This window comes from Suricata suricatta, chromosome 10 (genome assembly GCF_006229205.1).
Source record: "Suricata suricatta isolate VVHF042 chromosome 10, meerkat_22Aug2017_6uvM2_HiC, whole genome shotgun sequence".
NCBI classification, from domain to species: Eukaryota; Metazoa; Chordata; class Mammalia; order Carnivora; family Herpestidae; genus Suricata; species Suricata suricatta.
In genome coordinates, this window is record NC_043709.1 from 47,659,168 (window position 1) to 47,731,256 (window position 72,089).

The 72,089-nt window shown below is 36.9% G+C and overlaps 1 protein-coding gene and 1 long non-coding RNA gene across 2 annotated transcripts; both read right to left on the bottom strand.

Annotated features, from left to right (window-relative positions):
• Positions 1 to 2,640: 2,640 nt before the first annotated feature.
• On the bottom strand, positions 2,641 to 42,993 carry CAND1 (cullin associated and neddylation dissociated 1). The gene is made up of 15 exons (XM_029953426.1): positions 42,478 to 42,993; positions 33,504 to 33,647; positions 23,042 to 23,196; positions 21,184 to 21,307; positions 19,320 to 19,576; positions 19,135 to 19,240; positions 17,980 to 18,125; positions 14,609 to 14,901; positions 12,856 to 12,997; positions 11,038 to 12,531; positions 10,235 to 10,330; positions 7,198 to 7,367; positions 6,953 to 7,117; positions 5,461 to 5,568; positions 2,641 to 4,661 (listed from the first exon to the last, which is right to left on the bottom strand). The coding sequence occupies exons 1-15, from the start codon at positions 42,543 to 42,545 to the stop codon at positions 4,437 to 4,439; spliced, it is 3,693 nt and encodes a 1,230-aa protein (XP_029809286.1). The 5' UTR covers positions 42,546 to 42,993; the 3' UTR covers positions 2,641 to 4,436.
• A 586-nt stretch (positions 42,994 to 43,579) lies between these two features.
• LOC115303649 lies at positions 43,580 to 54,849 on the bottom strand. Its single transcript, XR_003914168.1, has 3 exons — positions 54,762 to 54,849; positions 47,288 to 47,352; positions 43,580 to 43,782 (listed from the first exon to the last, which is right to left on the bottom strand). It is a non-coding gene; the product is annotated as an uncharacterized LOC115303649 (long non-coding RNA).
• Between the last annotated feature and the right edge of the window lie 17,240 nt (positions 54,850 to 72,089).

Sequence of the window (72,089 nt, forward strand, 5' to 3'; positions counted from 1 at the left end):
GAGGCAATTTTGGTACTTGTGGGGCTGGTGATGGCACGGTAGAGGCCAGGGGAATACCTTAATGCACAGGGCAGCCCTCGTGATACAGAACTATCTAGTCTAGAATGTCCACTGTGACAGGGACAAGAAATCCTGATCTAAAAAAGAACAGGTCTTTCTTCCCTGAAGTCTAAATCCTGGAGGAAAGCATGCATTTTAGATCTAGAATAACGAGCCAGGAGCTCACTTCCGGACCTTTTAGGAAAGCCTAACCAAACCGAGTTCATAGATTGTAATGATTCCAAACAAAATAAACATTTGTGTGTCTTCTAAAAATACTACACTAGGATTATATAAGCTACACCATCATCACACAGTTAGCTGTCCTTACCTAAGAAAGCAGTTGGGTTTATATTAAAAGTGAAATGTCTGTGAAACAAGTAAAACAGCTTTTCAGAGTGACAGGGCTATCAAATCCAGGCTATTAAAACATGAGGTTACTATGTCGCCATACCAGTTCTCGAGTACAATTCTTTTGATTTCTGTGTATGTGAGAGAGCATTCTAGAATAAAATCACTCAATGTGCATCTTTATTCATAATGGCTAAATACACACTAATTCCAATACTACCTAATCTGGACAAACTTCAGTCCACGACCTAAGTGAAACAATTCAATTTGCCAAAATCATCATTGGTTAATTACTTAAGATCAGAATTAAAAGGTATGAAGAGGTCAGGGTATTGAGATTCCCTCTACTAAAAACTTTATTCTGAAATCCGACACTTTGATATCACAAGGTCTAACAAAGTAAAATCTACAATATTCCCTCCAGTAGTTTTAATTGAAGTTGGTTTTTGTGATGCCCAATGAAAAACAAATCCCAGTTTGAATTTAAAACATTCTAAGAGCAGAAACCTGTTACTGATAGATCTCATCCTAACTTGTATAAGTGTTCACAAAAATCTTACTTTTCTAGGAATAGGAAAAGAAGTAATTTTATGGTCTATGTTTCTTAAGAAAATGGCTTCCTCTGGTAAGCTTTTGAGAGCTCGCCACCAAATACTTTGTGTTCCATATTTATAACCAAAGGTATCTAAAGAAAATTTATCACCTTTAAAAAATATATCTTTTGCAAACAGTAATACAAAGTGTTACTGTACTGTCCATTTTCCATTCTACAGATTAAATAAGATGTTAAAAAAGATGAATCTGGGGTGGCAGTGATTTGAAAAATACAATTCAAATTAAAATAGAGCTAGATTCTAAAACGTGCTGAAATTCTTAAGCTCCTTATCAAAATATTTACTCAGCATAATACATGTGGAGAATGGCAGTTACTTTTTAACAATTTAAATTTTTGGTAAAATTTAATGCGGACAGCAAATGTTACTTCAACATTTTAATTGTGAAGGATTGCTATAGACTTTGCCATGTGGCTAAATAAAGCTCACGGCTTATTAACTAGTTAAATGTTTCAATGACGAGTGATTTTAAATACTGCATTATTTTGAACTTCAACATGACTATATAGTGATGTTCATCTGGTGTCCCCCAAGCCCAAACTAGTAACAAAAATCCCTTAGAAATGGTTAATATAGATATGCTCCTATGTTATTTATCATTTACCCAACAAAAATGTAAGAAAAAAAAAGGACTGATTTGGGTAATTATGGTTATATGTAACTATTCAACATTTGATGAAGTCATCATACTCCAATCTTTTAAGCGTTCTAATTCTCAATGGTTCAAAAGCTTTAGCCATCATGACTGAAGACATGACCACCTTTTCAAAAATTATCATTTAGGAATGCCTGAGTGGCTCAGTAGGTTGTGTGTCCAACTCTTGATTTCAGCTTAGGTCATGATCCCAGAGTCGTGAGATCAAGCCCCATACTGGGCCCTGCAAGGAGCATGGAGCCTGCTTGCTTAAGATTCTCTCTCTTCTCCACCCCCCCGCCCGCTGGTGCTCTCTAAAATTAAATTCAAAAATTTTCAGTGCTGATTTTATATATAAATTTTTAGGTTAGGCCTTGGCATACCAAATTTCCTTTCTGCCTTAGTTTCATAAAATAATCTAACCTCAAAATGCAACCCCATATTGAACTTTACGAAAGAGTCAGACTTAAAACAGTTTATATGCCCTCAAGAAAATCGGCAAACAGCTGTTTTCTATTAACTTGTAGCTCTCCAGAGAAACCTACATATTAAGGAAGTTCTGCTTAGTGGTTGTCCATAATACGTAAAAGACCCGTAAGTAATAGGAGTAGTAGACTATGACCAGACCCCACACATTGCAACCTCCATTCCAGTATTAGGACATCACCACTAGAAGTACCAAGTATGACTCAACATTTAAAATCTGAGTATTCTTCTCTGTTAACTAATTTTGTTATGTATGTAAATATATATATGTGTGTATATATATATATATTTGAAAAACCAGATCTACTACTAGAAAAAAAGTGTAATCTATTTTTGTATTAAAAGATACAATTTCAGCTGTTAGAAAAATTAGCCATCTTCCAAGATTAAAAAAAAAAACCATGCATCTTGGAAGTTTAAAAAAAAAAATCCAATACATGAGCAGTATTTGGATTTACCGTTAGACAATTAACTAAGACATTCACACAACATATGCATGTCAGTCTCCTATTATGGTCCTAGAGCCTGCAGTATTGTAATTTATTGTGAAACCATGTAACCAAATACTTAAATATATCCACAACATCTATACCACGGTAATGCATAGTACATAATATACTAACATCTCAAAATAAAGTTCTATTACATTTTTTGCAAATTATGGTAGATTATCACCTGCCACATTCTGAAATGGCACCAACTTCATGTAACGTTCTATATTAATGTACTAAAATCCTTACTGGTAATGAGGTCTTATGCATTATCATCTGAACATTTGCTATCAAGCTGTTAATCTAATAACCACAGTATGTTATCAATTAAAACCACTGCATATTTGGATGTTGAAGCAGGAAGTTATACAGCAGGAAAAATACTTCTAGTTCACAGTTTCAAAAATAAGGGGTGCAGTTTTCAAATATCTGATTGCTTAAATTGGTCAATTTAACAACTGCCTCCTTCAATACATGTAAACTATGTTTGCACAGCATTAAGAGATGTCTTTTATTTCAGAAGTTAGTTCTTACTGTTACAGGAGCACCACAAATTTGAAGGAAGAGGCTACAGTGTGAAATGAGCTCACTGAAAGGATATGTTAAATAAAAACTTAACTACAATAAGGTACTGCAAAGCTTTGTTTCCCCTCAGCACAGACCCCTTAAATCAGGAAAAGTAGTCAACACTTACCAAATACAATGTGAATTAGCGCTACAAGAAGGGGGAAATCTAACTCAAAGAAGACACTATGTTGGCTAACAAACCTGTGATAGCGTCAGAATTTTCCTAAAAATAAAATTCAAAAGCATACACAGTATTTGTATCCTTTGATAAGGAATGTAGGGATCCAAAGGGAATAAAGGGATCCAAAGGGAACAAAAGAAACATCTGGCTTTAAAAATTTCTAAGTTGGAAACACACGCACACAAATGGGTAACTGAGAAAAACTGAGTACTTAAATATTCAAATTTTAAGTGTGTAAGAAAATTTATAATAGAAAAAGTGGCAAATTGTTATTGTGACTTGATTTGCTGAAAACATTTGCAAATTCACACTGGCATTAAGAAAACCAACGTTTCAAAAATTTACTCCTCTCTCTTTCTCCAGATAGGTTTTCTGTGCAAAAATAAATATCTGAAAATTGCACTAATACAATAATACTATTTTAACTTTGTTATTATGAATAATCTGCACATGCTGCTTTACAGACAACACATATTTGTAGACTTGCTCATGCAAAATTTGTGTGTGCAATAGGGATACTGTTAATCCCCATACTTTAAAATATGATACCGCATTGTCTTTTTTAAACTGCCAAACCCTCTGAAATATAACAAAGTTTACACAGATATTCTTGTCTGCCAGCTAAAAATCAGTTTATGTTGCTGAAACAGAAAGTTATACAAGAAAAACATGGTTTTCATCTTGTAAAATGTTTTGATTTTTTAAAAGAAAATGTATAAAAGAAAGAAATTCATGGTCACAAATTTCAACATTTTAATCCTAAACATTACAGGGCAAATAGATACTGGACCCTATGCTCCATAAATCCTAAATTTTAGTTCCCATTTTTTAAATGTTGCCCTAACCACTAAAACATTAGTGGTTTTACAACCTCTGGAGATTGTGGAAATACAGGTTTCTGAAATAAATGCTACAAAAACAACAATGGAAGAAAAGCCAAACTGTCTCCATGAAGAGGGAAAAAAATGGAACATTTTGAAGCCTTAAATACTTCTCTTTCCATGTCTTATGATTAACCTGTTAATTCAGTGAATCATATGGTCAAAGTAATGGTCCCCGCGCTGAACAAACATCTAACTAGTGTCCATTGATTCCAAGTTAGTAGATGATGAATCTTTTTGGATACTTTCAAAGATGGCCGCCAGCTCAGGGTTAGAACTGATCTGTGACTGGAATTCACTCATCAGGGGACTCTTCTCTGCTTCTGGAATGGTTAGCAATGCTGCTACGGCTCTCATGGCAGATCGCTTTAGTTCATCTTGCTTTTCAAACTCCTGCTTTACTGAGTTTGCCTTGACCTGTAACATTGAGTAAATTTATATTATAGGTTATAAAGACCGCTCTTGAACAAAATTTAAGCATGTAGAAATTTCTGGTAAATAAAGCCACTGTTTTATAGGTCCAAAAGGTACTTTACACTCCAAACAGTTATTTTTAAACTGTTTGAGGGAACACTTACCACAAAGCCCATTATAAAAACAGAAAAATCCAGAGCCATCAAAGAATGGGACCCAGAGCCTTACCTGCTTAAGCAAGTCCTACTCTGGTCTCCAAGAAACTACTCCTCTAGCTACCCTCTTCATTCATTACTCCTCAAACATGTCATATACTGCGCCTTAATTCGTCCAATCATTTTTCTATGAAAGTCTAGTTTCCTTCTGAATCTAAAAATAATTCTAACTCTTCAAGGTCCATTTTATATGTCACTGTGCTCATATTAAGTCTTCTATGACTCCTACTCACCTCCTCCTCTACCAGAATATACCATTTCCTCCTCTATGGTCTCATAATTAGTACTTCCAACATATGTGTCCTATTTATAACATTAAATAAAAGCTTTTAAGAATGGCATTTAATGGTGCTGAGTTTTCTAAAACTTTTTTTAATGTTTATTTTTGAGAGAGAAACTGTGAAGAGGGAAGGGGCAGAGAGAGAGAGAGAGAGACGCTGACAGCTCAGAGCCTGACGAAGGGCACAAACCCACAAACAGCGAGATCACGACCTGAGCTACCCACGCGCCCCTAAAAGGTTAACTTTTAAAACCAACTAATACATAGGGTGCTAGGATGGTTAAATCTGGAAAACTACATTGATTACCTTAGTTGTACACGTGGCACGTAATGGCTCAACAAGTCGGTCCAACCTCTGTAGTACTGCACTTGGACAAAGGGTGGAGAGTCTCACCAACATTAAAAATGTTAGCATCTATTAGAAATTAAAACAAAATATTTAGAGTTCATATGATTTCCTAAAGACAAAATTCTAAATTCTGACAAAGCTTTTAAGAGGAAATGACTAGCATGTACCATAAAGTTTAGCTTTAATGCAATCTGCCATTTGGAATCACTAAATTTGTTTCAAACTTTTTTCTGAGGAATATTAGTTACAAGCATTAGACAGATCTACCTTACAATGTGGTCATAGAGTCCAGAACTAGTAAAGTGGTTCTCAATCCTGGCCCCACATTAGTGCTGGAGAGCTTTAGAAATCTGAATTCCTCAACCCCTTTCCCAGAAAATTTTACTTAACCTGTTAGGATAGGGCCACAGATACAATATTTTTTAAGAAGGCTCGTGTGCACCAGGATGGAAAATCATTGAAAAAATAACTAAGATTTGCAACAAATCTCTACTGTCTTAGCAAATATTCCTAAAAAAAAAATCAAGCCCAGTAACTTTTTTTTCTCTTAGACTATAAACTGTAGAATAACACAGGAGGATCCTATTACTTTTTTGAGGGTTCTCTTCATTGAATTTGGGAGGGTCAGGTTACTACCACATGGGAAATGGAAGTTGGAATTCTGATACTATGGCTGAATTACTGTTCAACTACCACTTTTGCCCTGCATGACTAAAGGCGCTGAGGAGTAGAGATAATACACTTTTTAAAAAATCAGCCTTTTATAGTTCAAATGGACATAGTTTAAAATGGACATGAGCAAATAAAACAAAGAGCAGCTATGCAAAGTTCCTTCTCTAAACCTTTGAAGGGGTATTTCTCTCTAGCTGCTTGCATAGATTGCTCTGTATATGTGGAAATAGTCCTTCTGTATGATCCTTTAATAATACTCTTGATATTAAGCCTATTATACTGGAAAATAAAAATCCCACATTCATGTAAATAAAAGTTATCACAGAACAGCTCTAAAGACAGCTAAGAGTTAGCCAAGACAATGATGGAAAACTAAAAAAAAACTCCCTTGAGAAGATTACTATCCAATATTAAGACAGACCAAATATATATACATAATAATTCACTCCTTATACTCTAAACAGCAAAACCTGCCTGGACTCTTCTTTTAAGTAATGGAAAGATCTCAGGTCTATGCATTAAAGCAAGCTGGCACAGACTTTGAGAATTTTTTCATCTATATCTTAGACTTGACTTCCTCTTCCAATGAGGATTCTGGATTTTCCCTGTAATGTTACATTGTACCACTATTACTTTTGCATATTCTAGTTTATAACACACTAAAATCATGACAAGCAAATCAACTTTTCTTGATACACAAGAGTAAATTGCAAGGGTGAAAGTCACTATAGCAAAGTCTTCCTCTAAAACAATCTATAAACAGTCATAAACATCTTACCTTAATATCATAATGGTCCTTCAAACCATCTTCAACGTGATTTAGAAATTCAAAGATATCTAGTCTATCAAGACAACTGTCTAAAAGTGTGTACATACACTCAAAAGCTGCCTTTCTAATATCCAGTCCATCATCAACTGTATGCTTAAATGGACCCATTTCTACCTGTTGAAACAAAAAAGAATGTGTGGATATACTTAAAAGTGAAAGATGAGCTTAGATAATCAGTAATGTAACTAACTTACCTCTCTTATAAGCTCCTTTCTGACTTTTGTTTCATTATAAAGATGTGGCAGAACAGTGTCTAGAAGATCCCTTATTAATGATGGTTTATTATGTGCCGCTGAATTGAACGTGACCAAGGCTACTCTTCTTACATTCAAATCTGGGTCTTCCAATGTTTTTAGGAAATCACCTGAAAAGTATAACAGAAACAAAATATTGTCCTGGTGGGCTTAAAATACAATATACATTATGAATATTTTTTCTAAATGGTTAAGTTCATGGTTGATATTATTTCTTCCATGGAGGACCAGAAGACCATGATAGAATAAGTGAAATATAGAACTTCTTTTGGCAACAGGTCAACTTTCAATGAAACACAGTCACATTCAAACATAATTACCGACTCATGACACCATTATATAATACAGAGGGTATGGAATGAGAGACCCCTAAAAGTTCTTTAATTACTTTTACAGATACTTAATTTAAAAAAATAGGTTGCAGAGAGAAGTGATGGAACCAGCAGCTATAAAAATACTGTGAATGATGTACTGAAGAGTTCAAAATTAGTATTTTCACTAAAAGCAACAAAAACAGAATTTAAAAAACTGAGTTCAAATCAAATAATTAGGGTGAGGATAGATCTGTTTAATAAATGGAAATACTATTAACACTATTAACTATACAATGTATCAGACGATAAAAAGACATGGGCTTTCAAAATATTTTTATTTCTATCTTTAATGAGGAATGCATGAATTGGTAAGAGGGAAGAATACAGAAGAAGAACCTAAAACTCAACACAGGACAAAAAGCAGACATTGCAAATGTGGGGAAGAAACTATAGTGCAAAGATGTTTGGAGTCACACAGATGGCTGATATCCAAATCACTTCATTTGCCAATTTTATGACTTCTGGTAAGGTACTTTAGCAAGAGCCTTAGTTTCTCAGCTTATAAAATGAGAATTCTCAACCTTTTAGGACTACATGAATAGAGGAAGTTGCACGTACACTGCTGAATAGTGTCTGGGACATACCTGGTATCCGTATGGAGCTACTGTTCGTCATTAAGTAATCTCAACCCTACAGTCAGCAATCTTTTGGAGTACACAGGGAAAGAGAGAGGTGCCAACACTTGACTGTATCACAATACTAATGTGAAAGAATGGGAAGGAAGTAATCCTTCAGACACTGCACACTGGGGTAACTTAAGGCCCACCCAGGAAACTTCTGAGTACAAAAAATGTTCAGGAGATACCATGGATTCAAAAAGAATTTAAATATACCAGACTAAGGGTGCCTGGGTGGCTCAGTTAAGCATCGACTTCAGCTCAGGTCATGATCTCGCAGTTCAAGCCCTGTGTTTGGCTCCGTGCTGGACAGCTCACAGCCTGGAGCCTGCTTCAGAGTCTGGGTCTCCCTCTATCTCTGCCCCTCCCCCACTTATGCTCGTCTCGCACTCTTGAAAATAACATTAAAAATTTTTTAAATAAATCAATATACCAGACTAAATCTCCTCATCCCTCTGTTTGCTTAGAATTACTGACAGTAAATTAGAATAATTAGAATAAAATATCTGCTTTCAGAAAAGCATCTAAAACATTGCTATTATGGACAAACAATGACATGGATAGGATCAAAGACATCCATCTCTTCACTTTAGAAATTACAATTTTTAAAAAGCTTCCTAGGTGGTTCTAATGTTAATATTAGTCACAAAGAATACTAAACTAGATCATAATTCAAGGAGCAGGACAATCATCCAAATAACTACACGACTGATACACAATGGTTGACCTGTCAACTTGGAAATACGTCTCTAGAGATGTGGCCCAGGACTCTTTCCTATCTTGTATAAAAAAAAAAGTATTATCAAAGCAAAGATGAGAACAAAGGCAAGAATCTTCCAATACAGACCTTCTTTAAATTATTTCTAGGTCCCAGCAATAGCATCCATTTATCCCTACATCCCTCTTATTAATTAACTGATAATCCATTTCTGTAACTTTTTTTCATTTTATTTAAACCACGTTAGTTAACATGCAGTGTAATAATGGTTTCAGGAGTATAATTTAGTGATTCATTACTTACACGTAAGTAACACCCTGTGCTCATCTGAACAAGTGCCCTCCTTAATGCCCATCACCCACCCAACACCCCTCCAGCAACCCTCAGTTTGTTCTCTGTATATAAGAGTCTCTTATGGTTTGCCTCAGTTTTTACCTTATTTTCCTTTCCCTTCCCTTATGTTAATCTGCTTTTTTATTTTTAGTTCCTCATACGAGTGAAATCATTTATCTTGCTCTGATTTATTTCTCTTAGCATAATACATTCTAGTCCATCCATGTTGTTGCAAATGACAAGATTTCATTCTTTTTGATCACTAAGTAATCCACTGTAATTCCTTTAAAATTGTGTTGTTTCTCTCTGTTGGCCTACTGCAGAATGGCATGAAACCACATGGCTTATTTGCCATATCCCTCTATCCTCTCTGCTGTTATTCCTCTTGCTCTGTCTTCAAGAAAACACCAAACTAAGCTCTAAACTTTTTAGTTGTACCAGCTCTAGGAAAATTGATTATGAAACCAACACAAGAAGTTATAAAATCATTAACAATAGTCCTAGAAGCTAACTGTTGACGTCAGAGCCCTTGGCTATCTTAGTTCTACCCAACTCTGTTTTTTATTCTTCCACTGTTTCCACCTTACTTATGGAAGTCTTCACAGATCTCCATGGGAGCTGGACAGTTTACAAGTAATAACAGAAAGCCGGGGCCCTAACAGATCAAGCAAGATTAATTTATATCTGGTCAGATAGACCAAATATGTAGTTGATTCTGAAGATATCCTAGGGTTATTTACTAATTTGAGTTATTTGCAAAATTATCTGTACAACTGCAAACTAAGAGATGACTGATTATAAGTTATGTAAGATCACATTATCAATTATCTTTTTAATGAAACAATTACCAGACCCTTAAATGCATTTCAGTTCCTTGGCAATATTTTTGATTACTGAAATTATTAATCAGAATGTTTATCTTTGTTTCCACTTACCTATGCAGTTCTTTAACAGTGGATCAATAGGTTGTGGATGATCAGAAATAGTAAACTTCACAGCTGTAACCACAGAGCTTCGGGCATATGAGGAGCCTAATTAAAAATAAATTTTAAATCTACTAGTATGTAAATTCACTAAAATCCATGGGCATCTTCATCATTTTCAAACCACTTCAACTAACACCAGTGTCTTCAATTCCTTAAAATTCTCTTTGGTCCAGGGGAATTGGACCAAACTGTTCTCAGGGGAAAAAGTTTTACTCAAACTATAATCCCTTTAGATTTCAAAAGAAATAATGTCTTCCGGGAAGGAGACGGCTAGGCCCTCGCAAAAGGGAAGTGTTTAAACCCATAAAGAGCTTCACATTTTCTCTTAAAAAAGCAATGGCTATTATTAGCCCCTACTTGGTCTAAAGGAGTTGACACTGGTAATCTGAAAACAAAACTCTTCTGGGATCTTTCATCTGAACTAACTTCACCAATTTTAGTATTATCATTAGTACTACCAAGCTCCTTAGGATACATGAATTCAATAAACATCTGTCTTTTCCAAAATTTCAAGATAAAGTAGCACTGAAATATAACGAACACTAGGAATTAGAACAGATTCATATTATCTTATTACTTTATCCTTTTAAACAACCAAATGTCACTTGCATATGGCTCCACACTGCAACATAAAGCAATAGATTCTACATATTAACACAATACAAAATTGTTTTGGCTTCTGCATTAGGCATCTTTCAAAGTTACCAACTGCTAATAAAATTCTTTTTAAGTAAGAAAATCTAAGTACCCACCTGATATCAAATACCCCTTAAGCCGTGGAAGAAGAGTTTCTGGATCAATTAGAGTGAGTTTCCCTAGACATTCAGCAACAACATTTCTGGTTCCTTCTTCTGCACACTCACAGTGCTTTAGCAATAAGGCCCAAATATTTTCAACATATGGTTTAAGGCCCACCACTGATGCAGAGCTAATGATTTCCTTCAAGGAATGAAGCAGAAGATACTGCCTTTTGGGCTGACTGGTTATTTCTTGTAAGACAAATGGCAGATACTCAGGAAGGTTGCCCACGCTAATGCTGCCTAGTGCATAGGAGGCGGCTGATTTAACTTCTTCACTAGGAGATGAGAAGGCTTCTAATATTACAGATTTTAGTTCCAGCTGCCCACTTAAGTCAATATGATGCCCAACTTCTCCAAGAGAAAGCAGAGCCAAGAGACGAATGGAATCGGTAGACCTTGAGTTCTTAACATCTTGAATAAACTGACCTACTACAGCTGGGCCTTCTTTAGGGCATGCTCGAGTAAGGGCGGCTACACATTTGGCAATAGAATAGTAAGACTGCTTGTGAGTAAGAGCCGTGTTCTGAGAATACACTGGGCCAGTGAGCATGCGCAACAAATCCATGTATCCTAGATTATTTGTTCCAGTGACAACCAGAGCTTGGAAAAAGTCCAGCATGGCGCTAAGAGCTCCTCCCTGTAATAAAGGTGATCTCACAAGTCCAATAAGTTCATTGAGAATGGATCCACTTATTTTTGAAAGGGAGGAGGGATACACTTTTGCCAGTGTGGTAAGGAAACTGATAGCCATCTGTGAAACATGCATATCGCTTTCGCTGATAAGAGGTGGGAGCTCATCTAGGACTGCATCAATCATGGCAGCTGTCAGGCTGTCACTATAGTTTTTAATTAGAATATCTAGAGCAGAAAGGGTACCCAGTTTCAAAGCTCTCTGGTTTTTCCTGAGAAATGAAGCAAGGATAGGAACCCCTTCTCCTAGGACAGGCCTCAAATCTATCTTCAAAGGTGACCCAGCAATCAGTGTCAACGCCTTCACTGTGGTTAACCGGGTAATTTCATTCTTTAGTCTCTCCAAGAAAATCTGAAGTGTATTAGGCAAATCAGAACCCAAATTGTCTCCAAGGTTGCAAATAATTTGTCCCATACAAGAAATAGCCCTTTCCTTGACTTCCTGATCAATGTCAGCTGCTTTTAACCTCTTAATGGTGCAGGTAAATAGATCTTTGATATAAGGAGTTGCATCAAACGAGGAAGGCTGATCTAAAGGACGAATTACTTTGACAAGCTGTTGCGTAACAAGAAGTGCTTCAGATGTAATCTTGTAAAATGGGTCTCCAACGCAAGCCACCACTGGAGGGACCAAAGCCTGAACGTGAGGATGGAAGACTTGAGGAGAGTGGTTACAGAGGATTACATACAGACACGACAAAGCATCAATCTTCAAATTTGATGAGCTTGATTTATCATTCAGTGAGAAAATGATTCCTAAAAAGTCAACAAAAAAAGTCCAATAATTCTTAGTTTTAGGAAAGAAAAAAATTAAGAACTAATCCGTAAAATACTACTAAAGTTTCCCCTTCATCATACTGTCTCTAAAGTAGTAGAGACTCCACAATCTACAATAAATATTACAGCCAAGAACTTTAGGGTCAGGTTTTAAACTTTGTACTTGAAAGTTTCCAACTTTAGGTGTTCAAGATGGTCCTATATGCAAATTACCCTTTTGAAGGGAACAATTTTTTAAGCTCATCAAAGACTTTTAATAAAGTCTGTGTTAAGTCCCCAAAGTGATTTACTTATCTTTCATACCTGGTACAAGTACCGGAATGTGTTGCGTTAGGGCTCCAGGTAGTACATTTACCAGTTCAGTTAACATGTTAAAACAACACTGCCGAGTCTTCACACTTTTTTCTTTCATCTGTTTGTGCAGAGCTTTAACAATGTTGGGAACCTGTAATTATCACATGCTTATTAGCTACTGGTATTTCCTCAGTACACTTAACACAAATTATAGGGGATGGGGAGAATGAACAATTTATCTTTTTTGTTAAATTCCTAATTCCGCCATCTAACAAAAGTGTCTGATGCAACTTTTGGTGTATCCACTACATTTGTTCTCTTTGAACTATATTTGCTTTATATCGATAATAGAGAAAAGCTAGCATTAGCTTTTGTACAGAACAAGTCTTCCTTAATTTTTAATTATGAAAGACTAAATAGAAATCTAACCAACTAGTAAATTTTCAACCAAAATTTTAAGAACATAATTTAAAAATGGTTCCTTCAACAGAATTAGCACAGATCTGCATTAAATGAAAAAAGACAAATTATGGAAAAGAAACCACTAAATGGCTCTTTGTTTCTACTTTTAGTTTGCTCTCACAATGAAATAAGACCTCACGTCAAAATGTATCTACAAGCAGCAAGGTTATGATTCACAGACATCTGCTTCTAAACTTTGTAATGTTTTGTTATCTGGCAAAACATAAACAGGGTATTTGCTAATTTTATGGATGCGAGGATACACACAGACACATACCATGTCAAACAGTGATCTGAGGGCTAGAGACAAAAGACAACAACCTAATTTGTCAAATCATCAGAATTTCCCATGATTTTACCTGACTTCTATACATTTATTTAATGGCTTATGTCCTCCATACACTTTATCTAGTTTCCTTGTATAGTGCATTCTTGAATATTCACCTTTAAGTTCACCAGGATTTTATTTTGTTAATTTGTACTATTTGAAAGCAAGATAGATATGGTATGTACATCCCTATAGTTTTGTTGTTCAGTCCCTCTCAACATCTGTTTTATAATTTACAAAAATGAACAAATATGTATGCCATTGGGCTGCTGTAGGGATTAAATATAAGACAGGAAAGTGCCTAGCATGCACCGAACATTCTGTAAATAGGAGCTATAACTCTAATCTTAGAATCTTAGAAAAAATATCCTCAAGCAAAAGTATCTATGCCAGCTCTGGTTAATAAAATCCATAAGTACTTATTACGTGCAAGCCGCTACATTGAAAGTTTACATACATAGATCATCTCATCTCTCACTTCCTTGGGTAGATAATTCTAAGTAAACCGTTATTACGAGTGAGAAAAATGAGGTTTAAAAAAATGACTACCTTGTCCAGGATCACACAGCTAAATCAGGAGTGAAGCAAGATATGAACACACATAGTGTGACCCCACAGTTCTAAGCTTTCTCTGTTAACATGGGTCTTTGTTTCCGCTTCTAGTTTGCTCTCACAATGAACTTATGGACCTTACTTCAAAAGGTAGCTACAAGCAGCAAGGTTATTTTACTAAATCTTAAAATTATTTTAATAGTTTAATAAATCAAGAATGCCTCAGTCAGAATAAACTAGAAGAAATATGGTATGAATGAATATACATAAGTTCATATATATACACATATATATACATAGCTCTCTCTCCCAAAACTCTGCTTCTCTGAAGATATTCTGGGACTCACATTTCCATATAAAAACCCAGTTTTATAAAATCATATTTATGAGCGTGACTTTCAATCATACTTTTAAACTGACCTGACTCTGAAGCATCGTTAGAGGTGTTTCTCCCTGCTCCATAGCATCAGGGTCACACAGCCAGCTTTGTACAGGACGAGTTTGCTTCAAAAGAGAAAGGTACGCATGAAAAACATCTGCCTTTACATTCTCTTCACGTTCTTTAAATCTGGATATCAGTGCAGGAGAGACAGTCTTGTAGAATTCTGGAAGCATCTCATGCCTTGTGCTGACTACAGCATCCAAGCACTTGGCGGCCGCACGCCTCACTTTCCAGCTCATGTCGTCGTCATCACTGTATTCATCGTCACTCCCTAGACAGAAGTTTTAATGTTAACAAGCTTAATTGTAGGAAAAGTTTCTCACTTAATACAGAAAGTGAATCAATACTCAAAGTAAGAGTTTTATGACTTTTCACTAAAGTACAGCAAATTTTAAAAGGGCAAGTACTTAAACAGATAGAAATTATACCAAATTACATATAAATTAACCTCTAAAGAAAATCATAATTGTTTTTAACTTGTTAATCATCTTTAATCATCTTCTCACTTATTATGGGTAATGAGCAGCTTAAATCATTTAAAATCATTTTTTAAATTATTAACACATTAAACTTCTTTCCAAAATAAATATTTGTAAAATCTTAAATCTCTCACCCCAACCTTTTAAACAATATGAATAGTTCAAAGGATTCACTGGACACTATAGGAAAATCAATCAATTAAGGAAGGAGTTACTAAGATAAACCAGGAAATATGACTAGAGAGAAAAAGAATCCAGAAATAAGCTTTCTTTGGGATTACAAGGGTTTTCACTACATTTATTGATGGGCTATTAGGAAAAAATATGTATATTTTTAACCTTTCAATGTATTCTCATAACATAGTTTAAAGAAACAATACTTTCTCAATTACAAGAAAATTCTTCAACAACAAAGCCCATGTAAAAACAGCATCTTCTCCAAATTCCTGTTAAACCTTAAAATAAGCATTCCAAGTATGTATGCTTCATTATGTACATATGTGATGTGTGTGAAATCTCTGAAAATTATTTCTTTCTTACACTATCAGACTGAAGTTGGGCAAAAATAAGTCAGGAGGATGGCGAAAATACTAGCAGTTCTTAGGACAGTCTAAAATTAACAATAATTTTGTTATTCTTAGGTAAGATGATAGCCTTGACATGCTGATTCCTCAGTGAGGGGGAAAGATGTCATCTCTCCGTTGGTTTATATTCCCGTTAGTTTAGTGACAGCTAAATGCAGTCAGCTATGCCTTACAAAATCCTCGGATTAAAGTTTTCTAAAGCCCAGAGGTTTACCTAATTTCATTTTAGCATATTATAGGAAAAGCCCACCAAATACTACTATACCCAAGGCATATATATGACTTATTAGCAAATACATATTTGAGTAAAAACTAAAAGGTACTACATCAAAATAGACTATTCATAAGCAAACAAGTAAATGAAGTTTTCCCCAAGGCAACCACGGGAATTATGTTGTAGAAATATACTTTATTGAAAAAAAGGGTTATTAAAACATTAAATAGCCTAATCACCAAAGTTACAGTGCTTTTTATATTACAGTACTATGGTGCAAAGAAAGTTAATAGATATAACCCATGCAAACTGATGTAACAGCTAAAGGACTAGGTTAGTTATTCAACATAAGTAACTTGGCACACTAAAAACTCAATCAAAACTTGGAATATATATTGCTACTGCTTTTTTCCAAGGATATTCTCCTTTTATACTCCCTTCATTAATACAACACATTTACTGAGTGCCTACTGTGTGTCAAGCACTACCCTAGGCACTGGGATAAAGCAGTCAATAGATGAAAGTTGTCTTAATGAAACTTACATCCTAGACATGGAATATAATTAAATATGTCAAAAGAGATTAAATACAATGAAAATAAAAACACTGAGGAGGAATAAATAAGCGGGAAAGCCCCGAGATTAGAGACTGAATGAAGGGGATATACAATACAAAGTAATTAGGTACAACCTCAAAGTTTTTGGCCTGAGAAAACTAAGATGAAGGTCCTAATATGGAAAAGGCTAAAGAAGAAACTGGTTAGGCAGAAGATGGGGGAAAAGTGGGGAGAAATATTTTATACATCTAAGCAGTGAATCAATTAAGCAGACATATATATGAACTTAAAATTCACAGGAAAGATCTGGAATAAAGAAAAATTTGGGTTTTCAGCATAATGATATAAAACCCAGGAGACTGGGTAAGATTAACAAGAATATGGGTATCACAGAGAAGTCTAAGCCCTGGAATACTCTGAAGTTTAGCGGTCAGGATTATGAAGAGCAACCAGCACAGAGACTGAGAAGGAACAATCACAAAAACAGGACTATAGCCAGGAGAGTGTGGTATCCTGAAGGTTAAAGAAGTGCTGCTGAACTGAGTACCAGGCAGACATTTGAGATAACTGGCGATCCTGTCCATCACTGAAGACTAGACTTAAGAAAGAAGAAAAAAGGAATTGGGGTGTTCTTTTGAGTTTTGTTGTAAGAAAAACTGGGTATTAGCTGCCAGTGTAATACTGGGTTAAGAGTGAATTTTTGTAGTTATTGCTGTTTTTTTTTTTAAAAAACAAATGAAATTATAGACTTAAGGGGAACATAAATTCAAAGAAGCAAACTTACAACTATGAAAACCATCACAAAATCCACCAACCCATATACCTCGTAACTTACTCATTTAATTATCTCCACTATGATTCTTTTAATACTAGCAGAAACAACTTAACACAAATATCTTCTATGTCCTTAAAAGTGACATTCCTTTCCAGAATAAATACTACAAATCATAGCATGAGGACATCAATCTTAGGAGCCTGAGAAATGTTTAGATTATTCATGAAAGTTAAATGGAGCCTCAAATAGTATTTAGGATTTTTCATGAAAGTATTTATAAAACCAACCAAACTGCTGAATATGTATATCTACAGTACAGTTCAAAGTAACATTTCCCTCCTTACCAAATCTCTTTGTAGAAAATTTGAATAAAGAATGAAAATAAAAACAAAGCAAAACAAAAAAACACAAAAATCATTTATATTGCGAGCTAAGAGAAAAATACTAACATTTTTTTCTCTGTATATTTTCAAAAAATAAAACTGGGACATAAATTTTGTCCCACTTTTCCACAAACGTATTAATAAGTACCTTACAGGACTATGAAAATGTTGCATAGCAGTTTAATACATAGGTGCCCCATAATTTATATAATCAACTTGCTATTGTTAAATATTGAGGTCATTTCCAGTTTCACTATTATAAATAAATGGCACAATTTGGGGGTAAGAATCTTCTCCATCAATAACACTGGGTCTTTCATGAAATTTTAACAAATTCCTTCTATATAATTTGAAATACCTTGGTCATCATCATCACCACCATCTGCATCCATGGCATTTTCATCTTCATCTTCATCATCATAATTATAATTTGGATCATAAGTAAGATATTTAAGACAAATATTTATAATGGTAGAAACATGAGGATATACTTCCTTAGGACATCTGAAGAAAAAAATAAAAGCTACCTTAAATAATTATGTTCTTCTTCACTCAACATTTGACACAGTACCAGATTTCTTTCTTCCCCTTAACATAACACAGGAAAAGTGGTCCCTTGCCTTTTCAATACCAATGACTCGACATTTTAAAAAATTTACTTCTCAAATTACATATAATATTACGATGAACTTTCCCCCTCACATTTTAACATCTCTGAAATCAGGATGATTCTTACAATAAATGATATATTATCATTAATGTAGGGTGGATAGAGAGAAATCCATATATCTATAATCTATCTTCTGAACATATGACCAGAGGCCCAAGTCCAAGGGAACATGCTTGCTTGCAACTACGACTATTTGTAAAACTACCAGTGCATACTCTTCTAGGCTTGGTCTTCTAACTCTACGCTATGTGTTCTAGCCCTAGCTATATGGTCTGAGAGACAGAACATACAAATGTCTCACAATAAAAGAATAATTAATTAAAAGGACAGAAACAACAACAACAACAACAACAAAAAAGGCTACTTAGCCAGTATGGCCCTCTAGTACATAAATGCAGATTTTAGTCTTAGAACCAAGGTTTCCAAATTGAGACTCACTGTCCTAGCAAAATGGATGTGATAAACCTCAACAATTGTTGAAAAGATATAAAACTCACTATAGATTTTTGGCCAGATAATTAATTTACCCTAATACTCTTTAGGATAGTAACTACATTACCAAATTAAACCAGAAGACAATGATAAATGACTTTCTAAATTCTTTCAAGTCCTAACAATGAAATGGAAACATTTCAAAATAAAGACTGTATTATGAAAATAAGATGCTATCCACTTCAAATACTGTATTATCAGTTTAATAAAATTTAACCAAGACACATCTGAAATCCAAAACTCAAATCCTGTCAATAAAACAATCCATTTCTCCACACCTTCCTAATCTAGAGCTTAATCATTACTCTAAGGGAAAATTTTTATTTGAAAAATAGAGATCTTAAAACTTACCTTCTCACAAATGACTCAAAGGCTTGAATGCAATACTCTCTTAATTCATCGTCATCTACATTGCAAAATTTTACCACCAAAGGAATTATCTTCTCAAGGTATTCACCTAAGAAAAGCATACTCATTCTTAAAAATATTCATTTTTTTATTCAAAGAAAATTTTGAAGTATTTAAGTATTTCTTACCTATTCTATGACCGGCTTGCCTACTAATTGCAGCAATACATTGTATATAGGTTCTTGTTGTTGACATGGAATCATTTTTGGACAATTCTGACAACAGGTGTTCAATAAGATCTACAAAAACTATATTTCCACAGCTCATAACCAGATGGCCAAGAGCAATAATGGTTCTCTTCCTCACTGCAAGTCTAGGGCTGGTCAACTGGGGGAGCAGACAGGTCAGAATCGAAGGATGGAAATTAACAAGAAGTCCTCCTTGCCTTAAAGTAAAATAAAAAAGAAAACAATAAATAAATTCAAGATGTTTGAGCACCACTTAAATATCTGGCCTCTGACCCCAAAGTCTTCAAAAAGTGAAAAATTAGAAGGCGCTAATCCCAATTTAGGATTAAAGGAAAACTAAATTCTTACTCTATCAATCCAACTAAAAATAAAAAGTTAAGTAAATGCAGTTTTGAAATGTGTATCCCAAAATTCTCTCCTGGAATCCAGAACTGTATCCCTATCTAGAAGATATCCAACCAACAAGCTTGAGAATACATGAAAAAAATCAACAGTCTTGTCCCTTTCCCCCCTCCCAGATTTCTAATTATTTTCTCTATTAATAGCTTTTTCTCTATTATAGCTTTCTGGGAGTTCACAACACTCAAAACCTCAGCATCTCTTGACTACCCCTGCGCCCTATTGTCCTTCCTCAACACCTCTATACAGGAAGTTGCACTGATCTTGTGGTCCAACCCTTTCTTCCAAATCATTTCACATGCGCAGCTCAGGGAGTCACTAGCAGTTAATCTTGTATGTGCCAGGACACTGATCCAGTCACAGGACAAAAAGTCTAACTGAATAGTTACTACTTAACCAAATTAAGTACAAATCCCTGACCCTCTTCAACATAACCACAACCTATGAAAATGACTTACTACCACTTTTCTATTCATTTTATATATGATGGAAAATGAGAATACAATGTTTCCCAACTCCAAGACTGCTTATACTAATATACTTTAAGCCTGGGCACATAAACCAGTGTCCTATTCATTCTTCAAAATTAAATTCAAATGCACTCTTTCTTGGAATCTTCCATTTTAAACCCCAAAACTCACTAACAGTTTCCGTATTTAGTCCCATTCAGTCTTACACTGTAATCCTTTTTGCCCTTATCTCCCACAGTACCATATAAGCTCTTGTGTGGGCCAGGATGACTGCTCTAACCTTTCACTATAAACAGGCACCATATGAAAGCACTTTAGTTTCAAGTTGCAGTGCATCAGGCAAAAACAAGATACAATGAGCATGAAATGATTTGGAGAATTAGGGACAAAATGAAACTGCCAGGCCTTTTAAGGTATTTTCCCCCTAGGAGTTGCTTAGATCTTCCTCTCTTCCCAAGTTTGACTCTCAGAGAAAAGCAAACAAGGAACAAATGTACAAAGTTAGGCTCCCTTCTCCCAAAACATGCAAGTATAATCATGGTTGCTAAAATTTATACCAGCATTATTTTAACCAGAAAATGTGCTATTCTACCAGCACATCTCTTATCTAAATAGATCACTGTATTCAAAAATATAAGAATAAAACATAACATGAAAACTGTGATGAAATATTCAAATCACAAATCTTAATTACTTTTCAAAACTACAAAAAATGCTTGCTGTGCAATATTACATGATAAATATAATTAGCTTAGTTCTCCTCTTACCCCTACCCACATACCTATAAAACAGCCACAATTTACACATGAACAATTTAAAAACAGTAATAAACACAAACAATTTTAGGCCAAGTTTTACTATATTTATCAAAAAAGGTTTTAATAAATGCACATAGTTTTCGCATTACAAGTAATACAAATCATAGGCATGTTTACCTGCTCAACATATCAGCCATAATATCCAAAGCTTCTAGCTGAACAGAGACATCTTCCTGCTTTGCTATGGCACTGGTAAGTCGTCCAGTAATCTTTTTACATACATTAGCAGCTAATGCAGAGCCTGCATAAATAATAAACCAGTAATAATTTCAAGGCAAGTATACTGATTCCACCTTGTATTTATGGTGGTTACCAGATATTCAACAACTCAAAACTTGATTATAATCCAGACTGATTCAAGGGATTCAGGTCAGAAAAATATGAATATAGTTTTTCAATAAGATAACAGACATAAAGAAGGATAAGAGATAATAACTGCTGAAGGCTACAGGACATAGGTAACACATTATCAATTCACTAGATTCTCCTGGACAACTATTTCTACGTTACAGACATGACTGCTGACTAACCAGGGATGGCTATAGTGTCTGCACCTCTAGACTGCAAAGCAGAAATGATTATTCTTCTACTTGAATACTCTTTACTAGGAACCTAGATTCTAAAATTTCTGTGAACTAAAAATATCCTGATCTCCAACACCTAACATGGACTCTTAAAAGAGAGAGAGAGAGAGAGAGCACGCGCGCTATAACCTAACATAAAATCCTTCCTGTTCCAATCCAAAGATCCCAAAACTTCATTTGAAGTAGAAATGCTGTTCCAAAGAACTCATAAATCAAGGTTATTACTATTCCGAAGTAGATTCGTGTTGTTACTGGCAAGGGGAAGAAGAAAAAAAAAAAAGGAACAAGAAATAATCTAAACAGTAGAATTCTTGTTAGAACCAGAAATCAACTAAAAACAAGTGTTTCAGTGAGAGAAAATATATAAGGATGATTATCAGTGTAACTAATACACAAGAGCTATTTTATTGAAATAATAAGAATAAAGTAACATTGGTAAGATACAGTAGAAAAAGCATCAGCTTTGGATTAAAAGATAATGGAGGATTTGAATTTTCACCCAAACAGGTAATCAAAACTTTGGGTAAATTAACCTAATCTTTCTGAATTTTCAGTTCCTTCAGCAATAAACTAGGCATATTAAGACCTCCCATATGCCTGATGCTTAGACTAACTGAAATAATATACACAAATCATCTAGCATAGTAGGTAGCATAGCAAAAGATTAATAAATATTTGTTAAGTAAATGAGTTAAAACTACATACTTAGACTACATTACCAGTCTACATCTTTCCATGAAATAGAGAGGTAATAATTTCACCCCATCTGTGAATCTGAGACCATCAAAAACTTTAGCCTGCCTATTTTAGCTGATAGCTTAGCAGTCAAAACCAATTCTAAAAGTTGCATTACCTAAATAACTGTGCCAGAGACCAAAATCTAATTGACAAATTCATAAATTATAGTTTTAAATTACCAAAGCAACTGTAGATTCAGCCACAAAGATACTAGTAAACTTCTGAACTATTTCACAGCTGTTTTAACAGTGTTAAGTATTACACATAATAAATTTTGATACAAAGCAAAATTAATCCTGAAAATAGAGAGCTAATCAAAAGTAACTCAAAATTTTGGTTATCTTTTCTCTCACTGCATAGGTTGGCATTAACTCTATTCTGTAGTCACAGTAGGTACAACAATATAAAATCTTGCTATTCCTACAAGATATTTAAATTCAATCAAAATAATATTCATCTAAAACTGAAAACTGAATTTACTTTTAAGCAAAAATAGGACTCGGGACGTTTTTCCCCCCTTAATTGTTCAATGAGATCTTTACAAAGACTTTTTGATAGGCACTGCTCTCCCTCCCGGACCAGGAGGAAAAAAGGCGGAGGGCAAACACCTCCAAGTAAAAAGGAACTAGGAAGAAAATGGTGCTCTTGCTTACCACTGGAAGCTGGAGGAAGTTCTCCAATTACTGTTTTAAGGCCAATACTTGAAATATCTCGAAGTTGTTCTTTATCAGAAAGCATGTTAGTGCAGAGGGTATCTACAATTGTCTCTACTTGGTATTCTTTCACTTTACTCACTAAGGGGCCAAGACTGTAATATAAAATAGAAAATAAAGTTTTTAATTTACATTAAATACAAAAACAGAAAAACAGACAAGTAAAAGCATTAATTTCTTCTGCCTAGCAACTATCAGCACAAAGCAAATACACTATGCCTATATCATAGATAGTATATGAATAAGGATTTAAAACAAATCTTGATTGATAAACTCCTAGTTGGTTTCCAATGTCTCCCCACTGATTTTAACCATATTATGAAACTTCAGATGCTTACCAGCCCCTAACCCTTCAAACATACAATTTTTTAGCAATAAAAAGGGATTCTATAGTTTAACTGAAATAGCAATGCCATCCAGTATTTCACTTTACCAATTATAACCCTTCTTTCCTCCTATCATCTATCACCAACTCTACCTTGTGAACCAAAAAAATTTTACATTCCTCTTATTTTCTTGTTTAAATTTTAAAAGCATCACATAATCTGCTACAAAGAGTTAGTACTATTCTATCTTCCCAAAGAACCTTGTATATTCCTTCCATATTAGTACCTTATCCTATTATTATAGGTTTGCATGCAGGTCGACTGATTGAAGATGGAGAAAATTTCTTCCTTTGTATGCTTCCCATTGAATTGAAGATAGCAGATGTTTGGTGCATGAGTTTTCACTGAAGAGCCACTGTTTTCAAGACTATACTGAGTAAGAAATATATGGCTCCTATCTCCAAATATTTACCACTCACTGGCTGATAAAGTAAGGAATTCACACAACTACTTGAGAAATGAAGGCATTCACTATTCTGCACAATTTCTTTAAAAAAAATTTTAATTCAATGTTATTAGCATTTACAGGACAGGAGACTGCACCTAAGGGATAGATTTTTAGGTAGTGGGCTTTGATGGGATATTGTTAGAAAAGAAGAGCATTTCAAATGGAAAGATCAGAGACCAGAATAAGTGAAATGCATACTGAAAGAAACGAGGGGTGAAAAGAAATGTTTGATACAAAATGCACATAAAAAACAACAGGAAAGTAAGCCCCTAGGACATTACGGAGAACCTTTAAAGTTAGGCCAGCAAATTAAATGTAAAATTAGGAGCCAATGCATTTTGTCCAGTACCCGTGACATGATAAAAATAGTTTAATTTGTTAAATATCAGATCAATGTTTCATATACAGATACTCAATTAGCTGTCAACTACTTGACTAGAAGTCAAAGGCAGTGCAATCTGGAGAATTAAGAGAAGGAAGAAAAAAACTAGAAAGATTGGAGAAACCCAAGAACAGTCCAATCCAAAATGATGGCAATGACAAAAGAGACACAGCATATATGCAGAGATCTAAGGTGAAACAATGAAAAAACTGAGAGTGAAAATAAAAGGTATTCCAAAAAGGAATTTAGAGAGTTCTAGCTTCTGGTAATGGCAATAGTTTTGTTAGACGAACTCTCCTGCAATAATGTTGTAAACTCTCTAAAACTGTATTTTTGAAAACAACAATTTGAATGCCAGATAACGACGTACTAAAGCCAGAGAAAAGATTTATCTAGAACTCCAAATCCAGTGAAATTATTCCTTCAAACTGTGAAGACAATTTGTTATAAAAGCTGAAAACGTATCACCACCAAACCTATACAACAAGAATTGCCAAAGAAAAGTTCTTTAGGCTAAAGAAAAATTATGTCAGATAGTTACTCAGATTTACAAAGATCACCAGAAATGTAAATATGTGTAAACATAAAAGGCTATTATTTAAAAGACTACATGGGGCTCCATGTTGGCTCAGCATGCAACTCTTGATTTCAAGTTCATGAGTTCAAGCCCCTCACTGGGTATAGAGAGTACCGAACAATAAATAAATAAATTTAAAATTTAAAAAAAAAGGGGGGGGGGCGCCTAGGTGGCTCAGTCAGTTGAGCGTCTGACTTCAACTCAGGTCATGATCTCACGGTTTGTGGGTTCGAGCCCCACGTCGGGCTCTGTGCTGACTGTGAGCTCAGAGCCTGGAGCCTGCTTCAGATTCTGTGTCTCTTTCTCTCTCTGCTCCTCCCCTATTTACACTCTGTCTCTCAAAAATAAATAAAAAATAAAAAATTTAAAAAAAAATAATAAAAAAGACTATATAGTTTTTTTCAAACTACAAATAATATTGTATTATAGAAACACATACACAAATATATTTTATCTATTTTTTTTTAAATGTTATTTATTTTTGAGAGACAGAGAGAGCACACGTGAGGTTGGGGGGGGGAGGGGAAGAGGGGAGAGGGAGACACAGTTCCAAAGCAGGCTCCAGCCTCTGAGCTGTCAGCACAGAGCCTGATATGAGGCTTGAACTTGTGAATTGTGAGATCATGACCTGAGCAGAAGTCAGAAGGTTAACCGACTGAGCCACCCAGGTGCTCCCACAAATATATTTAAAAAACAGCACAAATACAGGAAGAGAGTAAATGAAAAATACTGCAAGGTTTTTATATAATTTATATCAAGTGGTACAATGTTAACTTTTAATAGACTAGCCTAGAGTAACAATTCTCAACTTTTTGGTTTTAGCACTGAAAATCAATAAAAGACCCCAAAGAGCTTTTCCTTATGTGCATTTTATCCGTCACTGTTTACCATATTAAAAACTAAAAGTTAAGAAAATAAACTATATTCTCAAAAAAAGTGAGAATAATAGCACTGTTTTATGTTTGCACTTAAAAAAAAATGGATTCTCATTTTCTGATTTTGCATTCAGTCTGTGGTGGTATCACATGTCATGTGACCTCTGGAAAATTAAACCATGCTGTTATAAGAATATGAAGAGTCAAAGGGAAATAACACTTTAGAATTATTCACATGATAATTTTGACACTTTCAGGGTCATAGGATGTTCCAAGGTCCCCTGAATCAAACTTTGAGAACTGGTGCTATAAAAGATTTGATTAATCCAGGGGCACCTGGGAGGCTCAGTCAGTTGATCACTGGCTCTTTTTTTTTTAAGTGTGGTGGGTTTTTTTTTTTTAATGTTTTTTATTTTTTTTTTCTTTGAGAGACACAGACAGTACAAACAAGGGAGAATCAAAGAGACAGGGAAATACAGACTCTGAAGCAGGCTGCAGGCTCTGAGCTAGCTGTCAGCACAGAGCCTGATGTGAGGCTTGAACCCATGAACCATGAGATCATGACCTGAGCTGAAGCTGGACGCTTAACCAACTGAGCCACCCAGGCGCCCCGATCAGTTCAGGTCATGATCTCACAGTCCTGAGATCGTCCAGTCAGGCTTTGAGCTGGCAGTGCACAGCCAGCTTGGGATTCTGTCTCCCTCTCTCTGCCCTTCCCCTGCTGTTCTTTCTCTTTCTCCCTCCAAAATAAACATTTTTTTAAAATATATTTGATTAACTGAAAAGCAGAAAAAAAGAACTCAGAACAACAATGAAAACAAAATAAGAATAACACACACCTAAATCCAAATCAAATATTTACAATAAATGTCAATGGACTACATAAGCATTCCTATTAAAGGACAAAAATTATGAAACTGAATCAGAAAAAAAAGCAAGAATTCACTATCTGCTGTCTGTAAGACACATCATTTAAAGATAAAAACAGATTGAACTGAAAAATTTAAAGATACACTATGCAAACACTAATCTTAAAAAAGCTGAGGTCAGGGTGCTTGGGTGGCTCAGTCCGTTGAGCACTTGACTGGCTTAGCTTATGATCTCACCATTTGTGAGTTCGAGCCCCACATCCAACTCACTACTCTCAGTACAGACCCTGCTTCGGACCCTAGGCACCTCCCTCTCTCTGCCTCTTACCCACCTACTTGTTTTCTCTTGCTCTCTCTCTGTCCCTCTCTCAAAATTAAGTAAAACATTTTTTAAAAGCGTAAAAAAAAAAGCTATGGTGGCTTTTCCATATTAACATAAGAGAAAATACATTTCACAATATGGTATATTTCAAGAGAAATATTCTATACCTATAAGAGGTCAAACATCAAGAAGACATAAATGTGTATGCACTTAAGCCATATAGCTTTAAAATACATGAAGCAAAAACTGACTGTCAAAGATAAACTATCATAGTTGGAAATTTTAAACACTCCTCGATATTTAATACCAACAACAAAAGAAATCACAAAGGATATAAATTTGAACCTTATCAACTACCTTTACCTTTCCAAAACATTATACCCAACTACTGCAGAATATACTTTCTTCCAAGTATAGATGGGACATTCACAGAGGCATACCACATGCTGAACCATAAAAAAAAAACCTCAGTAGGTAGACAAAACAAACCAAAACAAACATTGTGAAATTTTATTTAAGGAGTATAGCTCTATGACTAAAATGGAATTAAATTAGATACCAGTAAAAATAAACACCTAGATAACCTCCAAATATTTGACAATTGCTTCTCATCACCCATGGATCAAAAAAATCACATTGAATTAAACATATTTCAGACTAGGGGCACTGCGCTGACTCAGTAGAGCAAGCAACTCTTGTTCTCATGGCTGTGAGGTTAAGCCCCACACTGAGTATAGAGATTATTTAAAAACATAATCTTGAAAGAAATATATTTCAGACTAAATGATACCACCAGAATTTATAGAATGTAGCTCAAGAAGTAATAAGAGGAACATATATGCCTTTAAATGCTTAAAAATTAGAAAGGAAGAAAAGTGAGAAGAAAATAGTAAAAGAGAAGAAATCTATGATAGGCAACAAACAGAGAAAATTAATAAACCTTAAAGTCAGTTCTTTAGTAAGTAAATCCCTAATTAGATGAATTGAAGGGGAAAAAAAGAGAAAATACAAATTATCAAAATCAGAACTGAAAGAGAATATTCACTGATGACCCCTTCCCCCCACCCAACAGAGAACTGGCAAAATCTGGAGACATTTTTGGTTACTCCTGGAGAAAGAAGGAATGAATAGTACTAGCAAATAGTGGCTAAAGGCCAAGATGCTGCTAAACATCCTACAATACACAGGGGACGAAGGATAGCTCCTCACAACAAAGAATTATCTGCCCAAAAGTCAACAGTGGCAAGGTTGACTAATACACTACACTACACTAACTTAACAGTTTTGCACTGGCAAAAGAATACACCAACAGAGAAACACAACAGAGTTGAGGACTAAACCTGCATTTTCATAGTCAATGATTTTTGACAAAGGTATCAATGCAATTCAATAGGGAGAAGAAGGTGTTTTCAATAAATGGTGCTTCAGCAACTGGATATTCATATGAAAATAAAGGATTTGGGGCGCCTGGGTTGGCTCAGTCAGTTAGACATCCAACTTTGGCTCAGGCCATGATTTTGCAGTTCCTGAGTAAGCGCTGGGCTCTGTGCTGACGCCTGGGAACCTGGATACTGGAGCCTGCTTCAATCTGTGTCTCCCTCTCTCTGCCCCTCCCCCACTCACACTTATCTCTCTCTCTCTCAAAAATAAACATTAAAAAAATTAAATTAAAAATTCAATTCCTGGGGCGCCTGGGTGGCTCAGTTGGTTAAGCCTCTGACTTCAGCTCAGGTCATGATCTTTGTGGGTTCAAGCCTCGTGTCGGGCTCTGTGCTGACAGCTCAGAGCTTGAAGCCTGCTTCTGATTCTGTGTGTCCCTCTCTCTCTGCCCCTCCCCTTCTCAGGATCTGTCTCTCAAAAATAAATGTTAAGGAAAAAAACCTCAATTTCTACTTCACAAAAATTAATTCAAGACAGATCACAGGTCTAAAAGTAAAAGCTGAAACTCTTAGACTTTTAGAAAAAAAAAGGAGAAAATTGTTGCAACAAAGGGTAAACTAAGGTTTCCTATGACAGGGAAAACAATTATTGTGAAAGTTAAAATTAATTTATAAATCAAATCAAACAAACCTAAATTTAAAACTACAATTAAAAAATGTAACTTTATCATATTGGGAAAAATATTTATAAAATATATCTATATATGAATATAACATATACATATGAGTATATGAAGATTCCTACAATCTGATAATAAAATGACCACCTCAATTTAAAAAATTGGGAAAAGTCCAGCAAAAAAAAAAAAAAAAGTCTAACAAACACAAAACAGCACTGTCGTCAGGGACATGTAATTAAAACTACCTCTATACAAAAACAAAAAACAAACAAAAAACCCCTAAACCTTTACATTTATTGGAATGGCTAAAATTAAAAAGTGACAAAACCAAGCACTGAGGAGAATGTGAAGACAACTGGGACTTTTGTGTAGATAATACAAATACTATGGGAAAAAATTGGGCAGTTTCTTAAAAATCTAAATGGACAACAGGAATTTCATCCTTAGGTATCTATCCATAAGGAAAGACCCATATCCTAAAGAGGACTCATGCAAGAATGTTCATTTTATGTCTATTCAAAATAGCCAAACCCTAAAAAGAAACCAAATACATAAATAGACAGGTATCAATGGACTAATCAGTAATAAAAAGTAAAGAAATACTAATACACTCAACATGGATGAACCTCACACCTGTGAAAACAGCTAGACACAAAAGAGGATCTACTGTGTAACCTCATTTATATGAAGTGCTAAAACAGGCAAAACTAATTTAAGGTGAACAAAATAATGGTGACCTTAAGTAGGGATGTTGTATGTGAAGTAAGGATACAATTTTATCTTTTTCAAATGTTTTTCCAGTCTTTAAAAAAAAAAAGTTCAACTTTACATCATGTAGTTTCTATTCTATTTTACTGCATTTGTCCATTAAGGCCTCACTACTTTGATTAGAGAAACAAAATAGTCTCTTCATATCTAGTGGAGTTAAGCAATAACTCTCCAACTTCAGCAATTAGTATACTTTTTCACACTTTTCTTGGCAAATATCTGCCCTCTTCTCTCTCCCATCAAAATATACTTTAAAATGGGGCATTCAGGCTCAGTTGGTTAAGTGTCCGACTCCGGCTCAGGTCGTAATCTCATAGTTCATGAGTTTGAGCCCCACATCGGGCTCTGTGCTGACAGCTCAGAGCCTGGAGCCTGCTTCAGATTCTCTGTCTCCCTCTCTCTCTGCCCCTCCCCATCTCGTGCTCTCTCTCACTCGCTCTCAAAAATAAATGTTAAAAAAATTTTTTTAAATCTATATTTATTAAAATATACTGTAGAACCAGCTCGTCTAGCTTGTATAAATAACTGATTTTTACAATTGCATTAGCACTAAGCATGGAGAGAACCAGCAACTTTGCTGAGTTATCCTATCCAAGGGCACAGGATGTCTTTTCATTTGTTCCAAGTACTTTTTTGTCAGGGGTCAATAATATTTTAAAGTTTTCCTTAAGTTTTGAAAAACATAAAACTATAACCTTACACATACCATACAATATCCTTACTCAAGGTCACCATTGTAACATTTCTTGTTACATTTAATTCCTAGGATTTTGTCTTTCTATTCCTGTAATAAATGGACATTTGATTCCATGAGATATTCCAACTGGTTACTACTTGAGTATATGAAAGCTACAGATTCTTGTTCATTACTTTCACATCCTATTACTTCACTGAATTCTTCCTGTTTGCATTACATTTTTTTTCTTGAGTCTTGATTATTTCCATGTAAGTCTTTCAATCCTTAGGAGTCCAGTTTTATTCCCCCTTGTCCTACAGTGGCTAATACCTTCAAAGAGAAGATAGAGACACATCTTTGCCTTGTTCCTGACTTTAGCGTAAAGGTTTCTGGTAATTTATTGACTTTTGGGCTGAGGCATGAGTGTGTATATTTGTGTACTTGTAATGTTAAAAAGGTCTTGTCAAGTCCATGTTACTAAATGTTTCCCTTGGAACAGGTAGTGAATTTTCCCCAGTGAGATAAAGTATCCCTGACCTGTTCTTTACTCCAATGACATATTAAGTATGATACTGGTCTCCGGAAGGTGTTTCACTCCTCTAATTACACTAAGTAGCCTAACTGAATGTGGTGTTTTGTGTTGTTGTTTTTAATCATCAATTGACAACTGTGTTTTCTTCCTCTTATCTATTAACATGATGAAATATATTGATAAAACACATAATATTGAATTTTCCTCATATTCCTGGGATTGATCTCACTTGGTCATGGTACATTACACTTACTGTATTGTTGGATTATACTTTCAACATTTAAATGGTCTGTAGTTTTCTTTTTTAGTATTATCTTCAGTCAGGATTTGTTATCAATAGTTGGGTTTAAATAAAAGACTGGAAAGTTTTCATACTTCGTGTTCTGGGAACAGACCTAGAACTCTCTGTACTGGAATTATCTGTTCTTTGAGGTTTCAAAAACTTGCGTGAAAGATTTCTGGGCCGGAGTTTCTTTTGGGTGATAGGTTCTTTTGACAATTTTCCCAATTTCTTGATAAGGCTACTTAGTAATTTATCTATCTACAGCGATTTTCCCTCTCCCAAGAATCAGCCCTTGGGTTTTATCTCCTACTATATTACTTTTGTTTAGATCTTAACTCCTTTCTTTTTTCTTGAATATAAGTCATTTCTTCCCCCAACCTGTTAAGTATAAAAGGTCTTCAAAAGATCAAAAGCTCAGGTTCCTAATGATACATGCAAGTAAGAGCTATGGTACCTCACAACTCTCAATCTGAGACAAAGACTACTTTTGCTTTTTTAAATATATATATATATATATATATATATATTTTTTTTTTTTTTTTTTTTTTTAAATTTTGAGACAGACAGACAGAGCATGTACATGGGAGGGGCAGAGAGAGAAGGAGACACAGAATCCAAAGTAGGCTCCAGGCTCTGAGCTATCCACACACAGCCTGATGCGGGTTCGAACTCACAGACTAGGAGATCATGACCTGAGCTGAAGTCGGTCGCTTAACCAACTGAGCCACCCAGGTGCCCGACAAAGACTACTTTTAAAAGCTGGTAAATGCTCAGCATATATTTTGAACAGAATTCAATTTTGTAAGCACAGGCGAAAACAATAAAAGACAAAAAATAATCATTACAGTAAATCATACTCATTTGTATTATTCTGCGTCTTATCTTCTGAAGACATTTTATTTTAAACTTGCAAATGTCTCAAGTTAAAGAAAATTGTACTGCATGTCTCGAAGTTCTATGATGACCAATGATTTCTCACATTTTCACCTGTTTTTATAGCAAGTATGCAACAGCTTAGCCTAAAACAAACTTAAAATCTTTGCAAATAAAGTGCAATAAAAAAGGTATCATGAGACAATGCTTTATTTAAACCGATACCTAATTATCATAGGACATAGAAAATAATGAAATTTTGTAATTTGTGATATGAAACTAACGGTTATATTTTCTAATAACTTGCTATGTGAATTAAGGTGTTCAAGTATTTGATTATGCATAAATGAAACAACTTAGTAAAATTTACTTAGAACTCTGCACTTGATTCATTAAAAAGTCAAACTGTCAATATCACGCTCAATAAGATGCTCCTATTGCACTGTACACAAAGACAATTGGAATTCCCACAATTTTTAGGAGCAATTCTTTTTAAGTCCTCTGTCATCAGTGTTAATTTGAACTATGGTTTTATAACTGATGCTAGTTGTTACAAAGTCTTATTATTTTACTTCCCTTAACCATTGGTTCTTAACTTTTCATAGAGATGAATAGACATAAGAAGGCCTTGTACCGCAGCTAAAAAAAAATCAGGCCAAACAAGTGAAAGAACTACTCTTTCTGAAGCTTCCGATTTATATTTCATGCAAATTAAAATACCATAGGATGCTAAACTGGGTGGCTCAGCAGTTTAGCATCCAACTTCAGCTCTGGTCATGATCCCATGGTTCATGAGTTTGAACCCCATATTGGGCTCCATGCCAACAGTGCAGAGCCTGCTTGGAATTCTCTCTCCCTCCCAGTCTCTCTGCCCCTCCCCCACTCTCTCTCAAAATAAATAAATTTTAAAAATAAATAAATAGGGGTGCCTGGGTGGTTCAATCGGTTAAGTGTCTGACTGGCTCAGGTCACGATCTCATGATCTAGGAGTTTTGAACCCCGCATCTCAGACAGCTGAGAGCCTGGAGCTTGCTTCGGATTCTGTGTCTCCCCTTCTTTATCTGCCCGCCCCCCACTAGCATTCTGTGTGTGTCTCTCTCAAAAATAAACATTAAACATATTTTTTTTAAATAAAATAAATAAATAAAACACCATAAAAGGCTACATCTAGTCAATATAGAAACTTTAAGAAGTGTATATGTACCACGTAACAAACATTAAACCCCACTCACCTGCAAATTTTAAAGAAAACTACAGAAAGATATAGGGCACAAAATTAAGATAATTCACCAACTACTACACTAAGTTTTTTAATGGGGTGGTGGAGGTGGGAAGCAAGTAACAACACTTACCATTTGACGGCTAAATTCTGTACCTCTCCATTTTTATCTTCCAGTAACTTCAAAATCATTTTCACTACTTTCCTTTCACTATCATCATCCAACTTGATGGAATCTTTCTGCAGTTCTGTCATCAAATCATTTGTAGCCATAAACCTATCAAGAAATTAAATTTATTGATAACTATATGTTTTTAAGCATTAATTAAAAAAAAAGATTCTCCCCAGCTTAGTCCTGTTTTAAGTTACTGACAGGACCTACAATGAGTGCTCTTTCATTCTAATTAGTAGCATCATTGCTTTTAGAAGGAGAAAAGCTGCTCTTTATTTTTTCTTTGCATGCAATTTGAATGTTTTATCTAGGAAGCCTTTAACTACAGACATTAAGAATACCTTCTTGTATAATATTGGGTGACTTGGGGGGTGATGGAAAATTACTGAGAAACCTTCAAAAATACAAATTCTCACCTCTACCCCAACTCCCATCACAAGATATCAGGTGTATTTTCAAAATGATGAAGAAGTGATTCTAAAATATCATTCCATCTGACATTCAGTCCCCCTCAAAAACTACTACCAAAGACATGTTTAATACTGAATAGTCTGACAAAGAAGCCAGTGATCAACTGTCTAATCTCAGCTTTAAATGAAAGGGTTAACCAGAGACAAAAATAAGGTAAATAGATGTTCAGATTTTCTCTCATATATCTCACCAGACAACTGTCTTAAAGGAACTTTCTTGGATTAATATATAATCACATTGAAATAAAGCCCCTCAAACCTATTTAAAGACCAAATGAATTCTTCCCATAATTCTTGGTTCTTCTCTTATTAAAATAACCTTACTTAAAAAACAATTACTTAATGCCTTTCTCCTGTATTTGAACCAGATCCAATTTGAGTAAGTGTAGTATCTTATGTTACATACAGAAATGTCAAATCCATATTGAGACTACCTTCAGTAGTAGTTTAATTTAAAAAATCTATGATAAATGGTTAAACATTTTTTAAAAAGTTGAAATGAACACCACTAAAATTAGCAACAGGCAATTTTTTAAATGAGAAAAAACAGATTGAAATAATATTATTATACAAAGAGTTACTTCTTATGGTGACCCCAAAGCCAGGAAGTTCTAAGAATTTCTTCCATTAATTTAATATAAAAATTTGCATATAAATCATCTTAGAAGATGTTTGACCAGCTTAAAAGCTGTCCATGGCAGAGTCAAAAGACAACCTGCAAAATGTCTCTTAAGCATTTACTGTTTTAGGCATGGTGCTAAGAGCAAAGATGATAAAACAGACTCAGTCCTTTCCTCTTAACCTTTTAATCTAATATGGCAGACAGGTAAATGGACAAATCTCAATCTTAGATTTTGAAAAATACACAAGGACATTTGACAATGATCACACCGAAGAATGGATGATTAGTTTGGATCTAAAAGGAGTAACAGGTGGTTTTGCATGGGGAAAGCTGGTTAGGATTTTAAGTTTTTATTTTTGTCTGTTAGGGTGGGGGTGGGGTTGGTAGCAGCAACAGCAATGCTAAGTGGCCACACATTTTAGAGTGAAGGGCTAAGAAGCAGTTAAGAATGACTGGGACATAAGTAGATGGAAAGAAACCTAACAGGAAGAAGATGGAAATGTAGGTTGAGGTCAGGATAAGAAAGGTCTTATACACTCATTGGCTATGTAGTGAGAACCTATTATGTATCAAGTACTATGCTAGGCCTTGTGTAAACAAGAGATGGTAAAAGCATACAGTTCTGTGGTCTCAAGCTTACAATGCAGTCAAACAGAGACATTTTAATTTAAAACACTACATATATGGGGTAATTAAATATGTAATTATGAACAGGAATAAATTGTCTTCCCTAAGAAGGGAAGGAAAGGAATATGGCACAAAGAAAACTCAATCGTATAACAAAGGAACCTGATGTTGACTGCATTGTGGGTTGTGCACCAGGGAAGACTGAGATCTGAAGCAGGCGCAGGGGGATGGCAAAGTAAGCAAAGGCCAAGAGATTAAAGAGATTTGGGGGTCTTATTAGGATTTTAATCTGTATTTTAAAAGCAATGAAAAGCTACTGAAAAGCACCTGAGGAAGAGATGGGGAGAATACGAAAATGATTAAATGTGCATTTCAGAAACATAACTCCAGTTACATACACTATGGTAAGAGTTTGGAGAGAACCATCCTTCATTCAACCAAACTGAATGGAGAACAATTAGGAGAGTTAGTGTAGCAGTCTAAGTGAGAAATGATGGTAGCCAGAATCGGTATGACAATCAATGGAAGAAGAAAAATGGACATACAATCAATCCTAATTAGAAGAGTAAATGCCTTCTTGTTTCAGCTCACGTACTGTGAAGAGTAGTATCCTCTTCTCTATGTATTGCCACATCTTTGGCATGTTTGTGCTTTCAGTTAGTAATTTTTTTGTTTAAAATGAACCCCAAGCACAGTGAAGTACTGTCTAGTGTTCCCAAGTACAAGAAGGCTGTGATGTTATCTTCCAAAAAAAATACATGTATTAGATAAGATTCTTTCAAGTATGAAGACAGTACTGCTGGCCATGAGCAGTGTGAATGAATCAACAGATTAAATAAGAGTCTTTAAACAGAAATACAGATAAAACACGGTTATGAGCTGATCAACTATGAAAATGTTGTGACTAAAGACTCACAGGAACCTACCACTGTACTTCCCCTAGAAGTAAGGCTTACAATCACTAATTCAATATTCATGATAACATTATAGTACTAACTACTGTAGAGAATGAGGACCCATCATTTGAGATTTAAAAGGTTAAAATACTGGCCATCAAATTGGGCCATCTGGTAGATGGTAAAATAAGTCTTTGAAGAGGATTAGTATGGGGATGGTAAGGGATGAGTTAGAAAATGGACAAAGAAGTAGGAGGGAAACTACAAGACTTGGGTGTTACAGTCAGGTATGTACCACTTCAGGAGTCTTACTGTGATTTAACACCCACTGTTACATCAGATGGTTCAACCACTCATCTTACAACAGGAGAAAAGATTATAAACCTGGCTCAAGTACGGACTACACTGAATGGCCATTCCTCCGATCCTAATCAACAAAATCTCAGCAATAGTGAAGGTGTGTGTGACCCATAAACCAATGCTCTGCAGCCCAACATCATCCGCCCTTGGCCAAAAGTGAGGACTGAGAAGGAAAAAACAGAAGCTCTGCAGTTCAGGAACTGATCTGATGCTTATACCTGTATCTCAATGTTATTCCAAACCAATCTGATGTTAACAGCTAAAACATACTGTTTTCCTGGACATAAAAAACCTCACAGAACATCCATTTCAGACAAGTTCACTTAACACAAAATACCAAATATCTTCCTAACTCATTAAAGTGACTGCTGCTACTTCACCAATTATAGCTTTTCCTCTGCTTTAGTCTTGCCTTCTGTGTATTAAGATATCAAATGATGGAATTGCCCCAGTTTCCAACAATCCAATCTAATGGGAAACTTCACTTCCATAGACCCTTCCCAAAATTACCCAAATGAATAGGACCCAACACCTTTTCTCCCTCACTGCTAATGGTAATAGACCCAACCTGTGTCAGGGGTGTCTCTATAAAAGAATTTCAAGTAAAAAGTGGTATACTTTTTATACTTGTACTTGTATGTCAAGTAGATGAACAAAGAAATTATCCACTGAATTAGTTACACAGAGCTTGTTAAATATCTGGGGGAAAAGTAGTTTCAGTGATCTTAGTGGGCAACAGCAAAGAAGTTTAGAATTTATCTTGTAGTCAATGGGAATTAGTGGGGAAGGCAATGATCAGCTGTGACATTTAGAAGGAAAACTCCAATGGGAGAGTTACCAACAGGCTAGATTAAAAAGAGACCGGAGACAGGAAGACTAATCTGAGAAATACTCATCAGGGAACTAAATGAGACAAAGAAAGGTAGAAGGGTGACATCAAAGTTTTCCAAATTGGGCCATCTGGTAGATGGTAATTTAACAGGACAAAAATAAAAATAAAAATGGCTTAAGACGGGAGACAGGGAAGTTAAAACGTTAACTTCCAGGCTTCTACAGGAGTCCTGGGCGGGTATGACTTAGAGGCAGTGCCTTCTCACTCATTTATTCAATAAACACCTGGGGGGTCCATCGTCGGAACAGTGCCAGGCTCTGCAAACAGTTATGAACACCTGGCTTATTCTACTGAATTGCAAGTTCCTTGAGGGGAGAACTTATTCATCTCTATTAGATCCAAGGTAGAAATGTAGAAACAATGGTAGACGTACATACCTTGTAATGCACAATGAGCAGCTCTCACAATTCTCCCCTCATGTACAAACACAATTTTACCCTTGTTACCAAAAGAAAGCTAACACACACCAACCAAGCGCATCATCTAGTGAACCAATGATCTTTCAAAGAACTCGCCACTATCCCTTTTATCTCATTTATTCCCTTAGAGTATGAATTTAAGACAGTCTTAATAGTGTTCATGTAAATAAGACTAATTTTTAGTCCTCTTTCTTCTTCCCAGTTTTCTCAATGAGGTTTTCCTTCTATTTTTCAGTGGTGAGCCTTAATCACTGCTGTTAATCAGTGTCAGCAGTAAACCTTTATCAAGAAAAATCACATACGTGAAATCCAGTAACTTATTGCCATCAACCTGCAAAGTACTTAAAAAGTACCCAGAAATCACCTTCTGAAGCTCCACAAATCTATTTCTTCTGATTAAACTTACTTTTCTACAAGTACAAGTTGTCCAGAGACCTTAGCTGGTATTTATTGTTACATTCTTGAACATGCCCATGCAGTACTTTCAGCTTTAAGACCTCTAAGGTCCCTTCCAGCCTAGGATTCCATACCAGGCCTGAGATTTTTGTTAGCATTTTAAAGTTTCCAAGAGAAAATACCTTCTAATGTCCAAAACACATAGATAAATTTGGTAACATAAACCATTATCAGGATAGGAAATTCTGCATGCACTAAAAAATTATTTTAAATTATATCAACTGATATTAAAAAAAAAGATTGGGAGATTTTATAATGGTTTCTAGAAGAAATTTCCCAAAATCCTTACATGCTTTTCTCTTTTACTCTAGAATTAAAATCTAATTCAATTAAAACAAGCACCTACTAAGAACACACAAGGCCAACACAGTAGAGGATTCAGTTCAGTGAAACAAGGTCCATACCCTCAAAGCAGTTCCCCAAACAATACTGACTCCCAGCTCCAGTCAAAATTACCTACTCCCTCTCCTCTAAAACAGCAGAGTTTTACACAGCCTTGCTTTCATACTTGTACTCATTTTTCTCTGCCTACAATTTCAAGACCTAGCTCGGATCATTCCACAAACATCAATCTCCTTGCTTTCATCTTGTCTGCCACTTAAGCCTAACAGCTACATACTGGGTTCTTCATCATTTTATAAAAATGTCTTAACCATTCAACAAGCATGTAATATTGAAGGCAAGCTCTAGATCTTAAACATTTTGTTGTCCTTCTCAGGGAATTACTAAAAGCATCTTCTAGCACAAAATATTCCATAAACCTATCTGAGAAGGAAATGAAGTTTAAGTTCTCAGTCTTAATGTCCCCTAGTCAAAATTCTGGAGAAGTAACAGAACATGGTAGTTAGGAGTTCATGCCCTGGGGGAGTCTGGAAATCCCAGATCTAATGTCTAATCCACCTCGGACAAGTACTTAATTAACATCACCACATCTAAGATTTCTCAACTGGAATACAGACTGTTAGTATTCACTTTACTAGTATTATAAGGATAGTTAGGATCAAGTGTATAAAGTCGACAATAAGCATTAATGTTAACTATTATGTAGAGAAAAATAATGGTATATTTTCTTTAGCACTTGATTCTTCGTAATACCATAATTCAGTTATGGTGAAGCATATGAAAATAAAAGCAAAATATCAGTTACCTCAACCCACTGAATTTACAATGTTAATATTCATAAATGGAGCACTCACATTAAAATTGTCATCCTGGTATCTACAGAATTATCTATCTACTGGCACTAAACCTTAATATATCACCTTCAAAGAATATAGAATACTAAAACATGAAAGAAAAGTCATTAGATTCCCCCCGCCCAATTGAACCCATGATTTAAACCCTACAAAATGATTCTTTAAAAATGCTGACATCTGAAAATTTTGAAGGCTGTATCCATTTTTTACATGAATGGACTATGTAGTTATCCAGAGATCTAAAATTTCAGGCCTTTTCAGAACCTTTTTTAATCACTCATGTACAAAGTGAAAATTTAATCCCAAATTAAGCATCCTGCCCAAGATTTCACCAATGGTTCACAGGAAAGATTCCTACTCGATTAGAACCCATATTTTGTGACCAGCAGGTTATACTCTCTTTGGATTCTACCATGAGAAGAATAATTTTTTTTTCCTTTTAGATATATTATTTTCTTCTGCCCTTAACACAAGTAGAGTGGTTTGCACATGTTAGATAGTCTAGATTTTTAACTTTGTCCTCAAGATCTGTTGGTAGATATTTTAAAACATGTAACAATAAAGTGCCTATTTATATCAAAATAAATGTCAAATGAGAAATTAGAAGGCATAATTTTAAAATAGAACACATACCTTCAAATGTCTATACTGCAATTATACAGAAAAATGTTCAAAATACTTGACTTCAGGTGCTTGTTTTTTTAATGTTAAATATTTATTTAATACACACAGTGCTTTAGATCCGAAGACTTGTCCGTTAACTCGATGGCTTGAGCATATTACAAGCCTTTAAAACAGAGTTCATAAAAATCTTAGCAAAGCTATATTGCTAAAGTCATGGTTTCCACACTTCTATAATGGTCACCAACTATTAGAAATAGATCAACATTACACTTTTAGAAAAATAATCCTCCAAGTGATGTTCTGATTTACTCTCACTGAAACTGGTAGATAAGTCTTATCAAGTTCAACACTGAATATTGCTTAACATCAGAGCAATGTTACTTTCATATAGTTTATTTAAAAAAGAAAACACGAAAGCATGTATTATCTTTACAAGAAATTTAAGGAGCTTCAGTCAAAAATCACATATGCAGCATTAACATGACTTGATTTGTTTATTCTAAACATATTACTATACACAAGTCTGACTCGTTTAACAAAATAGTGCTATTATTGGAAAGTGCTACCTTTAGTCTGAAATTGAATACAATCAGAATGATATTGACTACTTTTACATGAGCCAAACTGACAGAAATGGGAAGGGGCTGAATCTCACCACACACTCTACACAGCTGCAAGTTTTTTATATATTATATGTACTTATGTAAATGTGTGTATACATATATAAATATATATACAATATACACATATATGTCACCACAATGTATATTTTAATTTCAGTGTCTTGCATTGGGAGCAAGCAAAGCTCCAAAGGGAGGTAAACAGCTCACTAACCCTAAAAAAAAAAAAAAAAAAAAAAAGCAAAATTTTATTTCCTCCAATAATCCTGATTTTGATCTAAACTACCCAAAAGAATTCAAACATGTGTCTTCCAAAAAGCCACAACACTAAAATCCTTGGTATTAGTAAACCAGGTTTAAAAAGTTTCAAATGCAATACTTAACTCCCTAGGAAGCAAAACTTTTAAAAATTTATTTCTAGCTTTGAAGTCACAGAACCAAAACTGTATTTCACTGGCCATTTAAACATGCCAGCACATCAGTTTAATTATGAACATGACGATGACATTTTTCATGGTCTCCTTTCACAAATGGGAAAATTTCTTCCTGGGAGGTAAGGTTTGGATGTGTTTTCAGGTGTTAAAGGGTACTGCTCATACCTCCATACGTAAAATAAGAGAGACTTCAGCCACGAGTTTAATACAAGAGTATTTCTTCTTTGCTTTAAAATGCACACAAAATACAACCACCAAGCCTTAGAGAACAAAACAGGAATCATATAAACATAAAGCTTGTGTGTGTGTGTTTTTTTAAGATCAGAGGCTTATTTATTTTGTGATGGGATAGGAGGTAGTTGGAAAGAAATGCAGTAATTACTGTAATGCAAAGAGAGGGAGAGAGAACCCAAGATAATCCGTGAAAATATAGTATTTCTCCACTATGCATGCTACCAACGTTTGGAAACGACAGTACAAGTCTTCTGGAACAGAACTGCTTATAATGTAGCTTCATCTTCACCACCCCCGTATTTGAAAACTTCTTTAAGACCCATTTGCTCAGTTTAGGGTTCCGGAATACACCTTTCTGGCAGTCATTTTGGATATAAGGAAATGAAACCGAAACCCCCAATTCCTGCTTAGGTTTTACCTGACAAGGAAAAATGACAGAGATGCTGGCGGGAAAACCCTGCGAGTCACGTTTCCCCATCCTGGCTCCCCTTCAGCCCACCCCCTTCTTTCCCACCTTCCCACAAGGAACGGTCCAAAGAAAAAGTTCATAACCCCATCCAAGAAAAGCTCAAAAAGAGGCAAGTCAGTGAAGCGGAATGGATCCAGGCCCAGGCCCATCTGCGGGAAAAGAGGCGGCAGCTGGGGACCCGAGTCGGCAGAGCCCCAGCGAGCAGGGCGGCCTAGCGCCTGAGGCTGGCTGGCCAGTAGGCCCAGCCTCCGGGTCCCCAAGCCTAGAGCAACTCCCTACCGACCCCACAAGGGCGGGTGACTCTGCCCCTTCACGCTACCTGGGGCGCGAGAATCGGGTCCTGGGATCGGGGGTGGGGGCAGGGAACGCAGTGGAGCGTCTGGGGACGCAGACAGGGCCTCGGAGCCGCGTCGGGCAACCGCCTGGAGGAAAGAATGGGGGAGGGGGCTGGAAGGTGGGAGTGCAAAGGAGCCTAAGGGATCGCGGAGGTGGGCCGGAGATCTCGGGAAAGCAGAGAGACCCGCCAAGGCCAGAGGGGTGGGGCAAGGCCTGTGTGAGGGCCAGGGCCGCGGATGGGGCGTCCCAACCTGGGTTTAGGGTCGGGTTTCGGCCTCACCTGAAGTCCTTGTCGCTGGATGTCATTTTTTCCAGCAAATTGGAAATATGGTACGAGGCGCTCGCCATGTTGACGGCCTCAATCCCGCCCGCTGGCGTTGCTGGTGCTGCTGCCCGCCGCCGCCGCCGCCGCCGGTGCCGGTGCTGGGGCTCCTCCTCTCGCTCGCGGCGGCTCCCGCTTCCAGGGTCGCAGCGCGACGCCGACGCGGACTAGGGAGGCGCCTCGACAGGCTGCCTCCTCCTCGGCGAGGAGCGGGCCTGTCCCGGAGGAAGCAGAGGCTTCGGGGCCGGCCTAATGACGGCGCTGCTCGCTAGAGAACGAGCTCATGGGCGGCGAGGAGTACAGCAGGGCCTCTGCGGGGAGCTAGACACCTCTACTCGGGTCCCTCTTGCTCCCACTCTCTCCGCACTCGCTCCCTAGGGCAAGGGGCCAAAACCCGCCTCCTTCGCTCCAGGGGCGGGGGCGGCAAACGCGGGACGCCACGGAAAGCTGAGGTCAGGGTTCGCGGAGGTCTCCTCACGCACGCTGTAGGGACGCTAGTTAAAAGGCAATCCTGTTGGCTGAAGCCTCCGTCAGTCTTGGCGTGAACCGCCTTTCAGGAGGCCTGACAACGACCCAAAGGGATTGTTCTCGCGAGACTTGAAAGCGACGGTTAAAGAACGGGGGTGGGCGAAGGGGAGAGGCGTGTGGTAATCTGAGAATAACTTGGGTTTTGTTTTTTTTTTTTCTGTACCGCAGTACTGGGAAGGTTTACGATTCTTAAGGAGTATAAGGTCATAGAGTACTGCTAATTAAGGTGTAGCGTGGCAACCAGCATAAGAATTATTAAAAGGAGTTTACATTTCGAATGGACTCGTGGCCTACTTTGCCTTCACCAGGGAGGAATAATTTTGCCACGTGAAAACCACAAATCCCAGAATGCAGTCGGGGTTGTTGCACTGAGTCAGAATGTGATTGGCTGGAGGAATTTGTAGCTTCCTCATTGGCTCCCGTGCGAGGAATGAATGCCGGGATTTGTAGCCTGGCGAGGCAGTTGCGATCGAGAAAAGCTTTATTTAGCTCCCCGCGCACTTGGTGTCTGCTGCGGGTTCGATTTCCTCTTGCAGCTCTTTTTGCTGTTGTTGGGTGTCTGCAGAGCTAGGCGGCTGCGGTTTGGGCAGGCGCACTGCGGATCAGTTAGTGATCTTGGCAGAGATGTAGTAGAGATTTCCTAGCGCGAATCATTAAGAACGATGGTAGTCTCATCCTCTGAAGGGAGCCGAGTTGGCTGGGCACCCTTCCTCAGTGAATTAAAGAGCCAGATCCCTAAAGTAAGGAAGGCCAAGGACCAATGATTAGTACCTAAAGGACTACCCTCTGTAGTCAGCTGTTGTGAATTTAATAATCCTGAAGTTGTGTATTTTATTGTTTACACACACACAGAGAGCAGTTGGATATCAGATACCAAATCGTTTGCTTTAGTAACCACGTTTTTATCTGTTTAATTAGAATTAGAGCTAGTTAACAGGCCTTTGTAAAAGAAGAATGGCAAAGCCCAGTCAGGAGACCAGGAAAATTATCTCTCTTTCTCTTACGGCTCTTGTTAAGAAAAAGAAAAAGCGGAATAGCTCCTTTCTTGCAACTATTAAATCTGACGTTTCTCTATTGTTCCTTTTTTGTTGTCTTTTCTAAAAGTCTGCACTGTTATAATCAATAAGTTAAAACAGATGAGATGTGATCTGGCCTCATGATTCATACCTAAATTTCCCCCTGTTTAGCTCCATGTGTCCTTCTACTTTAATGCTGTGTTTCTCCCTAGTAGCACTGCACCTTTTCACTCATTTTACCCAAGTCAACCATCGTTAACTTCTCTCAAGGGTTTCAGCAACAGTTAACTCCCTTCTGCTCTGAATAACCTTTACACAGTATTTAATATAAACCATATTATGCACATCACACACCAACAAGCTGGTCATTTACCTTGTGTGGACCCCCAGGCTTAAAATCTCAGTCATCTGGTGATAACCACCCCCCTTTATTTTATTTTTTTTTAAATTTTAATGTTTGTTTATTTTTGAGAGAGAGACAGAGCACGAGCAGGGGAGGGGCAGAGAGAGAGGGAGACACAGAATCAGAAGCAGGCTCCAGACTCCAAGCTGTCAGCACAGAGCCTGAGGAGGGGCTCGAACCTACAAACCATGAGATCATGACCTGAGCTGAAGTCTGTTGCTTAACTGACTGAGCCACCCAGACGCCCTCCCCCCTTTATTTTTAGCCTGAATCTAGTCTGACACCAAGTCATGTTTTCTTCATTTGTTTATTAAATCCTTTTGTTTATCAGTTTACAACTGAACTATAATATTTGTTGCCAGACAGCTTGAATATAAATCCTGTTTACTGCCACTTATTAGCTGTCTTAGGCAATTCATTTCAAGGTCTCGGAGCCTCGTTTCTTTGTGGATAACACTACAATCATCAGACTACAGTATTACCCAATCTGGCAGTTTATAGAGTCAGGGTGGCTCAGTAGTTTTAAGCAACCGACTATGCTCAGGCTGTGATCTCACAGTTCCTGGTTTCAGGCCCTACTTCAGGCTGTGTGCTGACAGCTCAGAGCCTGGAGACTGCTTCAGATTCTATCTCCCTCACTTTCTGCCACTCCTACACTCATGCTCTCTCTCTCTCTCGCTCGCTCTCTCAAAGATAAAGTAAAAACATAAAAAAAAAAAAAAAAAGGACTCAAAAGAGGCACTGTCTGAGTGGGCCAGTATTGCTGTAGCTAAATACCATAGATTGGGTGACTCAAACAACAAGAACTTGATTTCTTATAGTTATGGAAGCTAGAAATCCAAGACCTATGTAATAGCAAAGTCGGTTTATCCTAAGGCCTTAGCTTGCAGACGGTGGCCTTCTCGTTGTATCCTCATGTAGTCTTTCCTGTGTGCACCCACACCCCTACTATCTCCTTTTCGTCGTTTAAGGACACCAATCCCATTGCATTAGGGTCCCATCCTTTTAACTCCATTCAACCTAGTGTCCTCATTTAACTTCACAGATCTCTTCAGAGGTTCTACCTTCAAATACTGTCACACTGGGGGTTACAGCTTCAACATATGAATTTTGGGGTGCACACAGTTCAGTCTATAACAGATATCCCATTAAAGTGTTCAGCACAGTCCTGGGAATGTAATAATATTTATAAATAATATTTATGGCATTACGAAGGTCACAGAAAGCATCTAATAAAAGTTTGCTATTATTAGTAGGACATTCTCTCAGTCTTTCACTTGTCTCTATCCCAAACCATTCTGTATAGCCAGTTTAGAGTGTTTTAAAACATAGTTTTTATAGTGCCACTCAGCAATTAAAAAAATTCAGTGGCTCTACTACTGAATGATGTTAAAATGTTTTGGCAATCAGTGCCCCCTTCATCTGCCCCTAACCCTTTTTTTCTGACCTTTCTCCCACTATTCTAATCTAGGAATTGACCCCATCAATTTTTTTGAGTCTTTCAAAGACCAAACTCCAAGTTTTTGTACAATCATCATTATATTAACAAGCCCTTACTTGTAGGTCAGGCACTAAATTAATTCATTTAATCCACATTTTAAGTGTCAGAGGCACAAACAGCTTAAGTGACTTGCTAAAGGTCACCAATAGGGTATAGTCAGAATTAAAATCCAGGCAATCTGGTTTCAGAGCCTATGCTTCAAATCCCTGTACCAAACTGCTTGTCCCTACCTGGAATGCTATTCATCTCCCTCGTCTCTTTCTAGGATCTTAAACCAATAATAGTGTTTATATTCTAGCCTCCAACTAGAGTATAAGTTTCATCAGAGCATATGCCAACTTTAAACCACTACTACTTCTTTTAAGTACTTAGCCTGTGCCAAATTCATAAGAGACACTCAACAGTACTTAATTGTGGGGTGCCTCAGCCAGTTAAGCATTCAACTCTTGATTTCAGCTCAGGTCATGATCTCACGGTTGTGAGATAGAGCCCCGTGTTGGATTCCACACCAGGCACAGTGGCTGCTTAAGATTCTCCCTCTCTCTCCCTCTCTCTATCTCTCTCTCTCTCTCCTCCCCCTTCTTGCCTTCCCCTGCTCACAATCTCTCTCTTTGTCTTTCACACATACACGAAAAGTATTTAATTTAATTCTATTTTGTACTCTTGGCCTTTAGAGGTTTGATCTGTGTATCATTGAATATAGCTTGTAACTAAACAGTGGAAAAATGCTTTCTTTTAAGGATCTGTAAATGCTAAATTAATTTTATGTGCAAAAGGAAATAAATAAATCTAGATAAGGCTGTCCTCTAAGAGTTTTATTTCCTGTCAATGGTCATAATGGAAAACTGAGACAAGAAAGGGAAAAAAAATGGTGTCCTTCAGCTCTTTGAAGTTTCTTCAAATAACAACCAGTAGGTTAGCTGAATTCACAAACATTTATTGAGTGACTTCACTGTTCCAGGCAGTTTACTAAATACTGGGGATCCAGATATGAGCAAGAAGACATTTTCCTTCATTGGGGGGACATTCATGTTGACTAAATATGATTTTTTTTTGTATTTTGTCTAATGGAATGGATCCTGAAATTGTCTTTAAAATGTAAATATGATAAAAGATAAATATGGTAAAATGTAAATAACTATTAAAAGATAAATATCAATAAAAAGAAGAAAATGGAAACAATATAATTGATTTATTAAGTCATACGAAGTTGCTGGGGTCCAAGCATAAAATGTTATTTTGAGTTTTGCTTTCCAAACACACTCTGTCAACTCTTTTACATGACTCTTAGTGACATATTGGGTGGGTCCCAGAACTTACCCTTTGAAGTCTTGAAAGTTCAATCTAGTTTAGTCCAATGTTCATCCTGATATCATCATCTGCTTCTATGCCCCATAAGGTTAAAGGGAATGACAAGAGAGAAGATAAGAGGAGAGAAGGAAAATGTTCTTTATTTAACTTCCTATAGTTCTACCTTTCTCTTGACTATTGATGGCAGATACCCAAAAACTGAGGGTCAATGTTGGAAATTCTTTTTTTTTTTTAATTTTTTACTGTTTTATTGTTTATTTTTAAGAGAGAGAGGGAGACACAGAATCCAAAGACAAGCTCCAGGCTCTGAGCTGTCAGTACAGGGCCCGACGCAAACCCACAAACTGTGAGATCATCACCTGAGCCAAAGTTGGACACTTAACCTATGAGCCACCCAGGCGCCCGGGTTGTGATTTCTTTAACGTGTCTTTCAGAAGTCTTCCTTCTGCACACTTCCATGACATAACACATTTGAGCACCCTCTAGTCCTCCAGGGGGCAAATAGCACTCACGGATGGAGTCTCTCAAGAAGGCTCCTGCCTGTCTCATGTTGGAGGGAGTTGCTTACTTCACCTGCTGAAACTCAGGCATCCTCCCCATGCTACAAGGGAGGAGTGCAGGTTACTGCACTGCAAGACCTCTTTCTACACTGCCACTTCTCTCCATTTTTCTTCTGCTCTCCTCAAAAGGGCACAAATCAGTAGGCAGTCAACCAAAGGAAGTTTGGGGGAAGCAGTACCAACATGAAATTTATTTATTGTTTTGTTTTTTTTCATCACTGCTCTCAAATACACTCTGTCAAATAATTTCCTTCACCCTTAACAACACATCTTGGGCAGACCTCAAAGCTCTCCAGAACTTTCTTTTCCTGTAGGAATTCTCATTTCTTCTGGTGGTGGGGATATTTTGTTTGTCTGTTTTTGTTTGTTGCTTTGGTTTTTAGAATGGAAAGGGGAGGAAAGACCCAGCACTTGAGCACTTTCTATCAACTGATAATCCCTACATTTCTCTTAGAATCCTCTCTTATCCCATGGTAGCCCTCTTCCATGGACTGAGAGGATGCTGATGTTTTTCTCTCTCTGTGTCAGTGAAGACACAGAAAGAAGACAGCCATCTACAAGCCTACAAGCAGGGGCGGGGAGGAGCTCTCACTGACACCCAACCATGCTGGCACCCTAATCTGGGACTTCCAGCCTCCACAATTGTGGGAAGTAAGTTTCTGTTGTTTTAAGCTACCTCAGTCTGTGGTATTTTCTTATGGTAGCTTACGCTGACTAATACAAGTATGCAGGTACTTTACACATTTGAGCAGAGAGTTTTTTAGAGTCCTACCTATTACCATCTTGAGAAATAAGAATACCACGAAACATTGTAAATTGTGTTTTGTTGGTGAATTTTAGTCTGAACTGAATGCTGCAGAAAATACGTTTATTTGACATTCATTTTAAAACAACCTTCTGCCAAGTAAATGTGGATTGTGCTTAATTCATAGATTTGCTATAAACTGAGTTAAAGGAAATAAAGAAAATAGAGCTATACTTTTTCAACCAGTTACAAATTTCTGAAATATAGTTCTTTGTCAAATGTCAATGCTGATGTGTTAATAGTGGAGGAAAAGGGCAGTTGTGATTTGTGTTTCAGCAGTGACAGTTTTGCACACAAATAAACACAAAAGGCGCCTGTTACAGATCATTTGTTAATAATGAATTCACCCTAGATGCAAAAGGAAGTAAATGCTATAGAAGACTGATCTTAAGAAAATTTATTTCCAATTGTTTGGAAACAATTCCACAGGTCGAGTTTTTTCTATGATCTACTCTCTTCTAAACAACTGCTAGATGCTCTTGGTTAACTTCTCATGGCAGTCTAAATCAAACTGAATTGTTATTCTATGCAGGGATTATTCTTTCAGAGTTAGAAATACATGTGTGGCATATTAGAGAAAATTACAAAGATTATTTATATCACAGAGGTGTTTCCTTTGGAACACCTACCATTTCATTCTTACTTTTGACTTTTAGAAGTCTGCCATTTTTAAATCATAACATCCTCTGATAAAAATTCATAAGAGCACTGTCCAGGATTTTCAGACAACTAAAAATATAACTTTATAGATGTAAAGCTGGTTATCAGTTTTTAAAGAAGAATGCAGAAAAAAAATGCTAGAACTTAGCAAATGCTGCATTTTGCTTTAAATATTGGTGTTGTACTGATGAGGTCTTATCCCATTGTTCAAAAAGGTATGCTGCTTACCACCAGATGCAAGTTTTGACTTTTGAGAAAAACTCTGAAAGAGTAATTAAAGGGAAATCATGAGCCTACAGGATCAGAGATTTTAAAAAAGTTCAGTAAAATGAACCTGGAAAAAATAGTAATTTTAGTAATTTTAATGAAAATAAGTTGAATGAAATGGTACTGGCATTCTTTCAGCAGAGGATATTTATACAGTGAAATTAGTCCATCATTATTATATATACTTATATACTATTACATAATAGGTGAAGTGATAGAAATAACTCATTTTAGAAAAAATGCTGATTATATAAAGTACCTGTATTTATATCATTTTGGAAAATACAAAATTTTCTGTATGATCTAAGTAAAAAATCTCAAACTCCTTTTACATTTCATGGAAAATGCTACAAAAAAAAAGAGCTTGCCTCATTTCCTAACAAATATGAGAGTTTTATTTTAATGGAAATATTGTTAACACTTAAGATATGTCACAATCTAGAATTGATTAAGGAAAAATGTCTCTTTGGAGCAAACTATTACTGTTAATAGTCCAACCAAGGCTTAAAACAGGAGAAAATACTTGCAGAAGATATATTTAAGAAAAGACTTGTAATCAGAACTCATATAGCTCAATAAGAAGACCAAAATTCCTATTAAAAAATAGACAAAAAAAAAAAAGACAAAAGATGTGACCAGACTCTTCACAAAAGAAGTTACAGGATAACAAATAGACACATGAAAATGTGCCCAATATCATTAGCATCAAAGGACAACTTAAAGCTACAAGGAGATACTGCTAGTTTTTAGAATATTAAAGTCAAAAAGGCTGATCATACTAAATGTTGATAAGGATGTGGCACACTGGAACATTAAAACACTGCTATTGGAAATCACTTTGGCAGTTTCTCAGAAAGCTAAACACATATCTACCGTATATCCCAGCCATTCCATTTCTAGGGGTCTACCCCAAAGAGGAGACCATGAATGTTCATATCAGATTTATTTATAGTAGTGCGAAACTGAAAACAACCTCAATGTCTGCTGACAGGTGAACCGATAAACAACCTGTAAGATATGTATACAATGGATTACTTCCTAGCAGTAAAGTGGAATGAACCATTGATAAACACACCAGCATGGATGAATCTCAAAAGCACCATTCTGAGTGAGAGAAATCAGAGAAAAAAAGAATATAGGCCTTGAGTCTATTTACATATAATTTTAGAACTGCAAACTAATCTGTCAAGACACAAAGCAGATCAGTGGTTGCCAAGGGAGGAGGGTGGAGGACAGATTAAGACTCCAGGAATTGATGGAAATGTGTGTTATTTTAACTGTAGTAATGACTTCACAAGTGTATATGTATGTCAAAATCCATTGTGTACATTTTAAATGTGTGCTGTTTACTTGGATGCCAATTATACCTCAATAAAGAAACCAAAATAATGTTTAAAATAGAAGTCAGTTACCTAAAAATAAACACACTTTTTTAAAACACAAGAGTCAGAATAACTTTAGTTTCTTTTGTGGATTTTCCCCCAAAGAGAGCATTTGCTCCAAGACATAAGAAGAATAACTCAGTATTGTTACCACTGGAGAACAAGAGATACTACAGAGGAGGAACAAGGACTTGTACAAAAGAGTATCTATTGACCATATACCTATTTACAGTCTTGGGGTGGCTGCGTGGCTCAGTTGGTTAAGCATCTCACTCCTGATTTCGGCTCAGGTCATGATCCCAGGGTCGTGGGACAGAGCACCCGGGCGTGGAACCTGCCTAATTCTCTCTTTTCCTCTCCCTCTGCCCCTCCTACTCTCCCTCTCTCTCTCTCTCTCTCTCTCTCTCTCTCTCTCTCTCTGTTTCTCTGTTTCTCTCTCTCTCTCAAACACAAACAAAATATATTTACAGTCTTGGTAAAAAATTTTTAGAAACTAGTGATGTATTTATACACTTAAAAATATTTATGTGCTAATGCCTCATTTGAAAGAACTTAGTATATACATGTATAAACTACTAACTACTCAAACATAAATCCAATCATTTTGCCTGTGCTCCATTCCCATATGTCCAAGTGTTCTGGCATGTTTTTGCTTACGTATTGCACATTCACCTTATACACAATTTGCCATATTGTATAGACAGGTGATTCAGAGAGTAAACTCGACCTCACAGAGACCTGGATTCAACCCCTGGCTATACCACTTATTCTGTAATCTTGGGCAACTTCTCTAAAATGAGAATACTGGGGCACCTGGGTGGCTCAGTCGGTTAAGTGTACAGCTTCGGCTCAGGTCATGATCTCACAGTTCATGGGTTCGAGCCCCGCATCGGGCTCTGTGCTGACAGCTCAGAGCCTGGAGCCTGCTTCAGATTCTGCATCTCTCTCTCTCTCTCTCTCTGTCTCTCTCTCTCTCTCTCTCTGACCCTCCCCTGCTCACACTGTCTCTATCTCTCAAAAATAAATAAAAAACAAAAAATAAATAAATAAAATGAGAATACTACTGATGTACCTACAATTGTATGAGGCTTAAATGAGATCTATATAAAATGCCTGGTACCTGATACTTAATAAATATTGCCTATTCCTACTTAAGAACAAAATCAGTTTTCTCCAAAAATTTAACCCTCTTCCCTATCGCCATAAATATTCACATCTTTTAGACTGAAAATCTTGGGAAAAGATTTGAATTTTGTATTTCCTTCATTATCTTTATTGTCTTTAAATTTTTCATGAAAATGTTACTTAGATTTTTCTTTCCTAATAAACTCCCAGTACAACTGTTCTCTCCAGAAACCTCTTCGACTCTTTACTATATAGTTGTCCAGTCAACCATAGCCATCCTAGACACTAGCTGGGTGATTCAGGCACCGGCTGGGTTACTTGACCTCAGCAAGCTTCAGTTTTCTCCACTTGAAATGAGGGGGTGGTAATATCAACCTCATAGAGTTAATGTAAGCATAAAAATCCTTTTTGGTGTGGCTGTACAATTATCTGACAAATGGGGGCTACTTTTACCATTTTCTAATCCTCTGCTCAGTATTTACAACTTAAGATCATTTTAGCTTTTTCAGGCACTACATCTCCCTGTCTCTTCACTGGTTTGCGGTCCACAAAGCCTCCAAATATTTCCTTACACACACTGGGCTTTGGTTATTCCACGTACCACCCTCCTCTCCTTGCATAGTGATTCTCAGCTGGCTTAACTTAGAATCAACTGGAATGCCCCTGAAAATACTGATGCTCAGGCCACACTCAGACCAATTAAATAAAATTCTCTCCAGTCAATTCTAACATGCAGTGTTGGCATTGAGAAGCACAGCTTTGTTTTGCTGGTTTGGGTTTGGTTGCATTGTTGATATTTGCTTTGTTTTGTTTGGGATCTATTTGTAGAATTTTGAAACAGTTTCTGAAAATATTTTTGGATCTTGCTTTTCCCATAAGATATGCTACCTACCCCTTGTGCTACTGAGTTTCTGCAAATTTAGCATCATGTCAGCAATGTCCTAAACCAAATGATTTATAAAAATTAGAGAATAAGACCCTCACATACCCCTGGAGAATTCTCCATAACTTGGCATCAACTCATTAGACAGCACTAATGATTAATATCATCAATCAAGGACTCTAGTTGCAAATCCACATAACTACACTGACAATACTTCTTGATCTGCAATCATCATTCCTTCTAAATCTTTTCCTTCTAAGGGTACTATAAGAGAGCCTGTCAAAGGACTCTCTAAAATCAAGATATTATTATGCTCCTATCTAAAAATTATATGAAATTTACCTGGCATGATTTTTCCAGTAAACCAACCCTCCTCCTGATCACAAGTTTTCTTTCTCAGTTTTTTCAAAATTTTTTTCTTTTTTAATGTTTATTTTTAAAAGACAGAGAGAGCACAGGCAGGGAAGGAACAGAGAGAGAGGGAGACACAGAATCTGAAGCAGGCTCCAGGTTCTGAGCTAGCTGTCAGCACAGAGCCCGACGCAGGGCTTGAACCCAAGAACCATGAGATCATGACCTGAGCTGAAGCTGAGGCTTTATTTTCCTGACTCTATATTTTAAGCACCCTTCAGTTCTCTCCAAATTCCTGAATATTATCAATGGCCACTTAGTAATCATCCATAGCTTTTTGATGGATAGACAGGATGGTGTCTTTTCGGTATCTTGAGATATTGTTCACCCAAGCTTTGAGATAAACTCCATCAGATGGGTATTTCTTTGCTACTTTACTCTCTTGATCTCCCTTGCTTCTTATTACTATTTATTTTGTTCTCTCCAAGCGATGATAAATCCTTACAGAAAAAAAATGGACCACATTTAAGGAGTTAGTACAGAGAGTTCATAATTTAATTTTTTCCATTCAGTAGCATTATGCCACTCACCCCAAGTGGTAGCCCTGTACCCCATTCTTATTTCCTTCACTTACAAGTCTTTTTTTGTTATTAATAATTTTACAAGCCTCAGAATCTTGTGAACTTTTAGCTTCACTGAAATCTCCATATACTCCCTGTTACTTCTCCAAATTATTTCCCTTTCTTTCTCCTCAACAAATTCCCCTCTTCCCCTCCTCCCTTTACCTCCACTTCTACCCTCTACCTTCCCCTCCTCCTCCTCTTCTTGTCCTACTCATCCTCCTTCTGTCTTTCCATAGTATTTCTTTTCTTCATTTTTAAGAGTCCTTTAAATATGAACTTTCTGGAGATTTTACCATGTATTCATATTCATCACTTTATCTTTCTCCCTTTTGTTTTCCTCTCCCCCATCAATGTAGATCAGAAGTAGAATTTTTTTCTGTAAGGAAGCAGAGAGTATTACCCACAGGGTTACCAGCAGCAGAAGCAGTAGAAGCAGAGCCATCAGACAGAATATGGTGCTACCAGGGCACCTGGGTGGCTCAGTTGGTTAAGTGTCAGACTTCAGCTCAGATCGTGATCTCATGGTTTGTGAGTTGGAGTCTCGCATCGGGCTCTGTGCTGGCGGTTCAGATCCTGAAGCTTCTGTGTCTCCCTCTCTCTGTCTCTGTTCCTCTCCCACTCACCCTCTGTCTCTCTCTTTCTCTCCTTCAAAATTAAATAAACATGTAAAAAATTTAAAAAAAGAACATGGTGCTACCAACACCTTAATTTTGAACTTCTAGCCAGAATGATGGGAGAATAAATTATTGTTGTTTTGAACCACCCAGTTAGTTTTACTTTGTTACAGCAGCTGTAGGAAACTAAAACAGAAACACATACAAATTCACCTTGCAAATGATGGTATCTCAGCCTCAAGGTTTGAGGCTGGATATTTGTTTATTTCCTCAGGGTTTCTCTCTCTTCTTTTCTGTGCTGTCCTGCTTCCCCAAAAGGCATCAGGCCATACAAGAAACATTTGTATGTCATGCCTACATTAGGGATGGAGGGCCTGGTCTTCTATGACCTATAGTTGATGTCAGTTGTGATTTCTTAACCCAACTGAGACTTCTTAACCCAGGGTCTCTATGCCCTTGTATCCAATCTCACTTCCTTCACTGTGGTACAGCTTTGTCTTCCTGGATGTCTTTTCCAGCATTGACTGAGGTATAGTTGGTCCTACCTGGTGTTTTGGGTCATATACTGGCAGCCATTGATGATGAACATGACCTATCCCCTGACTCTTATTCCAAAATGCCTTTTCTCTATGGCCAGCCCCAAATGAGGTCTGTTTTGTTATCATTGTCTCTTCTCTACTTACCCTATCTTCTTGTAGGCTCAGGACTTCTCAGTTAGATACTTTCTTTGCACTAACTTAGACCATGCTGGACTCTGGGAGGCTGCCTTCAGACCCACCAATCTAGGGGCCTCCCTCAGCCTTCTACTCTACCATTCCTCTAGCCTAAATTCTGTGGTGCTACATTAACCATGGCTTTCTCTGCAAGGCATTAAAAGTGTTTTCAGCCTTCATCAGAGAAAGCCAGCAACAGACTCCTGACCTGGAATTCTCCTAAACATATCTGGCTGCTTCTACTGTTGTGTTCTCCTCTGAAATTCACTTCTAGGCTGGGGATGGAGAAAGCCACCGTTCTCCTGGTTCCACGCCTCAGCAGCAGGCAGACTATTTCCCTCACAGGGTGGCAGGAAATTTTCTACATTACATTCTCATTGTTTCTTCCATATATTCAAGTTATGGTCAGTCCTTTTTCTTTAAAGTTGATTTATTTTGAGAGAGAGAAAAAAGAGAGAGCAAGCACAGGGGAGGGGCAGAGAGAGAGTCCCCAGTAGACTGAGCCACTAGCACAAGCCCAAGACATGGCTTGACCTCACAAATCATGTGATCATAACCTAAGCTGAAATCAAGAGTCAGACAGCACCCCTATGGTCAATACTTTAAGCTTTAATTCTAGACTTTGGTGATGGTGAGAAAAATCGTCTTTTCTCTCTTAAAACCATCTTTTAAGACTGTTGTCTCCCTATAAATTTTGAAAAGTAAATTTGGAACTAAAGGCTGATCAATGACTTTTTCTTTCAAAACTCTGCTTGTCTCCTTTTCCCAGAGATAAGGTACCCACAGGTCAGCCAACTCTACCTGGCAGAAGGACTATGGATGTTAAAGATAAATTATTGAGGGGCGCCTGGGTGGCTCAGTTGGTTAAGCCTCCGACTTCGGCTCAGGTCAGATCTCACGTTTGTGGGTTCAAGCCCCATGTCAGGCTCTGTGCTGACAGCTCAGTTCTGTGTCTCCTTCTCTCTCTGCCCCTCCCCCTCTCATGCTCTGTCTTTCTCTGTATCAAAAATAAATAAAACATTGAAAAAATTAAAAAAAGATAAATTATTGAAAAAGGAATACACCATCAGAAGATATTTCAAAACAGTTCTCATCACAGTCATTCATGACTTTATAATCAGAACTTCATTTTGTGTGTGTGCGAGCTTTCCTAACATGTCTTTTAAGTCTAAAGAGTTCTTTTGTTTTGTCTTTGCTTCTCTTAAAAGACCTTGAGTTGACTTTATATGATGAATATAGCTATTTGGAGCTCTGATGAGTTGGCCATACTTTTTCAGCTTTGGAAGCTTCTCTACAGGACATTTAGAACAAGTTCTCAAGAGCTGCCCTGGAGGGCATTCAAAAATCCTCCAGAGTTCTCAAAAAAAGCTCTGTTTCTATTCAAGCTGAAATCCCAAGGCCAGACTCATCTTCCTTGACATAATTCTCTCCTATCTCTGGGAGGAATTGCTGTCTCCCTAGGCATCTGCTAGTATCCTTCAGTCCCTCCACCAACATTCCCAAGTGTTTCCAGAAAGAAATCTTTGTTGTTTCTCCTGGGAAGGCCCCGTCAAAGAGAATTTCTGATGGTCCATTCTGACATCCCAGAATTCTTGAGAAGGGTATGCAAATATACTATGTGGCAATGAATTTCCTCTGTAGAATTTGTCTAAATTTTCAATATGCACCCTTAACCATCTACTGTGAATTGAGAAAAGTGAAAAAAGATCAACAATTTTCAATTTAGATCACAAAATTAGCCCATTCTCTCAAGTGATGAATTTATTTTTTCCATATTTTCCCACTTAAATTGTATTCCCTTATTTTCTAGTAGTTTTCTTTATGTCTTTAATGCTTATTTACTTATTTTGAGGGAAAAAGAGAGAGAGAGCATGAGCAGGCTCTGTGCTGCCACCACATGGCCCATCACGAGGAGCTCGATCTCACAAACTATGAGATCATGACCTGAGCCAAAATCAAGAATTGGGCACTCAACTAACTGAGCCACCTAGGTGTTCCCAGTATTTTTCTTTAGAACAGTACATTATTGCAGTCCGCTGATTTTCTTCCCATATTCCTTTCCATATTCTTTTCCTTCAAAAGATGACAAAATATTTTAAAGAACAATATGAATTTTAAATGTTAATGAAAGGACCTATTAAGTTATATGAACATATATAATTTGAATGCAGATATTCAGGGTAGCTGTTCTGCATTTATTGATTCAAATCACCAAATAGTTGTGATGCCCCATTTTGTACAAGGTCCTGTGCTAGATGCTGCAATTCCATACCAACCCTTTGACAACCCCAATCTGCGTATTATAATTCATAAGTTACAGTATGGCAGAGGGGCATGGGCTTGGAAGTCAGATTGATTTCAGCTCTTCTTCAATCTGCCACTTCCAAACTGTGATCTCGGGCAAAATAGCTATTATTATATTTCAGGCTGCTGAAGGGAAGTGGCTAGTTCTGAGATTAGTAAGGATGAATTTCAAAATACTTGATAAAGAAATGGAATTAGAGGGGAACTTTCAGACATGGGTAGGACTGCAGAGGGTGAAAGTAGGGCAGGGCCAGGAGAAAAAGAATGCTCCTTGGTTTATAAATAAAACACCCAAAGTTTAAAAGTATTTATGTCTTCTTATTTGCCTTAGCCATTAATTAACATAAGGGTTCTAAATGTTATAATTAATAGTATTATAATATAAATGTTATAATTAATTATAAATACTTAATTAACATACATGTTGTTTTATAATCATATGTAAATGTGCCACTTCGTTGTTTATATTTTATGACACATCCAGGTGAATATGCTTTGAAAATGTTATGATCTGATAAAACCCAAAGTATATATACTTTTTGACCTATTATATAAAGTTAACCAAAAATGATCTTTAGAGTAAATAACTAAAGAATTGTGTACATTAGTCCCACCTCTATCTAGTCAGTTCTTTATTATGAACCTTGTATTAAAATCTTGCACAACCTAAAATCTATTTTCCTGACTTCTCTCAAACTGGGTGCAACTTTGTTTTAAGCAGGATGCTTCACAATGTGGCAAAGCTTAGATAGCAGGGAAATTCTTTTTCACTATTGTACACAATCTCTCTAGAAATGTTGCTCCAAAATGAATGTAGCATTTTTTTTTAAATGTTCCCTAGTCTTATTCCTAAAAATTAAATACATTAAGATTGTTGCTAATCAGGGGACTTGTAAATTCAAAGGAAAGGACAGGCCAGCTTGTCCTTGTCCAGTTCAGACTAGCAGTGCCCTAAGTGGGAGGCGGGGAGGGTGCGTGCGCTCCAGGGATTGCTGAAAACATGGACTGAGACACAGCTGGAAAATACAGGGTCATATGTTTACATACATATTTTTTAAATTCTCCTTAAGTTTTAACGTGGTTAACAACCCAATATATGTATCCAATTTGTAAAAAAAAAAAAAAAAGGCATTTAGGTACGTTGGGGGGATGTTCTCAGTTGTTTTTTAATGTTTGGAATGTGCAATTGCAAACACTGATGCACTGCATAAGAGTTAGTGCCCTTGGAATCTTGTGCTGTGGAGACTAAGTCAGGATTGGTCACACAGCAGAAATAACCCAAACCAGCAATGTCATTTAGCACATCTTCTGTCAGAGGCCAGCTGGGTTTATGAACTACATTTGGACTTTTATGCTTGCTTCAGCATTGTTAAGTGTTTAAAATTTTTTTTCTTAAATAACAACAAAAACGAAAGCACTCCGTATTCCTTGACCCCCCCCAACTTCAGTATCATTGTACTGTTCTATTTATCAGTTTGAGATTGGAAATAGCAAATAATTCACAGTAACTCCATAATTGCCACAGTACTATGATGTATTGAATAATCTTGGATGTCACAGAAAATAAAATGGGTCACGGGAATGGGCTTCTTTCACCTGCCTTGGATCCAGAAGGGGAGGGCCTCAATCTCAAACACAGAAACTATCTGTTAACTTATCTTATAGGAAGCCTCAATTCACCACCACCCCTTTCCTTCCCTACCATACACACACACACACACACACACACACACACACACACACACTCATGCATGCACATGCACAAAGATTGTTAATGAGAGATACTCTTGATTAGGGGAATGAAGGATGCTTTAGTCAATTTTTCATCCCTTGAATACATTTTGATTAACATAAAAAATGATTTTAACCAACATTCATGTTAAAAATGACTTCAGAATGTTATAGTGTATTTCATTATAATAAAGTAAACTACAATTGTCCTTTTTTTTCTGATAAAGCATTTTGTAAGATCAAGGATTCCCATTCCTTACACCAACTTTCAACCTTTAGAATTATAGCAGTAGGAGAATAAATGTCTATATGGATCTCAAAAAACGTTTGACATTTAGGGATTATTTTCACAATGTATTTAGGTTTACATCCTGTTCTTTTTTTTTTTTTTTTTTACTTTTTCTTATGTCTTTATTTTTGAGAGGGATAGACATAGAGTGAGCTGGGGAAGAGCAGAGAGAGAGAGGGAGACACAGAATCCAAAGCAGGCTACAGGCTCTGAGCTGTCAGCACATAGCCCGACGTGGGGCTTGAACCCATGAACTGTGAGATCATGACCTGAGCTGAAGTTGGAGGCTTATCTGACTGAGCCACCCAGGCGCCCCGACATCCTGTTCTTATCATCTACCCCTCTCTCTGTCAAACTATTTTGGTTAAATTGAAGACTCTGGTCAATTGGATGGGGAGGGGGGCAGGTGTCCTATGAAGTGTAGTCTTACTTGAAGTATTCCTTTGAGTGAATAGTGCCTTAAACAATAAATCTCTACAGAGGCACCTGGGTGGCTCAGTTGGTTAAGCATCTGGCTTCAGCTAAGGTAATGAACTTGGGTTTAGTGAACTGGAGCCTGGCATGCCTTGGGCTCTGTGCTGACAGCCCAGAGCTTGGAGCCTGCTTCAGATTTTGTCTCCCTCTCTCTCTCTGCCCCTTTTCTGCTCACACTCTGTCTCTCTCTTTCTTAAAAATAAAGATTAAAAAAAGTTTTTACTAAAAAATAAAAAAATAAACCTGTATAGAGTCAATCGTTAACATTCTAAAGAGTGTTAATGAAATATTTAACACTCTTTATGATCCTATTTTCTTCTTCTTTTTTAAAGATCTTATTTTTAAGTAATCTCTACACCCAATGTGGAGCTCAAACTCACAACCCTGAGATCAAGAGTCACATGCCCCACTGACTGAGCCAGCTGGGGACTCCTCTGTTTTCTGTGAAAATTTACATATTCTTTTCACTAGAAAGTTTAGGAAATCTCTGGTATAAAAAAATAGATAAATATCTTATAGCTACAAACATTTGGAAATCCTAGGTATAAAGGAAACCAATTTTCTTCTTGGTTTCCAGTTTCTACCAACACATGCTACCAAGTTTGTTTTACTGAGCCCACAGCCTGAGGACACAAAATCTCAGAGAAGAGAGGGTCTATGACCCACTCTACAAGAGATAAGACGCAGGGTACTTGTTTAGTTTGGGTGGTCAGTAGTGGTGAGCCAGTCTTTTCAGAAAGAAGCATTTGTGCCTTAAAAGGTGGGCTCAGGGTGCCTGGTTGGCACAGTCAGTTAAGCGTCCAGCTCTTGATGTCGGCTCAGTTCATGATCTCACAGTTTGTGAGTTCGAGTCCCGAATCAGGCTGTGCAGTGATGGCTCGGAGCCTATCAATCTCTTCTCTCTGCCTTTCCCCTGCTTGTGTGCTCGCTCTCTCTCTCCTCTGTCTCTCTCAAAATAAGTAAACTTAAAAAAAAATGGAGAACTCAAAGAGTGTAATTTCAATACTGGTTTATGGGATTGTTTGAGTGTTGTCTTTCCTAAAGTCTCTCTTATTTCTGGAAGAGTAAGCCAAACTTGAGCATGAAAATAAATTACCTGGTAGTATTTTTTTTTCCAAGGGTTGGCACTAATACAATAAATTGTAAGACTAGAAGGTACTTAATAAAATTTTTGAGTGATAATACAAAATATTGCATCTATTTGTATTGTTTACAATAGCTATTGTGTACAAAGTGACCTTCAAATACATAATTCTATATGAGCATTTTATTATTTTTAGATATAAATATCATATATCATCTTACATTTAAATTACTTGATTGGGGTGTGTGGGTGGCTCAGTTGGTTAAGCGTCCCACATCGGTTCAGGTCATGATCTTGTAATCTGTGGGTTCGATCCTCGTGTTGAACTCTATGCTGGCAGCTCAGAGCCTGGAGACTGCTTTAAATTCTGTATCTCCCTCTTTCTCTGCTCCTCCCCAGTTTTTGCTCTGTCTCAAAAATAAATAAACATTAAACAATTTTTTTAATTACTTGAAGTTACTCAGTATGTATGTATGTATGTATGTATTTATGGCAAGAACATCTTAAGGGATAAAAGTAAAATGCTGGTCTAATTGCAGCTGGTGTCAGGGATAAGGCTTCGGAGTTAGACAGAAATGCATGAGTTAGAAGACAGAATCCAGAGCTTAATCAGCATATACAAGAATAACAACCTCTAGTTCACAGATGTGTTGCGAAGACCAAATGGAAACATGCAGGTGCAAGGCTTCACCCAGCGTCTGGCACAGGGGTAAGCCCTCTGTTGGAGGGGCTATTAATAGTGATGCTGTGAGAGTTTGTAGGAGGTCTTATAACCGGCCTGTACCCTCTCCTGGAGAGTGAGAGATTTTGAGAAATTAGTAGTAGTGTTCGTTATCTTGGAAAAAGGCAGTTCATCTCCCTCCAAATGTGTACTGTCTTCCTCAGCAGTATCCTGCCTCTCGTTCAGAAACGGAGCAAACTATTCTCAGAAGTTAAAATATTTTATTAATTTCATTTCCATGGAAACTTCTGCAGAAAAGAAGTCATGCTGATCAGTGGTAATTGATTATGTTAGAATCAGATACAAAATTCAGCACTCACTGCTTTTTAATCCAAGTCTGCCCCTTTACATCCATTCGGGATTTAGCCAGGCCATTGCTTGGTCTGGCATGACTCAGGAAATTAGGAAGACACCTAGCCCATTTACGTTCATAGGCAGAAAATCTTTATTCCTTTTTATCTGTACTGAATCATTTTGCAAAATTTTTTCATCACATTCACATGTGCTTTCGCGCTGGTAAAACTTTTGGCCAATAGACAAGCAGTTCTTACCACAAATGTAAGAGTTGAGTTTAATTTTGTGTTTATTTTCAGCAGTCACAATAAAATAAAATTCAAATGTATCAAATAGATAGCTGAGGGAGTAGTTATCCATATCAGGATTTCTTTATCATTAGCTTCTAGAAGAAAGCAAAGGGCCAGCAGGGAAGCATGAAGCTAAAATGCTAGGGACTCTTGAGCAATGAAGCAATGAAAAAAATCACAAATTTACCAACCTTTTATTTACATAAAGTCTGCTGGGGCAGATTTACCTCTGGATACTCCTGGGTCTATTTGTTCATTTGTTTTAATAATATTAACTTTTTAAAATTAATTCCATATATAAATAAAATCATTATGCCCAAAAAGAAATATTCTGAGTTGAGGTTCTTTTTTATGTCTTTCGTGTGTGAAATGAAATGGACTCTTGTCCTGTGAGGGACAAAGATAAGCATAAAACACAAAAATGAGTAGAGTTGTTAGAAAGGAGACATATTGAACAGACACTGAAGTTTCTGCCTCTTCATTAGGCTTTTCAGACACCTGTAACTGATGGTCAGGAACCTGAGTGGTTCTAGAGTCCAGTGGTAGTTAAGTCGGCTAGAGGATTAGTCTCCAGTGTGCCTTGGCATAGATCTTGTACTTGGCTGTGTTTCCTTTGTTTCCTTTGGACAAAATTATAATAGTGTAGAATCATTGTTCCTTGCTTGAACTTAATGACATCACAGAATTTTCTAGTTCATGTTGGTCACCTACCTTTCCATTTGCTCCTGGGCTACCATCAGGCTGTTGATTCAGATCAATTAGGTGTGATGACACATCATTCACCCCAATATTTCTTTTTTCAATCTAAATTATTACAAAAGTGAACACATAACTGTAGGCCTTTAACATAAATCTTAGAGAATATAGAAAAAAATATCATCTAAAGCAGGGGTTTTCAGACAAATTTTTAGCATGTCATACATTAAGAAAAGCATTTTATGTCACAACTGAATGCATGCAAATTTATAGATATACACACACATATGCATATGTGATATTGTGACTTATGATAAATATATGTGTGGTCTTTATCCCTTTCTGGAAAACAGTTCCTTACACTCTTGGTATTTCCTAAGTGACAAGAGAGAGAAAGGTATCTTTTGTTTTGCTGGTGAGGTGACTTTTGGACCCTACTGTAAGGTTGGGGGCTGTTTGCCAGTGGAACCAGCCATGTGATTAATGGGATGGGAATTTCAGTCCCTCTATCCCACTTCATACCCTCACCCCCACATCTCAACCTCCAAGAAGAAGAGAGAAGCTGGAGGTTGGAGCAATACCAGTGGCCATGAGTTCATCATTCATGCCTTTGTAATAAGGCCTCCATAAAAACCCAAAAGGAGTTCTGGTCCAAGATGGAAATGCCTAAAGACCTTGAACTCAACCCCCCCTCAAAACTACCAAATTACACGCACAGCGAGAACTATTCCTCCTGAGGAAGAATTGAGAGCTAGCTGCAACGCAAAAGGCAGAGAGAATGGCAAAAGAGAATACCAAGAGAGCCAGAAACACGGTAACAAAGGGAACACCCACCCCCACACTACAAACTGCAGTGGGAAGAGATAGTATGGAGGGACCAAGAACAAATTCCTTGGTCTTTGGGGCACAGAAACAGAGCCACCATTTAAACATGCAACTAGCATAGAGAAGAGACAGCCCCAGAACTTGGCCACATGGCTGCAGAGGACCTACAAGAAATCTCCCTGGGCCAGAGGGACTGGAGAAGGATTTGGTTTACATTCCCCCTTTCACCTTAAAAGACTACACTGGTGGAGCAGGGTCAGACCCCATGACTGGCAGATCTGGTCTACAGAGTGAGCTGACTGCCTCACCAAGTTCTAGGTCTGTGAGCCCCCACCAGCCCTGGTGGTGCTGGGACATGGAATTTAAACCACCCATGTTTCTTTTTGTTTTGTTGGTTTTGTTCTTGTTGTTTGTTCATTCCTCTTCTTTTCTTTATTTTTTTCCTTCTGTTTTCTTTATTTTCTTTTTTTATTCTTTCTCTTTTTCCTTTAAAAAGCCACAGTTTAAAAGAGCAAATAGCATAAAAAGGAGCCAGTCCTAGAACTCCACCAAAGGTGGGGTGTTGGTTGCTGGAATGCTCTCTGGATGGAAGGGGGCTCCTGACAGAATCTCCATTGGCTCTCTCTCCATTGAAAGCAGGGACCAGTGTATCATGTGGGTGCCATATGGGCCTGCCATCTCATCTCAGTGAGTCTTGGGCCCCTAGCCCATATGAGCCACAGCTTACCACGGTGGCTGAAGGGCAGCACATACTCGAACACCCCTGTTTAGGGCCACTACAGCCCTAGCCTTTGTGCCAAGATGGCACAGGCACAAAGGACCCCAGAAGACTCTAGGCCTATATGATGTTAGCTTCAGATGGCTAGCAGAAGTACCCCTGCTGCAGAGCACTCTGGAACCTCTCCGCTGACATCTGCTTCAGATCCAGCCTCCCTGCCAGGGTACCCCCTTGCATGGAGAGCCCTGGAACACTCCTGTCCAGGCTGGCCTGGGCTCCAGACACCTGGCCAGGGCACCCCCTAGGCTGAACACCTTGTGACTCCTTGGCTTGCACCCACTTCAGCTTCAGTTATCCTGCCAGATTACACTCAGTTTGGAGAGCCCCAGGATGACCCAACTTGCAACCCCTTCAGCTGTTGTTGTCCATCCAGGACACATGCCACACAGAGAGCCCAAGGACCACACCAGCCCATCCATTTTAGCTTTAGCTGTCCTGCAAGGAAGCTCCCTGCACAGAGTGCCCCAGGACCTCCCCACCTGCCTTAGCTCCATGTCCTCTTTAGGGTACCATCTGTGCAGAGAGTCCTGAAACACCCCAGTTTACATCCACTTCAACTTAAGCTCTCCTGCCAATGTGCCTCCTGTGTTATAGACCCCGGGGTCCCCCTGGTTTGTGCCCATTTTAGTTTCAGCTATCTTGCTAGGGCACCCTCTGCATAGAGAACACAGAGATTTCCTGGTCCACACACCACATCAGCTCTAGGTGCCCCACCAAGACACCCTGCACAGAGCATCCCAGGACACCCCAGCTTGCATCCATTTCCGTTTCAGCTGTCTAGCGAGGGTGCTTGAAATATATAGAACCTCATGACACTTCACCTGCATTCTCTTCGGCTTTAGCTGACCTAAAAGTGTGCCTACTATGTGGAAAGCCCCAAGACCTCCAGCCAAGCCAGTGATAGCTTTAGCCAGCCAGTGAAAGTTACCAACCACACAGAGTCTAAATTGGGGATGACCATAAACAAGATCATTCCTGCAACTTTAGAAGAAATAGTTTTTCTGCCTACTCCATAGTAACAAACACAGAAAGTCAAACAAAATGGGTGGGAGGGTGGACAAAGGAATATACTCCAAAAGAAAGAACAGGGAAATAAAGCTCAGAAAAAGAACTAAATAAAAGGGAGAGAAGTAATATGCCTGATAAATAAATTAAAGGAATGATTGTAAAGATATTCACCAGGCTGGAGAGAAGAGTGGAAGAATTCAGTGAGACCTACTTCAATAAAGAGATAGAAAATATTAAAAAGAATCAATTGTATTGAGGAATACAATAACTGAAATAAAAAAACACACTAGGGGTAATCAACAGTTGGTAAAAGGGTGCAGGAGAACATAGCAGCAACCTGGAAGACAGGGTAATGGAAAACACGCAAACTAAAGAGCAATAAGACAAAATAATTTTAAAAAATGAGAGCACGTTAAGGATCTCTGGGACGACATCAAGTAAATAAATATCTACATTATAGGGGTCCCAGAAGAAGAGAGAGAGAAAGGGTCAGAAAATTTATTCAAAGAAATAATGGCTGAAAACTCTTCTAACCTGAAGAAAGAAATAGATATCCAGGTCCAAAAGCAGAGTTCCAAACCGGATGAACTCAAGGAGATCCACACCACGACATATACTGAGTATAATATCAAGGGTTTTAGATAAGGAGAGATTTTTAAAAGTAGCAAGAGAGAAGCAAAAAGTTATCTACAAGGGAAAACCTAAAAGCCTATCAGCTGATTTTTCAATAGAAACTTTGTAGGCCAGGGGTAGGAGTGGCATGATATATTCAAAGTACTGAAGAAAAAACAACCTATAACCAAGAATACCCTATCCTGTAAGGTTATCATTCAGATCTGAAGAAGAGATAGAATTTCACAAACAAAAGGCAAAGGAATTTATCATCACTAAAGCAGTCTTATAAGAAATGTTAAATGGACTCCTTTAAGTGGAAAAGGAATAGCCATAATGATACTATGAATATAAAAATATAAAATATGATAGCATATGCATAAAATGTGGAATAGTGAAAAAAAGAAGGGGAAAAGGAAAACAAGAAAAATAAAGAAGGCTTTTTATTTCTTTTCCCTTTCCTTTTTTTTCTTTTTGTTTTTAGAATTTACTGGAACTTAAATGACCATAAAATTAATATAAACTATTGTCTAATTAGGATGTTCTATATGAACCTCATGGCAGCCACAAACCCAAAATCTATGATAGATACACACAAAAAAAGAGAAAGAAAACCATATATAACCTATAGAAGCTCATCAATCACAAAGAAAGAGAGCAAGAGAAGAAAGGAACAGAGAAAAACTACAAAAACAACCAAATAATAAATTAAAATATGACAATAAGTACATACTTACCAGTAATTACTTTAAATATAAGTGGTTTAAATGTTCCACTCAAAAGACATCAGGTGGCAGAATGGATATAAATAAAAAATAACCAAGACCCATCTAAAGCTGCCTACAAGACATTCATCTCAAACCTTAAAACATATAGAGACAGAAAATAAAGAGATGGAAAAACATTTACCATGCAAATGGGAGTGCAAAAAAAGTCTGGGGTAGTAATATTTATATCAGACAAAATCAACTTTAAAGACTGTAATAAGAGACAAGGAACATTACATAATGATAAAGGAATCAATCCAACATGATGATATAGAAACTGTAAATATCTCCACACCCAACACTGGAGGACCTAAATACAAATATTGATATACAGAGAGAAATTGATGGTACTAGAATGTAGTAGGGGACTTTAACACCTTACTTACATCAATGGAGAAATCATCAGGCAGAAAATCAACAAGGGAAAAGTGTCTTTGAATGACACAGCGGACCAAATGGACATAACAGATATATACAGAACATTCCATCCCCAAAACGCAATATACACATTTTTTTCAAGTGCACATGGAACATTCTCCAAAATAGATCACATAGTAGTTTACAAAACAAGCCTCAGTAAATTTAAGATTTAAATCAGGGGCACGTGGGTGGCTCAGTTAGTTAAGCATTTGACTCTTGATTTCAGTTCAGGTCATGATCTCACAGTTTGCGAGATTCACATTGTCAGTGTAGAGCCTGCTTGGAATATTCTCTCTCTCTCTGCCCCTCCCCAACTCAGGCCTTAAAAAAAAAAGATTGAAATCATATATCTTTTCCAATCACAATAGTATGAAACAAAATAAATCACATGAAAAAAAAATGGAAAAAACACAAACTACATAGAGGCGAAACAACATGATACTAAACAACCAGTGGGTCAACGAAGCAATCAGAGGAGAAATTTAAAAATACATGGAGACAAATAAAAATGAAAACACAATGATCCAAAGTCTTTGGGACACAATAAAAGCAGTTCTAAGAGAGAAATATAGAGCAATACAGGTCTACTTCAAAAAAGAAAAAAAAAAAGCTCAAATAAACAATCTAATGTAACATCTAAAGGAACTAGAAAAAGAAGAACCAACAAATCCCAAGGTGAGTGGAAGGAAGAAAATAATAAATAATATCAAAGTAGAAACAAATGACACAGAGACTAAACAAAACTAGGGGAAAAAAAATCAATAAAACCAAGAGCTGGCTGTTTGAAAAGGTGAACAAAATTGATAAACCCTTAGCCAGACTCATCAAAAACAAAAGAGAAGCAGCCCAAATAAATAATATCAGAAACAACAGAGGAGAAATAACAACTGATACCACAGAAATATAATGGGTTATAAGAGAAAACTAAAATAAATTATATGCCAATACATTGGATAAACTAGAAGAAATGCATAAATTCCTAGAAAATATACAGACTTCCAAAAGGAGGAATAAAGAAGAAATAGAAAATCTGAACAGACTGATCATACAAATACACACATACAAATTGGATTGGTACTCAAAAAACTACCAAAAAATAAAAGTCTAGGACAGGATGGATCACAGGTGACTTCTACCAAACTTTTAAAAAACAGTTAATACCTATACTCCTCAAACTATTCCAAACAATAGAAGAGGAAGGAGAACTTCCAAATACATCCTATGAGACCAGCATTACCCTGATAACAAAACCAGACGAAGACACCACACAAAAAGAAAACTGTAGGCCAATATCATTGATGAACATAGATGTAAAAATTCTTAGTAAAATATTAACAAACCACACACAACAGTACATTAAAAAGATGATTCACCACAATTAAGTGGGATTTATTCTGGGGATACAAGGATGGTATTTTTGCATATCAACCAATGTGATACACCTCATCAGTAAAATGAAGGATAGCAGCATCCAGGTGGCTCAGTCGGTTAGGCAGCCAACTTCAGCTCTGGTTATGATCTCATGGTTCGTGGGTTTGGGCCCTGTGTCAGGCTCTGTGTTGATAGCTCAGAACTTGGCATCTGCTTCGGATTCTGTGTCCCCCCTCTCTCCCTGCCCCTACCCTTCTTGCACTTTGTCTCTCTCGCTCTCTCAGAAATAAATAAACATTAAAAATAAATAAACAAAAGGAAGGACAAAACCACATCACCATCTCAATAGATGCAGAAAAGGCATTTGACAAAATTCAACATCCATTCACAATAAAAACTCTGGACAAAGTGGTCTTAAAGTGTACCTCAAATTAATAAAGGTCATATATAAAAATCCCACAGCTAATATCATATTCAATGGTGGAAAAGTGAGATCTTTTCCTCAAGATCAGAAACAAGACAAGGATATCCAATCTCACCATTTTTATTCAAAATAATACTAGAAGTCTTAGCCACAACAATTAGACAAAAGAAAGAAATTAGATGCATACATATTAGTAAAAAAGTTAAACTGTCACTATTTGCAGATGACCTGATACTATACATGGAAAATTCTAAAGACTACCAAAAAACTACTAGAAGTAGTAAATGAATTCAGCAAAGTTGCAGGATATAAAGTTAATACCCCGAAATTGGTTGCATTCTTATATACGAATAATGAAGTAGCAGAAATAGAAATTAAGGAAACAACAACATCATTTACAATTATACCAAAAAGAATACAATACCTAGTAATAAACTGAACCAAAGAGGTGAAAAACCTATACCCCAAAAATCATAAAATGTTTATGAAAGTAATTGAAGATGACACAGACAAATGGAAAGATATTCCATGCTCATGGATTAGAAGAATTTAGTGTTAAAAATGTCCAACACAAAACAATCTATAGATTCAATTCTTTTTCTAAATGCCAACAGCACTTTTCACAAAATTAGAACAAATAATCTTAAAATTGTTTGGAACCAAAAAAGACCTCAAATAATCAAAGTAATCATAAAAAGAATAAAACTGGAGGCATCACAATCTCAGATTTCAAGAAATACTTCAAAGCTGTAATAATCAAAATAGTATGGTACTGGCACAAAAACAGATATGTAAATCAATAGAACAAAATAGAGAGCTCAGAAATAAATCCATACCTAAACAGTCAATTTATCTAGGACAGAGGAAGTAAGAATATGCAATGGAGAAAAGACAGTACCTTTAATAAATGGTGCTGGGAAAACTGAACAGCAATGTTTGAAAGAATGAAAGTGGACCACTTTTTAATACCACACACAAATATAAACTCAAAATGGATTAAAGACCTAAATGTGAGACCTGAATCCCTAAAACTCCTAGAAGAAATACAGGCAGTAATTCCTCTGACATAGGCCATAGCAACATTCTTCTAGGTATGTCTCCTAAGGCAGGGAAACAAAAGAAAAAACCAACAATTGGTACTAGAGCAAAAAACAAAAACAAAAACAAAAACAACATTTGCATGGTAAGGAAACCATCAAGAAAATGAAATGGCAATCTACTGAATGGGAGAAGATATTTGCAAATGATATATTCAATAAGGGGTTAATATCCAAAATATATAGAGAATGCACACAAATCAACACCCTCCCCTGAAAAAAAATCCAATTAAAAAATGGGCAGAAGAACTGAACATTTTTCCAAAGAAGACGTACAAATGGCCAATAGACACATGAAAAGATGCTCAACATCGCTAATCATTAGGGAAATGCAAATCAAAACCACAGTGAAGTATAACCTTACACCTGTCAGAATGGGTAAAATAAAAAAAAACAATAAATAACAAGTGCTGGTGAGGATGTGGAAAGTAAAGGACTTTCATACACTAGTGATGCAAATGTAAATTGGAATATCCACTATGGAAAACAGTTTGGAGTTTCCTTAAAAAATTAAAAATAGAAATACCATTTGATGCCCTCCCAATAATTCCACTACTGGATATTATATCTCATCTCTCTTCCCCTCTCCCTCCAAAAAACACCCACTAATTTGAAAAGATGTATGCTTATTATAGCATTATTTACAATAGCAAAGATATGGAAGCAACCTAAATGTTCATTGATAGATGAATGGATAAGGAAGATGTGGTGTGGTCTATATTATACACACACAAACACATGCACACACACAGAGGAATATTACATAACCATAAAAAGGATGAGATTGTACCATTTGAGACAACATGGATGGACCTAGAGGGCATTATGTTAAGTGAAATAAGTCAAACTGAGAAAGACAAATACCATACATACGATTTCACTTATGTGTGGAATCCCCCCCACCAAAAAATCCAACATCAAATGAATAAAAAACAAAGTAGAACCAAACCTATAAATACAGAGAACAAATTGATGGTTGCCAGAGGGAAGATGGGTATGGGGTTGGGCAAAATGGGTGAAGAGGATTGGAAGATACGGTCTTCCAGTTATGGAACAAGTAAGTCATGGGAATAAAAGGTAAAGCATAGGGAGTATAGTCAGAGATACTGAATGGCAATTCATGGGGATAGATGGTAGCTACACTTGTAAACATAACATAATGTAGAAACTTGTCAAATCACCATATTGTACACCTGAAATTAGTGTAACATTTTGTGTCAAGCACACTCAAAACAATATAAAACCCAAGAGGACATGGTTCAGAGAGCTTCTGAGTTGGTGAACATGTGGACATTCAGAGAGTGGTGGCCTAGGGAAGGCATGGAAGCTCCTCACCCTTTCCCTGTACCATAACCTATGCATCTGCTCCATCTGGATATTCCTGAGTTCTATCTTTTTATAATAAATCAGTTATCCAGTAAGTAAAATGTTTGAGTTCTGTGAACTACTCTAGCAAAGACTGGGGCTTGGGAACCTCTGACTATAGCCAGTTGGTCAGAGAAGCGCAGGTAACAACCTGGACTTGTGATTGGCATCCTAAATTAGAGGAGGTTGTGGGAATCTCCAGACCTCCGAAGGTTTTGATTGGAAACACAGGTGATAACGTGGGCATCTGAAGGAGCTGGGAGGAAATCTTATAAGAC

Excerpts from the sequence above, each read along its gene's own strand:
- CAND1 (XM_029953426.1), bottom strand. The coding sequence starts at position 42,545 with ATGGCGAGCGCCTCGTACCATATTTCCAATTTGCTGGAAAAAATGACA. Across the intron at positions 21,308-23,041 it reads ACTTCCTCCAGCTTCCAGTG|GCTCTGCATTAGCTGCTAAT; the intron begins GTAAGCAAGAGC and ends TTATTTATGCAG. Across the intron at positions 7,118-7,197 it reads GAAAGGAGCTTATAAGAGAG|GTAGAAATGGGTCCATTTAA; the intron begins GTAAGTTAGTTA and ends TTGTTTCAACAG.